A 70,782-nucleotide genomic window follows, 5' to 3' on the forward strand; every position below is an offset into this window, starting at 1 on the left:
TCTGTATGGGTGCTTAACTATAATATTGAAAAGGATTAATTGAGAAGACATTTTTTTAGCTTTTGTAGAGTTTTTTTTTTTTAAGGAGCTTTTGTAGAGTTCAAGAAAATAATCAATAATAACAATAAATCAAATGAATTGTTTGAAAAAAGTGTTAGGAAAGTAAAATGCCAATGATTACAAAGGTTTAAAGAAAGTTAAAAGAAAAGTTGAAAAGTTATCTAAAAAGAAAGTGGATATCCTATCAACATTTTTTTTACCCATAACAATTAAAGATGGTATTAAAGATTTACAATAATTTATTATCCTGTTCAAGTTAGACCCCATGATATAAATTGGCATAAATGTCACCAATAAATAAATAAAAGTTTTAGCTTTTAATAAGTATTGGCATATCATGAGCCATGAGGTGTAGGTGAGAAATTGAGAAGTCACGAATATTTAGATTTTGCTTATGTGACTTAAAAAGTTAAAAATAAAAGATGAAGTTAAGATGATATCTTTATGCAAAATCGGGAATGCAGAATCCTGCTCAGAGCTGATTTTTGAGCTTCTCTCATTCTTGCAACTGGCTCAAATAAACCGTATGGCCATGGTGGTGTGGGGAATACGGAGGAGACGAAATGATAAACTCTGGAATAATATCCAGTTTTCAGACCAGCTAGTGGTGAGGAGGATCATCTATAAACAAACAAAAAAGATGTTTTATGAGTTCATTTGAACAGAAAATTTCAATTTTTGAAGAGATTAAGGCTAAGTTTTACATTACATCAGCAACAACAGCATATACATGACCAAACTAGACTACTAATACAACTATGCAACCTAAAGTCTACAACTATACATCACTCCCCCCATGTAACAAAATTGGTAGATATACATTTTTTCCCCTTCACCAACTAGTACAATAACACTTTTCAAATGTTCCCATGGATGTACAGATGAAGCAACTCCTTAAAATGAGAGTTTATGACAACAATCATTTTACCCCTTTTGCTTAACCTTTCACCTTTTATTCACCTTTGGCAAAGAGAATACTTGTAAGCTGAATGTTATAGTGCTCTCGAACTCAATTTCCCCCACCACCTCCGCCGACTTTTATCCATTTCTGATTTATGTAGTCTTGCTTTTGTCTCTCTTAGTCTAGCCTTGTATTCTTTCTTCCACCCCTCAAAGCTATGTTTGAGTTTCCGAAGTTCTTCAACGGAATTCGTGTTAGCAGATTGACCCGTTTTAACCTCAACCAGAGCTCTGGCATCATCATCAAAGGTATGTCTGCGTTGCTCAAATTCCTTCATCAGGTTGCTGACTGAAGTCAAAGTACCTTTGGCATCTCTCCCTGCTCCAGCTTCAGTAAGACTACTGGAATACTTCAAAGGTGTGCTTGCCCCAGGTGTTCGAGGTGTTCGGGATCCCACAGAAGTAGCATCTTCTGAATCATAGCCGAAAGGTGACGCAACATCACGCCTCGCAATTTGACTGCTGGCATTCTCAGAAGCAAGGCTCTTTCTAGCAGCAGCAAGGCTCATCTGCATTGAAATTGCAATCAGAAACTTCAATATAATTTTAAGCTATATTTGAAACCATTTATGCATGGGATCTTTTAGTAAATATGGTTGGAACAAACTCATTAAAAAACAGAAAATCACCACAAATAACAAATTACTTTCTAGGTATAAGTCTCTTCGTATCAGCAATAAACAAACTAGCACATTATAAGAGTTCCTGTTAATTCATCTTTAAGACTGACACAGGCGACTAAGTGCAGGTGTTTGGTTATGGAGGGGTTGAGGAATACTACGAATTTTTTCAAGGAGGCCAAAGCAAAATGGGCTAGTCAAAAGTTCAGTTTGATCAGATAAATCAACTTTGTCTATTACAATATTATTCACGAGTATGAGGATTTCTATGAGTTGAAAGCATACTTGCAAAGATGCCATCTGTTTTTGCCACATATCCTCCATTGATTTCATCCTTTTCTCATATTCAATCCACCTTCTCTCAAATTGTTTTAGCTGTTCCTTCAATTCGGCATTTTCCTCTTCCTTTTGCTCTATGGTAGCTTCAGCCTTGATAACCCGCCTTTGGAGTTCTGCTAAGGCTGAAGGAAGATTCTGGCCCCGCTCACCGGACACATCCTGCTAGACCAAAAAAATAAGAAATTTATGGTGTTGAGTGGTAGGGAACTTTACAAAATCATGAAGCTCAGCATTCTATATCCATGAAAAATCCCATTCCAAAAGGAAATATGCTTTTGAATGCTTCAAATGAAGAAGGCAAAACAATATGCTCAAGGTACCAATGGATTTTATGTTTGAGACCACCATGCAAATAAATACTTAGTCATGTTTCTGCAAAAAGGCTGGTATAGTGTGCAGTATAACAACCAAAAGACTAGAAAGAAAGCTCTTTGATATCTTACAATTGACTACTAAAAGATGACACAAACAGTTTGTGAGATGTTGATCTCAACAGAGGGAGAACTTTGATTACTACCAATTAAATCACAATACTTGTGCAAAAAATATGATCTGTACTTAATATAATGAACAACTACTAGCATTACTCAAATTTAATTCATTTAATATGAAAAGTTCCAGAAAAATTAAATCTTTCTTACCATTTTAATTGGTATATCATTTTATACACTTCCTGTGCTACCAAATATAGATATTATTTATTCTTTAGAATTAAGAAAAGAAAAATCAATTGTCATACCAACCAGGGATATAAATTCTCAAATACTAGGATAGTCAACATGCCTAGAAATCTTAATGTTTCTCCATAGTCCAAACCTTTAAAGCCCTTGTCTCATTAATAGTATTAAAAGTGGGTTTGAAATGAACTGAAAATTATATGACTTCAGATTTGAAACTCCAAATTGAAATAATTTTTAGTTGGATAGAAGAAATAAAAACCAAAATGTACCATTACATGTATAAAACAACAGAAAAAGAACCAAATCATTTAATTATTTGAAAATTGAGGAAACATGCATGGTAAAGTACCTTTACTTCAGGCATCTTCACACGTGACCTTCGCCTAGATCTTGCATTTCCAGGAGATTTCTTTGACTTATTCAAGCTACTAGCATGCCTCCGAACCAGCCAGCCACGAATTACTACATAGAAGAGAAATGAATAATAAGCAAACCATATGCAAAGTCCCTGGCAAGGCAAACTTGACAACAACTGTAACACACTAACCAGATTGTAGTGTTGTGGCTGCCTCTATCTCCTTAATATTTTCAGTAGAAATAGTCATAGAAGACTTCACCATAACACCATATTCCCTTCTTGCAATTTCTCCACGAACAACTATAATATAACCAAATTGCAATAAAGTTACAGATACAAACTATAACCAAGGTTATAGTCAATCACTTACAATAAGAATTTGACCATTAGAGTCATCAGATTAAGTGTATAAAGTACTTAATACATATCAAAAAGGTCCTCCAATTTAGATTGTATAAAGTAGAAGCAAAAAAAGCACCAAGATTTCTTTTAGGTTTAAATCGATTATGTTTTCATGGAAATATTTTACTTCAAAAAGTGGCATAAAAATAAAGAAAAAATGAGCATGAGGCCTAGAATCAGATGAGAACATTCAATTCAAACAAAACTAATATTGATAGCCTGGCATTACATGATTGTAAAATAGTCACTCCATTCTTAAGTTCATGGTAATGACGACGAGCTTGATAACCACGAAAGCTTTTTTGAATCCCAAGTATTCCCTGCAAAAGATGTTTTCTCCTATCCTCCAGTGCCCCAATCTGCAAAATCAACCAAAACACAAGAAAAATTAAATGAGAAACCATTAAATGAATTAGTATAAAATCTATCTAAAACATGACATTAAAACTAAGCAAAATCATATATTTGTTCAAGCAAACAAAATCATAGTTCAGAAAAAAAAAATCATTTAGGGTGGTAAATGAATGGATAAAAACAAATCCATTAAAAAATTGATAAAAAGAGCCAATCATCCATGGCCCATATCCAAGGCATTCAGTAACCCTTTTAAAACATAGGATATATAGGTTAGATATCTGTTAGTTGTCAATATCTGTTAAGTGTTTAGAGAGAGTTAGTTGTTGATATTTGATAAGTTTGTTGCGCTGAGAGAGAAAGAATCAAGGTAGTTTGCCTATAAATAATAGGAGAGGTTGGGAGAGAGGGATATCTTGTCATTTGTGAGAGAAATAAAAGCAAACTGGAACTGGGTATCTTGTTAGAAGAATAGGGAAATCAGAACTTCGAGGGTCTGAACTTCCCAATGCCCAATCTAGCAGATTCCTTGGGTCGAATTTTATCTCTCCTAATGTAAGCTTTCCTAAATGGGGTTGGGGTGCTAACAATATGAATATCTAACACATCCACTTGAAATCAATTAAGGTTTCTAAAATAGATGTGTCTAGGCTCTCCTTTGTCAAAATACATTTCATTCTCTACCTTTGTATTTCTTTCAATTAAATGCATCTAGTCTCCCATGTCCAAATGCATGACTCTCCAACCTTTTGGATATCCGATAGACATTTTGGCTGGTTCATTAACTATCCATTAACTAAAACTAATCCAATCCATTAAATCTATTAATATAATTAGATGTACAGAAATGAATTTAAATATGAATGGGTCACAGAAAGTGGACCCAATTGCCAACCTAAGCGTGATCCAGCTCCCAATACTATGGCTCTTGGCTGTTGAACCAAATAAATACTCTAAATAAATGCTAAGGTGCAGTTTTGAGAAGTGAAAACATTAAATTACATAGACATACCTGCCCTGTTCGAAGATACAGTTTGGTGAAGCCAACTTGGTACATTTCAGGAGGGATATTAAACTGTTGCAAAACAGCAACTGAAATGCTCAATGAATCCTGAGATGTGTTTGCCTCAGAAAGCAGAAACCCGTACCTAAACAAGCAGGAATATAAATCAACCCGTTATTCAATATAACATAAAAAAATATAAGTTTCACCACTACCTTCTGGAAAACTCTTGATGCGTCATTCGAGTAGGATATCCAGCCCTTGAAATCCTAACAACCTCCAAAACTCCACAACACTTGAGCTGTTGTAGCACAAGATCTTCATCATATACTCCAGGTTGTTGCTTAGTATTTGGCTTTATACAGCGAATGAAGTGAGGTGTGGTGGTCTCCAACTGATGCATCAACTTGAACAATTGACCCTAAAAGAAAGAGAAGTGTTAGGCTTACTTCCCTCAAATTATTGTGTTTTTCTTATTTAGTATACTCCTAAAATCTTTGTACAGTTATTACATCATATAATTTTAAGGGGACTCGTCATCCACAATCATCACCAACAAATCAATAACATTAAAATCATTTCGTTCCAAATATAAAATACGCATAACCAACCAGTTAAAGTAATGCTACAAGAATACCTTGAACTTTGTGCCAACACTCTGCTTTTGTGAGTCCAGAGAACCTCCATACAAGGAATTTGATTGCTTCTGAGACTGATTAAGCGTCTTTGTGAACAACTGTAGCAGTTCACAACTACATGATGACAGTAGTTGAATGGAATCAGATGGTAGTGGATCTCTGTTCTTTTCTAGGAAGCCACTTGTATCATACAAAACCTAATAAAGGACCAAATATTAGAATAGTCAGAAACATTAATACAAGATTGACTTCCATGGTATGCATTCTACATATACGTGAAAGGCTAAGAAAAACAAAATTATAAAGCAGGAATTTCTGAAAACAGGCTAGGGAAAAAAAGTACGGTTAAAACATTTTTCCTCTAGAGGTAAAATTGTGTGTTTAATATCAAAATGATATTTGTGTCATAAAATTTCTCATGACAAAGTGAAAGCATCCAACATTTGGTTTCGTTATTGAATTGCAAGTAGTGAAAGAAACTAAATAAGCAAAGTTCTTTCGTAGGAGTTACAAAGGGAGAAATATACTATTATATCTAGAAAGAACTAAATAATCATATTAGAAAAACTGGGGCCGTATAAGATTATATTAGTTCATACAAGACAAAAATTACAGTGACAAATATTAATTATCAGTAACGTTACTGCTACAGTATGATAATATCAGCATGAAGTTTATGCTTGATACTGCAATACTCTGGGTGCACTATTTTCAAAATGAACACAGCTTAAACCAGTAAATTTAAGGATTAATTCAATTTTAAAAACTACAGCCAAGTAGATTTTGTAGCAATTAAATTGAAGGATCGATTTGACTTTAAAAATCACAACCAATAAAGGTCCTAAGTACTGATACTAACCTCCCCTGCATAATGACAGACACTAAAAGCCCTGCCTCTTTCCCCTTTAAAGCAAGGATTAGCGTGCAGGTGCTGTTTAAGTTTGTTGGCAAGTGTTAGATCACTGGCCCTGGGGAAATTCGATTCCTCGTCCAACAAAGAGAGTAGCCCCAGAGGCTTCTGCATATTATACAACAGAGTACATAATGAAAATACTAGTCACAGAGGATAAAGTGAACTCCAACATTACAACCTGAACATAATATGATTCTGAAAATAATCTTCAGTGTAAAAAAACTAAAAAAGAATGCAACAAAAATAAAAACATTGGTCTGGTTTCCAGCTCAGCGAAAGAGGAATAGCTATAAAATTTTAGAAATCTTAAACCATATAAATACCTTCTCAAAGAGATCCAAACACACTTGATTGTCCTCAAAATCTACTTTGGTCCAATCAATGCCATCTAATTCGTAATCCTGAAGCATGTAAATTGCAATGTTGCTGTCAAGCTAACCAAGCCTGTTCAAAATACATACATAGCATGTGATAGAAACACCATCTTCTTGTTTTGTTGTGTCATGGTTGTTTTCATCAGTTAGTAAATGTTTTCCCTCTGTCTTGTAGACAGATAAACACAACATGAGCCTAGGTTGACCTATACTAAATGGTTCACAATCAATTCAAAGCACTAGGACATCATTAAATGTGACAGACAATTTACTAAAGTAAACAATACACTGATTCAGATAGATAAGTCAGCAATCAGGATTAAACTGAGCTGTGATTTTATAATTCAAAGGTTTCTTGTGCTGAGAAATTTTAGTTTGATACGTTGCTTTTAATTAGTCATGTACTATATTGGCCAAAACTGTTGAGAAGTCCTCACCAAATCTGTTTTTTTTTTTACTTCAAAAAGATAACAGAAAAATACACAAACTAAATTCCTGGATTTGTATCACACTATTGCATTCAAATTAAAGATGCCACCATACCAGGCATCAAAATACCCAGCAATCTTAAACACAAATAAAATTCCTGGAATTGTATTACACACTGACAATTTTGTGTTCAAATTAAAGCTTAACATAGTTGCTGACCTCCTGCTCAAGTTTAAACAGATGCCGATTGAAATGTTGTTGAAGCCTCTCATTGGCATAGTTTATACAAAATTGTTCAAAGCTGTTATTCTACAAAATAAAAATAATAAACTATTAACAAAGAGTCTATCTATGAAGCATCAATAAACACGTTAATACAAACTGCATACCTGGAATGACTCAAACCCATAAATATCAAGGATACTTATGGATCTCCCAGTGCGGCGTTTACCCACTTCAAGTGACTTATTAACTTGTTCTACAAGCCAACCAAACAAGCTTGCATAGATAAATTTTGCTAATGCATCTCTTGCATCAATTGCCTAAACATGGATTAAAAATTGGATATAATAATATAATACAATTAGGAGAAATAGAAAACTAGATCAACTGAATTGTTCAAGTAATAGACAGACCTGCCGCAAGGTCAATGTCTTGGTAATGGTATCCTTGCCAGCTTGGATTTTATGGGTAGATAATGCTTCCATTAGCTCATGGGAACTGCAACCCATTAGCAAAGCAGCATTTGTTACAGCTGCCAATAGAAAAGAAAAACCAAAGTCATTTTTTAGTAACTGAAATTTCAAATATACCCTTTATGTTATCCATAGACAATATGAAACAAGGAGGGAGGATTGCCCACTCTTATATAGACTACTTTGGCCATATTCCTAGTTGATGTGGAACATCTTAACAATTACCTTCATCATTCACCACCTCAATGTGATTTTCATTGTCAGTATCTTGGAATGATATATTTCCCAACCATAATATTGCAGTCAGCATCTTAAAAACTAGCTCTTGATCCTCTTTGCACATTCGAATAACATCCAATGCTTTCTGGGGAAAAACTCAAATGCAAGAGGAAAAAATGACATGAGATCTTAGGAGGCCATAAAGGCATAAACAAAATTAAAGAAGCTAATGTTCAAAAAATGAACTGTAAAATAATATACCATCAGCCTATGAAACTTTTTAGCATCATCAACACCATCAATTGTCATGCAGTCACTCTGGTTAAGATATTTATATTCGCTAGCCGCCCTAAGATTCAGTCTTTCTGCACAGGAAAATAAATTAATTCCATATAGTGATATGGGAGAAAATATTTTCATGCTCAATTAAGCTGATGAAGAAATCACAATGTGAAGGTAACTTATCACTTCACATGCAGAAATTGGGGTCGATAAATTTCTGTATAAAATCTAGTGTTCATTTAAAAGTCATAACTAATATTATAGGGCAGAGGAGATCTTAACAGATGACAACACTGGGAGAATCACAGTCAGCAGTCATTTCAATGGAATTATATCAAAAATGGTCATTTTGATCTCAAAGATGCACAGAAGCATTCAAGTATGCAAACTAATTGATAGACTGCGTAGAAAATGCACCTTTAAGATCAGATGAAGATCCAGCACAAAGTTGATAAAATATGTGATATGACCTCTCGTCCAAGGCAAGTTGAACAACTCTTGACTGGCCACAGGAGACAAGATGATTTCAGAAGTGAAGAATAATAAATATTTCAGTTTCACACTTTTGTTCAAAAGAGCATCTCAAGTTACCTTTTCTAACAGAACTGTTCAAGTTAGCATATGGGAATTGACATATGACAAAAACACAAAATCATAAGAATAAGTCAGGTCATTAAATTGAAAAAACAAAAAAATAAAAAGAAATCAGAAAAGAGCTAATTTTATGTGAACATATTTAACTCAAACAGTCTTACAAGTTTGAATTTTTGCCCCACAAATTTTCCCCATTGTGCTGAAATGAATTTCAATCAACTTCCCCTGCACCCAATTAAAAATGAATATCAACTAAACTGCTCAGCCATTAGACAACATCCACAAATCTTAAAGAAATCTTATAGAACAAGAAAAAGTGGTCCTTCCACTACAATAAAAAGAAATGCAAACTCACAAATCTGCTAGAGTTGTCATTCCTAGATGTTTTTGCATTCCCAAAAGCTTCTAGTATAAAGTTTGTCAGGAGAACTTCATTTTCTATTCCAGAACAGCCACCACCAAGAGCAGCTAAGTATTGCATAGCAATTTTTGCTGTCTCTGTTTTCCCAGATCCACTCTCACCACTGTAAAAAAAATTCTAACAGCGATTATTAACAAGTATACTAGTGACTATAAACTCTTATTACCAAAAAAAAAATGAGTTCAGGAACATGTATTAAGAGGCGTGCATAAAACAAATCATCTAATGTGCTGAGTGCTGACCTTATGATAATGGACTGATTCGCTTCATCTGCAAAGTACAACATGCAAACAGAAAAGCTTTGTATCACACAACTGCATTATACAGGTTTCAAGGAGGAGAAAGAAAAGGCAAATTCCATTTACCTCTCATCATCTCATTATAAGCTGCATCTGCCATAGCATAAACATGAGGCCTATCCATAAGTTTCTGCCTATAAGCTGAAATATAATCATCTCCATAAATTTGAACATCTTTGAAAGGATTGAGTGCAATTAAAATTGGCCCTGATTTACTCTGCATACAAAGAGCAAGAGCAGCATATGAGAATACATAGAAAATCACGTGAGTAGGAAAAACAAGCCAAAGCAGCAGACATACGTAAATCATATCCTGAGAATATCTAGACTGAAGATTGTGCAGAACTGAGGGCTCATTTAAATAACTGAGCTGTATAAGATCTTCAACACCCTCTAAAATATCAGGATTGGCCGGTAACAGCTCTGATCTGGCTACTTTGATAACCTGCAGTAACAACTCAATGGCATAAATGACCTGTTACCTTGCATATTCAAGAACAAATACTACCTTTGAAAAACAGAAAAGGCTTAGAAATTCACGTTTCCATTTGAGAGTGAAACAGATGCTTCCTCTCCTGAAGTTGACTGTATTGTTCCCAGCTCCCACTTCCCTTTCGGTTGCCTACACCAAACATGAAGTTTCTGTGGAAACAACCAAAAACAGAAATGAATTTAACAGACACAAACATGCCATAAACAATGTCTCAATCCTGATATATAAATAGATAAAAGCCCCCAACAAACATTCTCCTAATGTAAAAAGTTAAAAGCAACTCTGATATTTTTCAATAAAAATCTTTTATATGATCAACAAATAGGAAGACTTAGGGAAACAACAAACAGAAAGAAAATTGAGCTGCCAGTAAGCTACACATGCCACAAACAATTTATCTGTGCAATATTAACCTACTGAAGAACAAAATTGGTGCCAATATGAAACATCAAACAAATAAAAGCCCTGAATCAAAATGTCAGTCAATAAATAGCAAGCCAAGAAGGTATTACAATATCTTTAGAATCTTTAGAATTAAAATTTTTAACATAACCAAGCAGCTTTCTAATCTAATTAACATAGGTTAAACTTATCTCTATTTACAATTCTGAAAACGTTATGCTACAGTGTCACAATCACATCTTTTTTAAACAATTCTGAAAGTGTTATGCTACACTGTCACAATCACACCTTTTTTAAACACCAACTTCCACATTTCATTGAAGCTGATTGCTTTCACCCAAACACCAAAAACTTATCATTTTCTAACTAAAAAACATGCAACACAAAATGAGGCAGATTAACTGAAAACAAGCTGAGAGTTTCAAAACACTAAGAACTACTGTTAAAACCCCAATCCATTAATCAACCGATAAAACTTAGATGCAGTTTCTTAGGTATTTTTGGTATTGTTTACCAATCAGAATTGGGGTTTCACCTCAGTAATCCACATAATAAAGGTTTACATTAAAGGTCAACATAAAATACCAAGGTAAAACTTCAATTCTGATTAGAGAACAGCACCAAAAGCTCTTAAAAGAATTGTACATAAGTTTTTATGCATTTTCAAGTCCCAAATTACCTTTTTGATGAAATAAACAACATTATCATCCTCCAATTCCCCGGTCGGAGGAGGAGCTTCACACTCAGCAGAAGCATCATTGGATGTAAAAACCGGACGTGGTGATGATTGTTCACTCACTATCTCTTCTGATTTGACTTCATAAGGGGATTCAACATTCAACTTGACCTTCTTGGTCCCAAAACTGCCCTTCCTTCTGTGCCCCATCACACCATTCTCACCATCCACCTTGAAGTTGTTAGGCAGCGACCTCCTCCCCGGCGGCAACCGCGCCCTCGACGGCGGCCGCGACGGCAATGCCGGCGGCAAGTCCTTCGGCTTCTCCTCCTCGTCTCTCCGGCGAAGCGATTCAAGCATCTCCTCCAGCGAACTCCTCGTTAGAGAAGACATGGAAGCTGATATCATCATCTTCAAAACTTCAATCAACAAAATTCACCCGAATTTCACAGCTTTTCCCTCAAATTCTCATACCCAGCTCGAGAATTTTTCAATTTTCAACACCCCATTTCCTGATTCCGACGACCCATTTCGGAATCAACGCGGAAAATGGAAACAAAAATGAAAAAATAGTTTCTTTTTTTTTCTTTTCTTCTGGGGGTGGTTTGAAAGAGATAAGGTCGAAAAGGGTCGTTGGAGGAATCAACGCAACCTTCGACACCGAACTCCAGAGGTGCATTTGCCAAATCGAGGAAAGTCGCGGGTTTCCATTGCTGAAAGCGAAACTTCCGAGGTTTGAATGAGGAGGTTGAGGTTGTTGCGAACGAGAAACAAAAACAAACCTCCTCAGAGAGTCTCAAAGAGAGAGAAAGAGAAACCCAAAAAAACAGAGAGGAGAGAGAAAGGGATAGGAAAGAAAAAAAAAATGGTTACGAACACCAACAATTTGGGAAAATTCCTGTTGTGAGTGTTGTTCTGTTTTTTTCCTGCTCTGTTCTTTGCAAAAAAAAAACAAAAAAAAACGAACGTTCAACGTTGCTGTGTGTTCCTGAAAACAGAACAGGAACTTTTAACTCTGTCCTTGTTGTCGCTGTTGGTGGTGATGATGGCTTTTTTTTCCCCAGAAATTTTCAAATTTTTCCGATGAGTTGGCGACGCAACTAACTACTCTTGCAATATTCTTAATTCGTTCCTTCGGGCAACCGTTTGGATCTTACAGGGAAAAGAATATTATAAAGTTATTTATTTGAACCTACCAAAATAAAATGAGAAAATAGTATAGTTAATTATTAATTAATAATATTAAATTGAACATAAAAAAAAGTTGTGGATTTTGAAATGATGGTGATGTGTTTATTCAAAATGAGTATGGATGTGAGTGCGGGAACGTGGGAAAAGTCTGACAGTATGCTTCCAGGTATATTACTTAAATGGACTGAAGTTTCAATTCAATTTACCACTTTGGAAATTAGTTAGTTAATTAATTAATTCAAACATTTAATATTTGAATTTTAATTATTTAAAAACAAAATACTAAGATTAAATTTATATTTTGAACAAATTTAATGTTTTGAATGTATTTTGTTTGACAATTTTAATTTTATATTGACTAATGTTTTTAATGCACTTGTTGATTTGTTATATGGTGTTTAACAATTTTTAATATCTTAAATGTATTTTGTTTAACAACTTATGGTGTTTCAACTTTTTCAGAATTATTTCTTCTTAACTCTACCTTCAACCTAAAACAAACGGGATAATTACGTTGTACGGTGAAAATAATTTTATTCAATTGCACTTGCACTAATGCTATTTCCCTATGACAAGTATTTTTTTTTTATAACTTTCCTATGACGTGTTTTGAGGGAAGGGGAAAAAAAGAAGAAATAAAAGGTGAAGGGTAATAGTATATTTCTTTTTTTGGTTTAAGAAAAAAATAAGAGAAAAAATAATTTTTAAAAACAAAAATTTAACTTTTTTTTTCTTTCTATTTAAAATTGCACTGCATCTCTTCTGCTTCACTTTGCAATTTGCATCCCCGATTCCGATTCAGACCATAATGGATTTCTGCTTTCACCTTGACGCCAAGCGAGGCAAACCCAAAATGAATCATTTATGTCGGAAATCCCTTGCCATAAGTGAATGGCAAATTGCATGGCTATGAACTATGAATAAATGGGAAATTTAATTGCATGCTTAAGAAATAAAAGTGAATAGTAAGATTTACAAGACAATTCGTAAAGAATGGGAGTTAAGTAAGTTGATTGTGAGTTTAAATGATAATTACTAATTAGATAAAGAGTTTGACTAATTAATCTTTTTATAGCAATGGTATATTAAAGCGTCAACCTTTTTTATGACTAAAATTAAAACTTCAACCTATCACCTTTTACATTGCTTATGTATTGACTAATATTATATCTTTCTATCAATTCTCTCTATTACCTCATGAAAAAATATTAAATAATGGAATAAAGTGTTTATTTAATCTTTTGGAACTATAAAACATATTTAATACTACTTATCATATAAAAAATAGAAGGATTATATATTTACTCTTTTTTTTATCACTATATACACTACTTTCATGTTGTATTTAGATCAGCATATTTTGTATTTAAAATGATTTATAGTTAAATATTAAAAGTTTAATGTATATGTATTATCAATGGAAGAAAAAAATTATATAGATATATAATAAGAATACGCACATCTTGTTATCGAATAAGATGATTTTTTATCAAATATATATGTTTTGTAAAAAAAAAACTAATGTGTATGTAAAAAAAAAATACACTAACAATAAGAAAACCTTTTTTAAAAAAATTCAAAACTTATTAGAGTCATTAGAAAGAAAAAAAAAGTTTTGTGAAATTTATTTGAATTTAAAAAAAATTATGAATCGCATTTATTAATTTATTTTATTACATAAATTTTCTGTAATAAAAACTTAAATAAGTACTAAATTAAACTATTTATCAAAACACGGCTTAAAACTAGACAATGAGTGTGAAAGCTTAGACCAATTGTTTGCTATAATGTTAAATATTGACTCTTTCGCAGTTATGGTTTATTTATTGAGTTCAAACTAAAGGTAACTAGTTGATTAACACTTTTAGAACCTTTAAGATTACAATCAGTTTTTGTGATCGTACACGAATATTACATTCAGCGTAAAACATTACTAATTAATATTGAGGACAAGCATGCTTAGCCAAAAAATAGCTTGTATTCCCATTCCTTTAATTTGTTACCTGAATATCACGTCAATAAAGGTGCTTTGTAGCCTAAGACAAGCAGCAACGTTATGGCAAGGGGATATATGTGGTCCTATCCATGGCTGCATCATAATAATAGTAGCCCCACTTGCATTGAATAATCCCAAATGGTAAATTAGTTGACACTGTTATTAGGACATATGAACAACTTTAAACGGGATATAAGATTAACGATATGGAGTAACTAACATGATAAGATACGATTTACAAATAATTTTATCTTTTATTATGTGATTAGTATTTTATTCTCATGTCTGTATATATAGAAAAAATTAAAAAATATCAATTTCTTAAATAATTTTCTTAGAGAATTTTTAAAATAAATTAAGTAATAATTATCAGTTCTTGACCAAAAATTAACTACACACCCCAACAAAAAAATTAACCTACACTTGGACACATAGAAAATAAGGATATTCAATCGAACTAAATCATTTGTAAATCGTTAAATAAAAAAATAAAAATTACTTAAATTGAAAATTAAAAAATAAAAAATTTAAAAACATATACATTTTTTCAGTCTGGTTCAATTTTTAGATGTTATTATCAAAATCAAATCATACTGCATATTATAATTATATTATTTTTTAATGGATGTTTAGAATTATACAATTAGTATTATTTTAAATTTATAATGATTATAGTATGTGATTTATAGTGTACTTCTTTCTATGATAAGTTTATAATATATTATTTTTGTTGAATAAGTATTGAAAAATTTATTATATTTCCTTTGCTTTATAGTTAATATGCATATTTTATTTTCATATGTTAAAAAAAAGGTATATCAATATGTTAAAAAAATATTAAATATCAAATTATACACAAATTATTATTATGTTACGATAAGAGTTGGTAATATCATTTTATAATAATACTAAATAAAAGTCAAAATAATAATTTTTAACTAAAATATGTTAAACATAATTTAATAAAAAAAATATTTTTAATATAATATATCATAATAATTATGTAAACTTAGTGGATAGATTCTAAACTATGATGATAGATTAAAAAATGGAAAACCATCAAGTTAAACCAAAGTAAATCATAAAAGATTAATTTGATTTGATTTGAATTTGATGTTATATTTAAATCAAATTATATCTTTGTTTTATATTTAATTCAAATAACTTTTTATCTAATAACCAAATCAAAGTGCACTATCAACATTCCTAGTATAAAGGATATGACTAATTGAACACAACTCTTGTTTGTAAACACTTTTAAACTCCTTTGAGGAGCCCCGTAGGCACAACTGACCATAAATTATGAATTTCAATTCACACCTCACATAAGAGGATAGTATATGTAGATCAACCTATATTCTAGACATCTTTTTTACGTTGTAAATATCTTTTTATAAGAAAATGGGAGTCAAAGTTTATTGTGATGTTGACATTCATACATTGGAGGGAGTTTTGAATAGGTTCATGTTTTCTTTATTAGATTATGAACTTGATTTTATTTAGGATAAATGATTAATTTTGGTTCCTGAAAGATGTATTAGAAGACAATTTTATCATGAAAGATGAAAATAACCAACTTAGTCTTCAAATGTATAAATATTGTGACAAATTGGTACAATCATTAAGTCTTCTTTGTTTCCATTAACCCTCGTGCACATGTAGCACAAATGCCACTTACATAGCACCTCCATAATGTCAAATGACAAGACACATCTAATGCACATTGTTTTGGACCAAATTGTCACCTAATATTTGGCTCCTCAAAATACACCATTTTGGACCACATTGACAATTAATGTTTGGCTCCTCAAAGCACACTTCCATGACCCAAACATATGGTGACAAATTAGTCCACCTCGTGAACGACACCTACATCCTCAGCATCACTGTCACATAACATGACAACTCTGGCAATGTCTTCGAGTGCATCTAGATCGTCAACCAGGTTGTTAATGTAATCGTCATGACTTGTTGCGGTGTCAATATGACACCAGAGAAGCTCGACAACAAGTATGTTGAGATCTACATGGCCCTCGGCCTCGACCTCCATGTTCGCAACCATGCACAACAAGTGCATCGCCAAGATGATCCACTCTGCCATTGACACTAAGAACAAGATCCTTGGTGTCAAAACCTGACCCTCCGTCGAGGTCCATTCCCTCAAGCACCAACCTGGCATTGATGCTTCTCCAACGTTGCCTTTAAATTTTCATTGGAGATGCTCGAGGGTGGCAACAAGGTCACTGCCAGCCTTACCCCACCAAACCCTAACAAGAGCAAAATGGTATGCTATGAGGAGCCAAACATTAGGTGGCATTTGCATCCAAAATGGTGTGCATAAGACGCTTCTTGTCACTTGACCTCGTGAAAGTGCCACGTGCGCACAAGGGGTAACAAAAACAAATCAGATTTAATAGCTGGACCAATTTGTCACAATATTTATACATTTGTGGATTAAATTGGTATTTTCATTTTTTTAGGGATCAAATTGTTAGCGGATTCATTTAAAGACCAATTGGTCATTTATCCTTTTATTTAAAATAAAAATATATATAATAATGAGTTATATTGTTTGAATAGCATTAATACACACCTTACTTTTCAATTTAAAAATTTAAAACAAAAAAGTATTCAACTTTGTGTGATTAGTTCAATTTGTACACTGTGTGTGTATAATTATTAAGAGAGAATAATAAAAGTTTAAAAAGTGATAAAAAATAAAATTATCTAAAATTTGTATATAGAAAAAAGGAATATTCCCTTTATTAATAGTATAGATTTATTGAGCATTTGGATTAAATGTTGGCTCTTAGTGAGGTGATGTGACAACTAATATTTAATAGTTTTAATTTTAACTTTGTTCAAACTATCATTTTTAATTTGTCATTTTGGTTTCCAATTTTTTAACTATGCAAATTTAGTCCACCATTTGTTTTTAAATGAAACAGATTTGTTTAAATTTTTTTTAGGAAAATTTTGTTTCATTTGTTAGTTGATCATTCACCCTCTCGTACCTCCACACCCCCATCCCTATTAAATTAAGTAGTTTTAGTTCATATGTTAATTGATCATTTGTTCAATGGAGAAGCATAAAAAAATAATTGGAGGGGCCAAAATAACATTAAGATTTAAATACATAAATTCAATGTAAGTTTTTGTAATATCCTCTCTTGTGAATGATTTTAAGCATTTAGTTGTATGATATTATTAAAATATTAACTATTTAGTTAATTAATTATCATTGACCGTATTAAAATGATTTCTACTTTATTAATAACACTTCACAAAGAAAATTCATAAGTTGGTTAGGTTAAGGCTTTTTGAAAAACTTGTTAAAAAAAAGACCAGATTCAATCCTTTAAAAAAGCCCATTAGATACTTGTTTATTTTTATATAACATTATAATTATAATTATTATTATTATAATGAGCAAAAACATGGAACCCTAAAGTCATTAAGTCACAATGCTTTATTCTCACAATCTAACATTCTCATTCTGCCGCTCTTGGTCTCCACCAACCAGCCGTAGTGGCAACCCCCAAATCACCATTTTAATGCACTCTTTGCTCTATCTATAGCTACTTTCCAGTGCCTATTGATGAAGCCCCTAGAAAATGATAAATCACTTTATCGGTGATCTTGATTTTTTTTTTCATTACAGTTTGTTATGCTTTTGTTTTTTATTATGTTTTTCATGATTTGAATAGGACTAAGAATGTTATGTTTTCCTTTGTTTTATTTGTATCAAATTCCTATCTTTTCCTTCGTTACAATTTTTCGCGATTGTCTTCTTTGTACTTGTTATGTTTCTAGTTTATTGTATTGCTTCGAAAAACATGCAAATTAAATATTTAAAAAAATTAAATTGATGATCGGTTCAAGTTTAATAACATTACTAATAGAAGTATATAAAGTATTTTTTTTAACAAGAATCTGAACCTCAATTCTTCATACTGTGACTTGTGAGACTAGTCTCCTTCTAGATATAAGTCCTATCAATAATTTATATTGAACCAATTAGTCTTTTTATTTTTAATTGGTATATATATTTTGTTTTTTGTTTTTGGTAGAATTGTTGATTAGGAGAGTGGTTCAAACTTCAAAGCTTGCTGATATCAAGTGATTTATGGAATCAATAAAGCAATGATACTCCTTACACCCACTAATCAATTCAATTGCATTGATACAAGTCAGAAGAGGACGATGCAGTCTATAGATGCAATGGATCTGTTCATATTCAACTTCATCTCATCATGTGGGTCTGAACTAGCAACCATAACTAATTCCATCTGGCCATTCTGGATCTAATGCTTGTTCTTTTCCCTTTAACACTGCCTTGATTTTATGCCACGCATAATTGTATATTGCATTGCTAATCCATTGAGATCCCATTTGCACTATTTAGCTGCATACAGATGATAAGGTACGTATCATTGGTTAGCTAGAGATTTGATTTAAGAATTTATATTATGTGTATTGAAAAGGTGTAATTTCTTATAAGTTATGGAGTCTATAAATTTTTTATGCATGTCTTCGAATTTTAAAGTAATGATATTCTAACTTATATTTAAATTTATAACATTTTTTATTATTGTTTTTATCTTTCTTTGTAGCTTAACTATATTTTTAATTTTTTAAATAAAAGATTTTTTAACGACTTTTACATAAAAGTGAATATAAAAGAAGAGAAAGAATCCATGGAATGAGATATGTGTTTGGTTTGTTGGCAACGCACCTTGTTTGAACCGAAAAGAAGAGAAAGAATCCATGAGCCTATGATGGATCTAGAAGTTTTTTTCAATGGGACAAAAAATAATTTAATATTTTTTCAAACAAAAAATTATATGTTTTATTAAAAATGATAATAAAAAATAAAAAACAGTAAAATTTAAAAGAATAAAACAAATAAAATTAATATCAATTTATTTTCTCTTTTATCCTATACAACTATTTACATTTATTTTATTAAAAATGTATCTTATGCCAACAATTACTCCATTATCCTCCATGTAGATCTTGCACTGTAATGAACAAACTCCATGCGATGTGCTACAACAATTCTTTTTTAGAACGATATTAAAAAAAGCTGAGAGCTAGCTACATGCATAATGACAGGATATATCATTATCCATATTTATGATTATGAGACGAATATTCTGCAATCAATGGAGGAATAGTGTGATGATTATAAATTATAATATGATACTTCTTCCCTCTCCGTGTAGTTTGGATGAAAAGGTTTTAATTAATGATGTCATCGAATAATGTTAATAAACTCACAAGTGCGTTGCTGTTTTGATATTTATGGGTTGTAAAAAGCCAAATCCTCTCTTATCAGAATGAAAAAACAATCTACATTTTTTTTTTTACGGAAAAACAATCTAAATTTTTAAATATTGCCAAAGCGATAACCAAGTAACCAACCATAGATCGTCTAAATAATGGCTTAATATCATCATTATTTTCACAAACAATACTTCAGATGTTTGCATTATGCAACATCAATGGTTGTTTTAATATATTATTTAAAAAACATGATGTTCCATGTTTACGTGTGTATCACGGACTCGAATCCGGTCTCTTATGTTCCAGCTTTAGTTTCTTTACTATTTCTATAATTCTATTATAATAAAAAAGAATTTATTTATAATAACTCGCATATCAGGTCCAAAAAACTTTATTACTTAGTTAAAATAATATCATATATAATACGTGATATATAGGATTGTGTGAGATAATTCGTCAATGACATAATTATGACTTTTGATATATAAGTTGCATTTTCATCATAAATTTTCGCTAAAATTAACGTTTTGTATTAACCTTAAAATATAAAGAGTACTTTATCCCACATTCTAACTTTATTTTGAAGAAAAAAAAAAGAAAGAGAGATAGAGCATCAAAGTCATTATCAAAGTTGACTGTGGCATAAGTTGTCATTGAGTGTTATCATATTGAGAAAAGTAATATTAATTCATAGGATTTTTTTAATAAGTATTATTAGGATATTCTTTAAAAAATTAATAAGAAAAATATATTTATTGTAAAAATTATAAAAGAGCATAAAAAGTCATAAATAATATAATTTTACATATTTTTAAGATTTTTTTAGTTTCTTAATTAATATCTTAAGAACATTGATTAACATTTATCATATATCATATTAAAATCCGTTTGGTTACATAAAAAGAGGATGAAAAAGAATAAAATAAACAATAAAATAATATACAACTCATATTTTTACATTTTATTTAATTTAAAACTTTTATCTTAATTCACTTTTATTTTATTGCACAACTGGATACTTAAGTAACTTAGTGCCATATAAAATGGCAAGCACATAAAACTTGTTTGGAAAAAGCAATTAATCTTCGGCATTCCGTGAACTTCAATCACCTAATGTATGAAAACTTTAGCATTAGCAATGATTTTTCACCCATCCAAAGGGAGACAAATCATCCCTCACGCACTTGTGATAATAATTCAATTATTACTCAGTTAATCACATTTGGGAATGATTATTAGGCCACTTCTACTTTCCTGCTTCTTTAGTCCTTATTAATTTGCCAAAATATTATTTAACCAATCAATATCTCACTAAGCCTCTTGTAAAGAAAAAAGAATGAAAACGTGGAATATCCCGCACTGAAACAGAGACAGGATCCTGAGCTCCATACCATACCACTTGTAATCAAATGTACCGACAGTGTTTTGACTGTTCTTTCTTCTTCTTTTTTTTCATTTTGTGACATATAATATATCTTTTAAGGTGTGATAATCTATAAAATTATTATGAACCATAGTCATTTAAGTCTTTGGTTGAATGAAATTAAACTCAATCTCTTTAATTAAAATATCTATTTGAATTTTGGATGAAAAAATTTGATTAAAAGTGAGATTTTAAGTGTCCAATTAAGTTCTATGATAAAAATTAATCTGGTAATTACTTTACACCAATTTCATAATAAAAAATATTAGGGTTTGTTTGATTTCTATTTTTATTTTCTGTTTTCATTTCATGTTTTCATTTTCTGAAACTGTTTTCATTTTCAAAAGATTAAAATTCTAAAAACATGTTTGGTTTGACTTCTTGTTTTCTGTTTTCATGAAATGAAAATACTAAAAATTTATATATATTGACTTCTTGTCTTTTTGTATTTTTAGATTTGTTTAAAATTACATTCATTGTCACCGCAATTTCATTTTACCCGAAATGAGGTTTTTATTCTCAATTGAAAACACTGAAAACGAAAATTTATTGTTTTCATTTTCTGGTTGTTTCATGTTTTCATTTTCACTGAAAATATTTTCAGAAATTCAACCAAACACATTTTCATCACCGTTTTCTGTTTTCAATAAAAATGAAAATAGAAAACAATAAAATCAAACATCCCTTATGAATCATAAAATAGTTCTTGCTGCTTTATTCTTTTTATTGCCTTTACTTCTACTATATATTGTAATTTTTATGATATATAAAACATATCTTGTGAGATGCTGACTGAGATAGTGAGATGCCTTATCATTGCACATAATTCTAACAGATGAAAGTATTGTCTTGTAGTGGGATAATTTGTTTCCTTCAACTTTTCTTTTCCTTGTCTTTACCATTTGTCTGGTATGTAATGTGAAGTAGACTCCTAAATGGTTGGCTTAGCAGTGAAGATGCGTGCGATTGAAAAAATATTGTTAAGGATATTTTTAATAGAGCTGTGAAGATAGTCTAAACCCATATTAATTTGGTCCATCACGCGTTTAGGTCGGGTCGGATTTAAAAGGGGAGAAAATCTTGTTATTAGTTGTAAAATTTGACTTCATCTACTTAGATCCGTCCATCCCAATTGAACCTATTGTACACTCGTTACATCCACCTAAAAATATAACTTATTACTACTTTATAATATTTTTGTAAGACTTTAATATGTTTCTTCATTTAACTAAATATAGAAAAACTCACATAAAATACATTTTTATAATATTGTTTAATATTTTTTATTTAGTATTTTGTTTAGGATTATTTTTAAAATTTTTATTGTTATAATTCTAGATTTATAACTTAATATGTCTAATTGTGATGTGTAAATAATGAAAGATTTAATTTAATTAATATTTTCTTTAAAAAATAGTTTTTTTGTTGATTTTTTTTTAAAAAAACAAATATTTTTATTATATTTTAGATGGATTGATGAACCAACTCATTTAACTCAACTCCTGGTTGCCAGTCCAGTCCATTTTTATAGCTCTACTTTTTAATATACTTTTTTTATAATTTCAGAGTGAATAATACAGTATAGTTTTAATTTTTGAACGAATCGAAAGGATAAATTAGAAGTGTACTCAAGTTAATTAGATTTTGAGTATTACTTGACCATAACACAGAAAATATATAGGAAGAGTATAACTGCTAATTCAGATAGGATTACGCAATTGAGTTTGATTGTTAGGTTAAAGTAAGTTGTTGATTTTTCTTCGGGTAGATAAAGTCATAATAAGAGTGATACAGAAGCAGAGAAAAGAAATGGGTCCTGAAACAATAAAAAGCCCAATCCATGTGATATTGCAGTGCATCAGAAAAAAAGTTAAAAACAAAAACTGTAGAATGTAGATCACTGAGCACGCTTGCTGGATTGTTATTAGCTACCAAAGAGACTAACCCTATCTTTGGTAGAGAGAAAAGAAAATGAGGAAGAAAGAGAAGAGACAGAAAGAAGAAAGGTTTGGTCGTGTGAAGAGAAAGAAAGAAGAAAGGGAAATCTGGTGTAATTTTTTGTTACCATTACTCGAGAATTTTAGAATATTGCTTGTCAATCATGAGTAGGTTAGTGGACATTTCATATACCTGGTAATTTTTTTTTCCTTTCTGTTTCTTACATTTGTAGCATATTATATTTATTTATTTATTTTATAATTTTTTACATTGAACTTTTGTAAAATTTAAACATTAAAAATACTATAAATAGTTTCATTAGTGACCACATTTTGTATATCAATTCTCATTCTCAACCTTATTTTTTCAATCTCTATTTTACAATCTCAATCTCTTGTATTAGTGACATTCTTAATGGATCTAAATCAATTTCATTAGTAAGCTTTTTATAATTTATTGTAAAATTATCAAATGGCTCATTCGAATGAAAATTTTTAAAATTCTCTTTTGTTTTTCCCCTATATGTTATCACCACCACCAATAAATTATATGTAAAATAATTAGTCTATTTTCACCGAAAATTCTCAAAATCCTCCTTCGTTTTTTCATTGGATGCCACCATTACCACCAATGAATTATATGCAAAATAATTAGTCCCTTTTTACCAAAAATTCTCAAAACCCTTCTCCGCTCTTTCCTTACATGTCACCACTATCACCAATGAATTATATTCAAAATAATCAATTTCCTTCCATCGAAAATTCTCAAAGTTCTCAAACTTTTTTGTCAATGCCACAAAAGAATTCCACCATATTTTGTAAGCCTCCAAATACTTATAGTAATCCATAAACTCCTTTCAATGATAAAGTTGAAACATGATTTTTACAATTTTCTACCCAAGTTGGGCTAAAAAATATCACACTAGAGGAAATATGAGATAATTCTACAAAAAAAAAGAAATCATGACTTTACTTTTCAATTGAAGATGATGCACATCTCATTGGTTCATGGCTTAATGTCTCAATGGATTCAATTGTGAGTGATAGTTACAAAGAGTTCACTTTTGGTTGAGAGTAACAAAAAATTGCAACAACTTTCGTGTCAATATATGAGAGAAAACATTGAATCAAGTGAAACCTTGATGACTAACAATTAATGCATGCATTCAAAAGTTCAAGGATCATCACAAGTAAGCTGTTGATTTGAAGAAAAGTGGATACACAAATACCGATGTCATGATTTGTGCATATGTCATTTGGAAGGAAGATGAGGGAAACGATTTTAGTTTAGAGCATGCATGGCATCTACTAAAAGATAAGCCTAAATGGTTACAAACAATGCACATAAATTTGTTCAAAAAGAACAAAGCTTTTTGCTTTTGGGAATTACTCATTGTCATCTAGTCCAGAGACACCAATTGAGATTTCAGAAATTAAGACACCATCATAAATCTCTCGTTTAATGGGACAAAAGACAGCCAAAAGAAAAATCATGGGGAAAGGAGCATATTCTTTTATGCCGATTGTAAACTTAGCTCTTATGGAAGAAATAATAAGGAAATAAATGCAGTATAAAAAAAATAACAGAAATAATGGAGTTCGATAACATTAATAAGTGGTACAACATTCTTAGGAAGCTAACAGCTAACATAAATGAAGAAAAACACAACAAACATAAAATTACTTATAATTATATTTTAAAGAAGTTCAATGATTAATTTTCATGTCTTAAGTTTTTGTTAATTAATTGCATGTTGAAGTTTGTTTTTAATTATGGAAGTTTTTATGCCTTAAGTTATTAGTCATTTTGTTGTAACACAATTTTAATTAGTTGGATGTTGAAATTTGTTTTTATTTACATAAGTTATTTGTTAATTAACATGCGTTAAAATGTAGCCGGTCACTAAACTAGTTGTTAAAGACTAATGGTTAAAAACTAACTATTACTAAACTAGTCCTTGAAAACTAGCAGTTTAAAAATATATAATTAATTATAAATAAATATTAAAAGGAGAATTTGTTATGAGATATTAAAAAAATAATTTAAGATCTCAAAATCAGATATATTATTAAAGTAAAAAAATGAAAAAGTCTTAAAAATAATTGACATAATGAAATTCAAAAAAAAAATAATTTAAAAATACTTTAAATAATGACCCTCAAACAAACATAGATAGGAGAATGACCCATGATTCTAAGGTGACTCCAAATGATACCATTTTGGCTGTGACTCTAAATATTATTATAGTGAATCATAAATGAGATGAGCGCCGACAAAAGAAAATAAAAAAATGTTTTTTTATAACGATTTTTTCATTTTATTTTCAAAATAACTCAGTCAACCTATTATATATATTTTCGAGTAGATATGTATTGCCTTCCATTTCCTCACCCCATTATCAAGGTTTCTTTGTCTAAAAAGTTACTAAACCAGTTTAAAGTTGATTTTGATAGATTTGAGTTTTGGAAATTAAATTTGATTTATTTTAAACTAGATTGGCTGTCTTATATTATTTAGAAAGTATAATTATTTTGATTAATGGTATATTAATAATAATTTTATTTATTTAATATATAATATTTCATATAACATGATATTATATTGTATTTGTGATGAATATGATTTATTTTGAAATATATAACGTAAAATATATCTGGGTTTAAGTTTTATGTTTATGTTTTTATTCTATAATTTAACTATAGATAATTTTTTTACTGGATATAGATAATGTTAATAAATTGGATTTTCTGAGTTTTATCCCATAATTACCGAGTATAAGATATCAAAATTTCATCTTAGGTAAAGAAAAAAACATGTTAAGATCTTTATTTATACATATTTTACTTTAGGTTGATTTTTTTTTTGAAATTTTGTAATTTAGTATTATTTTTATTTTTGTTTCTCAAATTTCTTTTTCCGTTTTAATCTTTAGAAAATATATTTTTGTTTTTTTCCTTAAAGATAACAACTTTTTATCATTTAAAGTATTTTTTTTAAACAAAACAAACATTATAATAATATATAACTCTGCGTTTGGGCCGCAGTTAGACTTTCTGCTCCGCCGCCACCTCCTCTTCGTTCGCAGGGACCATGGCGAAAAACAGGAACAACAAGAAGAAGAGAAACGGTGTCGTTTCAATGGATACCACCGACGCATCCGTTTCGGAACAATCTCAAGGTACCTGCTTTACACCCCTCCCTTTCACCCTTTTACTTTCTATGCTTTTCGTTGAATTCAACAATGAAAACATCCAAATTTTATTTCTTTTAATCTTTCACTGCAACTTTAACTATTCTTGTTTTTCGACTCTTATTAAACCCCTGTTTTCCTTTAATTTTAACTTTTTGGTTACTACTTTCTTGGTTTGGTTTAAAATTGAATTTTGTTTAACTTTCAGCAATGGATACATCAGAGTCAGGAGTTCTAAACACGGCTTCTGGTGCTACCAATATGTAAGTAACGAATTGCCTTCACAGTGATGACCGATGAGAGGTAGATAATGGATTTTACTTTACTGCCCCTGTAGAGAGATTAATCACTGTCTGGTTTTGAAGCTTTGGTCATTGGTGGACCTTGCGAATGTTGCCAAAATTTCAATTAAGTGTTTGTTTCAATTACTTGGAAAAGTGGATTCTAAAAGCATCCACTTGGTGCACTGTAAGGTGAAGCTTTGTTAATATTGGCCGTGCAATTAGGGTTTCATTTCAACTTTATAAATACAAATTCAATTCAGTGTTATGTATTATAATTTTATTAAGGAAGGGAATAATGGATAGCTCTGGAATGTTTTTGAAGTAATTTTTTGAAAAATGGAGATTTTATCATCCATAGACTATGGAATCTGGAAGATAGAAGTATCAAATCTGATCTAGTTACTTAGCAAGAGAGGTGCCTGTTTGTTAGGTTGAGGGTGTTTACGAAGTTAAGCGGGTTAGGTTGAAATTTTATCTACTAACAATTGGTATTTGACTTGATTATTGTTACAAGAAAGGCATAACATTGCATGTTTAATCAGTAATAGAGACTTTAGAGATGAAAATTTTCAGAATATCAGAAGAAAATAAATTGGATAGTTATAAAATGAAAAGGTAATGAACTGAAAGTACCACATTTAGTCCTCTCCACTTTGGGAGGAGAGAGAAAGCCAAGAGGAATATTTAATGGTCTTAGTAGCAAAATTCGTTTCCATTTTTCCTCTTGTTTCTTTCTACAATCACAGCACATTGGATTTTTTAGTTACATTTTCTCTCATCTGGACAGGGTATACTTGGTTTTAGTGAGAGTTGGTGGGGGAAAATAGGCTAGGCATGTCAGGTTGTAATAGTTGTCAGCTCTGAAGGGTCTTTGTTCATTTTCTTTCTGAACATGATAGGGTTTGGTGGACTCTGAGTTGAATTCCATATCTTCTCATTTCCAGCAGTTCATATAATGCAGTTTCCTTCTTGCATATACCATTTATTTGTAATGTATCAAACTCAAGGCAACATGTGCTGCCTTCCCCTCTATTTTATTATAGCTGCAAGAACATAGATGTTTGTGAATTGTGAGTACATAGATGAACACATCTTGTTTTTCTGTTGCTAAATTACTTTTATAATTGTCTTCTATATTAATCATTAGAAAATGAATCATTTACTAATGGAAAATATGTGGTTAGTGATTTCAATGCTTTGTTCAACAAAACAGTGTAAGTTCTAAACTTCATGCCAGTTTGGTGCATTGATGGATTGTGTATATTGCTTAACGTTGTGTGACTGATGTTTTCTGAGAGTCTTGCCAACTGTTCTAAGAACAATGCTTAAGAAGCATGTAGTAGATTTTATTAGCTCTCGATTACTTAAAAAAAGTAAGTATTAAATGATTTGTGCTTTAAGTATAATAAATGTTTTTTTTTTCCATTAACTGTTTCTATTTTTGTTTCCTTAACCAGTGTCATAAAAGCATTTGTTAACATTCTCCTTTCTTTGATATTTCTGCTCTGTTGGCTCCCGTTTTGATGTGGGTCATGTGTTAATTGTTACCTATGTCCTCAAGTATGGTAGAGATCTTAACTCGATAAAACAGTTTTATACCTCGAGAGTGAATTTATTTACATGCAAGATTAATTCTCTCTAACCATTAGGACTGCATTCTATTTGCTTTCTTATATAGAAGTGTCTGCTCCTTTAATATCTACTTGTTCTAAACTGCTACCTTTTAACTTGACATTTTGTAAAACAGGAAGATGAAGCAGAAAGGAAGGCCTATGAAGAGATCAAAAAATGTCCGAAAGATGAAAGCAATAGCAAAGGCTTTATCCGCTAATGAGAAGTCAATTGAGAAACTGTCGAAGAATGAAAGCAAAAAAAGTAGAGTACAATCTGCAAAAACACTCTATGAATGAATGGTTAAATGCCTCATATCATCATCACTTGGAAAAATTTGATACTTCATCTTGCAAGAGCGGAGTATACGCATTTTGTAATTTAATTTAGCTAAATTTAATTAATTATTAGGCGAAGAGTTGTTTTTAAGAATGAAGCTCCTTTTTTGTTGAATCCTTATGGTAATTTTGATTTATTATTTTATGTACTTTTATTCTATTGTCTCAATGATATTAAGGAAAAGTCATAGCTCTGTTTCACCTATCAACGTCATAACTATGGATAAAGTATACCATTAAACATACAAGTTCATTGACAGCCCAATATAGTGAAGCAAGCCAGAACGAGTATTGTATTTTTTTGCTGCTGTTTTGTCTCTTTTTTAGGTGCTGAGAATGAGTATCGTATATGTCAATTGTTATTTAATTATATAATTTAATGATATAAAGTATATCATTAAACATATAAGTTAATTTTTATAATATATTTTTTAATTTTAATTATATAAATTTTTATTGTATATCATATAGACTGAATGAGAGAAAAAGCTGGTGTCCATCTAAAATTGAGGTCCAAGGGCGGTTGTTTACCTCAAACGTGTTCAGGGCCACCACTGAGTAGTAAATCTTCTAAGACAATCATCTTTGAATCTCTAAATAATATCATATACTTAAATGGAAAATCTTTAATTTTATGAAAACAATTTACAACCAATTGTCAAATGTCATCGATACACTCTACTTTACATACTTTTGTTATTAAAATAGATTTGTTTCATTAAATAAAAAGTGACTCAAATAGTTTAACGAGTCTAGTATTAATTTAACTCATTAATAAACAATGTAATGAATAATACATTACTAATATTTTTGTTATAATTATTGATTTTAATTTCAAATTGTATAATATTCTGGATGGCTTGTACATGGTTGAAAATGTGCTTAAATATTGTAATTTAAAAATAGCTAATTTAGTTTTTAGGAATTTTTATTAAGGTTTGAATTTTTGGGATAATATTTAATATAGATAGAGATAGATATTTTTCTTTAAAATAAGACACACACACACACACACACATATATATATATATATATATATATATATATATATATATATATATATATATATATATATATATATATATATAATTTCAAATTGCATAATATTCTGCATGGCTTGTACAATTGTTGAAAATATTCTTAAATATCCATACTTTGAAAATAGACAATTTAGTTCTTGATAGATTTATGAGACCTATTCTGTATGTTAATCTTGGGTATCATGTTATCATCATTATTTTTATTATTTTACATGAATCTTGGGTTGTAGCATTTGCGATCATTGGTTTGTTATTGGTGAATTTACGTAAATGTTGGCTGATGGTTGCTGCATCTCTTTTGATCTTTTTTGTTTTTGGACTGTTTGATGTTTCTTTGTTTTCTTATTCGAAAAGTCTCTCTTTTTAGGATGCTGATAAAGGTAAATGGGGTGCCCTAAGTGGAAGGAAAAAATATAAAGAAAAAAGAAAAAAGAAAAGGAAAAGAGACATAGTAAGAGATCAGAGATGTGATAAATAATCATGGGAAAGAAAAAGGAGGCATAAGAAGAAAATAAGATGGATGAGAAAATAAAGGAATATTTATAAAAAACTTCATACCCCATTGCCCAGAGGCTCTTCGCTATGCGAAGGTATGGGGGAGGGATATTTGTACGCAGCCTTACCCTTGCATATGCAAAGAGGTTGTTTCCGGATTCGAACTCATGACCAACAAGTCACCAAGGCACAACTTTACCGCTGCACCAAGACTCGCCCTCAAAAACTTCGTACCCCATTGCCCAGAGGCTCTTCGCTATGCGAAGGTATGAGGGAGAGATATTGTACCAAAATTCTAATGTTCAAGGGTACCACAGATATTTCTTTACATCTACATCCCTGTTGTTGTTATGAATAGTGTTTAGGTTAATTTTATGACAAGTTTTTGTTCAAATTATTGTAATACTCTGCCTGCAATTCATTTTAAGAGGCTGTTTGTGTATTTGTTATATTGCTACATTGATTGTTGTTCTAAGCTTATCGTGAAAAATTATTTTTGTCCGGTTCTATGCAGTAAAATTATTTAATGAGGTTGCATGTTTAACTAAGGAAATATGTGGGTGTTCACCAAAGAAATTGCTAAAACTTCACCCTTACATCTGCTCTCTCATGTTAAGTTCCTTCTTTTTTCCTCAAAACTATTGCAAGTTGAAGTTTGTAAACTTATGTGGCTTTGAATATCAGAATCAGTGCATGATCAATATATTGTTAGCAAATATAAATTTATATAATGACAGATTGTTATGGATCATTTCTTATGTATTTGCTTCTTCCTTTTCAGTCACAAGAAACTTCATGCTCAATAGCTAGAAACAATTGAACAAGTTGCTAACCCAGGGTTATGGTTTGCTTTATCCAAAATACTTATTTGACACTTACACATAGTTTCTTTATTTAAATCATTTGGGATTTGATTCATCTCCATAATTTCTTTACATAGCTGGTTTGATCCTTGAAAATGTAGCTCTCTTTATGAAAATGGAACCTTTTGTAAGGCATTTCACAAGGAATCTGATGGATGGAGAGATTGTGTAGCTTGCTACAAGGTAAGATTGGAACTTTTTGTTTTGTTCATTTTATATCTTGGCTAGATAAGATATTCAATATGCCTACAATCCATAGTGTCTTGATTTTCAATCTCTAAGATGTTGCACTGTGGATACATTGTGTCAAAGAAGAAAATTTACTTGCTGGATCGTGGAGAAGTTTGTTGCATGGATTGTGCAAAGAAATATCTTATTCGAAGATGAATAATTTTCTGGCTTTTTGTAATTGTAGACTTGTATAGTATATGCTACAGTCTATAAGCTCAATTCTATGATATAACTGGATTCAAGAAAAAAAAAAGATTGGTACTTGCATGAGATGTTTTCTGATCTTTCCATCATTATTCTAGAAAAAAAAATCGTATGATATGACATGATCATAATTTCAGTTTAGTTTCTTCACGAATTTCCTCTAACTAAAACTTTTTGGTCCTAGGTTTCCCTCATCTTGTACTGGTCGATAGCAACCCTCTCTTTGATTAGCATGAGTTCATCATCATCATCATCCAAGCCCACATCTACAACACTTAACTTCTGGTTATGTATGGTGATAGTGGTGCCTTTCATGAGTGCTCCCTTTAACAGCTTGGCTTCCCTAGCATAGAGTTTAAGCCACTATGTAATTCCTTTCTAATTAAATGATAGGGTTAACATTGATCATTAAATTTCTATCACTGATTATTCTTTGATGCTATTAGAGGTTTCTTTATCTCATAAAAAAACAAACAAACAAGGATGTTGCTTCTTGTACTCTCATGAAAATCTTTAGATAAATTTTTTAAGAATAAAAAGATTAAGAATATTTTTATCAATTATTTTAATTATTTATCACATTATATAATTAAATAAAGAATAATATAATGTTTTTAGTGTAATAGAAAAAAAAATTAAACTTAAAAATAAGATTCCCACACTTTTTATTAGAAAGTTTTCATGGAATGATATGTTATTTTTTAAAATACACACCAAACATAAAAAATTAAGTTACTTAATATATGATTATCAGAAATAAAAAATTTCTCACCAACCAAAAATCGTCCTATTAAGGTTCAGTTAGTTATTTAAAAAAAATGCAGTAAAGAATAAAAAAGTTTCAATTTTATGAAAATCCCAAATTGCCCTTCTCATTAGGTTTAGGGATCTGCTGTTTGTGTTGCTTTAGAATCTGGGTGCTGCGGCTGAAGATCTCGATTAGCCGAAAATTGCAAGAACGGCTTCAGGCTCTTGCGATCAACAAACGCAGCGTTTTGATCTCAGATTTGAGGGGGAGAGGTACCGTCGTTGCATGTAATAATTGCTGCTTGCTGCATTCTTTAACAATGGCTATGTTTTGTTTTTTGAATTAATGTTGAAAAGCTTCGTTGTGGTTTAGAATGGCAACAACAGTGAGAAGTCTGAAGATAAAGACAAGTACGTGCAAACGTATAGTGAAGGAGCTGCATTCTTATGAGAAGGAAGTTGAGAGAGAAGCTGCCAAAACAGCTGATATGAAGGAAAAAGGAGCCGATCCCTATGATCTCAAGCAACAGGTATATCTCCATTCTTTAATCACTGTGCTTTCAGGTTATCTCTTATTTACTTTTCTCTGTTCAAAACAAATTTTGACAGGAAAATGTCTTGGCTGAGTCTAGGATGATGATTCCTGACTGCCGCAAGCGCCTTGAGGCCGCTTTGGCAGACTTGAAAGGATTATTGGTACTGTTTCTCTCGCTTTTCTGCTGTCATGTTTTAACCACTTTGACATGCCTCATTATTTGTTGCCTTTTCTCTATTAAAATCACTATTGTAGCTTCTTAATCTCAACTCGTAATTTATCCAATGCAGTGTTGTTATATAGCGGCCATGGTGGCGCCATAGCAGAATGGCGTGGTGGTTTTTTTTGCCAACCGCCGCCATAGGTAATTTGTGAAGGAAAACCCGCCATGGCGTGTTTATATGGCGGAATTTTGGCCTTCTGCCATGTTCCCACCATCCGCCATTAATAACACTGATCCAGTGGAAGATGGTTAATCATAACTGATTGGGATAAGAATATAGTTATCTTACTTATCCTGACCCTGTTAGTTCAAGGTTTTATACAGAATTGAGTTTCCTAGTTCCTACAGTTTTACTATGCTCTGGGACAAGGTGATTGCCTTCAGCCAGTTCATGCTATATTTTCTCAATATATTCCTGCAACTTCCTATTTTCAATTCCTCTTCTTTATCTATTTATAACCTTAATGTGAAAATTATAGAATTGTTTGACTGGTTGGGGATTGTTGCATCTTGATTTAATAAGAGTCTAACAGATGCAAAAATAAAATTGATAACTAAAATCTTTTTCCAAACCCAGGAGAGGGGGTAGTGGTGATTTGAAATAAGTGAAAGTTGCAGCTTGCAACTAAAAGGACTTCTGTAATATTTAATTATTTTTTTTTATATTTGTTATTGATTATGTTCTGCAACTTTTTTGTTCTCCTTTTTTTAAGAACGCATTTGTGTAGTATGAAGCAGGGTTTCTTTAAAACACATCAATTTATTTTCATTCATGGAAAAGAAATCTATACCTTTTATCCCCATAAGTTTTGGTCCATATCTTTAATTCTGTATTGAGGTGTTTTCGCTGATTTAAAAATAAGTTTAATTTTTGCATTTTCTTGAAATGGGATTGTAATTTCGATACCTTGTTATTTTTTTTTTTTCCCATTTTCAGGCTGAGTTGGAGGAGTCGGATGAGAAGGCCAGTCCTGAGATTGATGAAGCTCGGAACACCATCGTAGAAGTTGAAAAAGTATTTGAAACAACAGAAGATTAACAAGGTTGTTTGATTAGTGCTCTTGATGGAGGATATTGGACCTGTATTGTACATTTTCCTGGTCACAAACAATCATACATTCTTCTTGTTCCATGTGCCCTCTCCTCCACAGTTTAATTCTGTACTTTTATAGAACATCTGAAAATGAATGATTATGGCATTGCTCTACTTTTCTAGGCTTGAAAACACGGTATCAATTTATCAAAGTTTTTACATCCAAATTTCTATAATTTTATGTGGTATGCGATATGCCACCTAAAGATCATTAAGTCAGTAATTCCGGCAGTGATTGTGTGTTTGAAGATTACTACAAGGGTATTGTCCACAAACTTGTATAAACTTGTCAAATTATATGGTTTTGAATATCAGTATCAGCGCATGATCATATATTTATATTATTACCAAAGATAATTTTATATAATGGCAGATTGTTATGGGACATTCCCGATGTGTTTTCTTCTTGCTTTCCAGTCACGAGAAACTTCATGCTCAATCTAGAAACAGTTGAACAAGTTGCTAACATGGTTTGCTTTATTCAAAATATTTGTTTTATTTGACACTTACACATAGATTCTTTATTAATTTAAATCGTTTAGGATCTGATTCATCTCCATAATTTCCTTACACAAATTGGTTTGACCCTTGAAAATGTAGCTCTCTTTATGAAAATGGAACCTTTTGTGAGGCATTTCAAGGGAAATCTGATGGATGGAGAGATAGTGTATCTTGCAACAAGGTAAGATAGGAACATTTTGAATTAATTGGTTCTCATTGTCAACATTGACATCATAATGAAACATCACATTATGGATGTACCCAATAAAAGCACGACCGAAAAAATTATAAATATGGGCAATGATGTTATCTTGTTTTTGGTGAGCATGGTATTTGTATGAAATAACTCTGCTAAAGATAGTGATTAATTTTTGTTAGAGACTGTAAGCATATAAAATATGGGTATTTTTCTCTCAGGACACAGCACTGTGCAATTCGAGAAATGAGAACTAAGCTAGCTAGGCAAAGTGATCTTATCTAAAATTGCGGCTTTCCCCATACAATATTGCAACATTCTAAGATCAGACATAATGAATCGATTTTCAGTAGTTTGCGAACCGTCTTACGGATATGGAAATGAAAAAAAGCTTTTGCTGATGAGTAAATCTCTGTTTGGTTTTTTTAAAAAAAAGTTTTCTTTTTGTGTTTTTATATTTTAAAAATAATTTTCATTTTTCTAAATTTTCAAGATTTAGATAAATGACTACAATGAAGTTTAAGAAAGAAAAAAAAACTGCAAAAAAGACTACCAAGTAATTAACAAGTGAGATTTTGAAACAGCTTCTAGTATGCAATAAATCATCTGAATTTTTCTATCTGCAAATACTAGATAGAAGAAATTATGCACACCACCTCCCAAGAGAGTGCTCCACTGTGGTGAAAAAAAAATTCCACATGCTTCCTAAACAAGAAAAGTGCACTAATGCGTTATATAATTTAAATTTATATTATGGGTGGCTGCCGTTATTTGGCCACTATGATTAGTAATTACCACCTGCGATAGGAAGTGGGTTCTCTTCAAACGAGCAAATAAACAGTATGGAATTTGCTGGTAGTAGGAAAGGTGAGTGTACCCTTTGTGATATGAAAACTACATGCATGCAAATAAATAATAAGATGATATTCGTATATTGCATCGGTTCTTTTATATAAAATATAATTAATTAACTTAATAAGACTAATGAAATTAATTTAATTATAATGATGTTATGTATTTAAATTTTGTTTTAGAAATATCTATAAAATTAAGTGAGTTAAGGAGTAATTATATTTAATAACACTGCAAGGAGGGACATATCCAAGAGTGCATCAAAGGGATCCAATTTTTTTTACATAATTATTTAAATATCTAACTTCTAATAAATAATCATTTAATAAATAATAAGTTTGACAAAAATATTTATTATTAATTTATTGTATAAAATTAGAGATATGATCTATTAGTAGAAAAAAATTAAGTAAATATTAACTCAAAAATCATTTTTTTTATAATTTTCTTTCACTAATATTTTTAATTTTTCTATTTTATTCATATATTCATAAAGGGTCCACAGAGAGGGATCAAAGTCTCTACATGCCACTCCTTAGATTCGTCCCTCACTGCACGTAGTTCAAATGATAGTTTTTTTACAAATAAATATGACTTATATTGTTGATAAATCAATGAATTTATCTACTTACCTAAAAAATGAGTTGGTGTTTCATGAATAAATTTCACAATAAATTAAGAATATAAAAGAAAATTAGCAATTAATCAATCTCAAAGTCGGCCTACTTTTATAATTGAGATATTAAAAAAATGCACTTATTCTTTGTTTCTTGTATAAAGTGAGAGTGTTCATGGATTTAGTTTGACTAAATCTGTTTGGTTGGGCTGTATCTGTGTAATTTTTTATTATGAGTCCAACCCAATCATAAACTGATTGGATTAATTGGATCTCAATATTTATAAAATGTTTTTTTTAATATAGAACAATAATATGTTTTTATCTAAAGTTGAGTAAATATATAATAATTAAATACACTTAAAATATACTAAATTATAAAAATATTTGACTAATATAATTAATGATTTTAATGTTAATATAATATTTTTATAATAAAATATGATATTAACCTACGAAAACATAAACAAAATCAAGACAGCGATAAAAACAACTTAAAAAAAGTTATGGGTGTTTTAATTTAGTAAATTATGTGAACTAAAAATTATTAATGTGTTTTATACTTAATAATTAATTTATATAAAATAAATTAAATTATATGATATAAGTCTTGATTCAATATGTCTATGATAGTGTCTTGATTTTCAATCTCTATATTAAAAGGATAAATATATTACATATTCCAAATAATCCAACACTTAGTGAGAGAGAAAAAAAAATTAATCACTGTTTTCAGCAGAATTATTTCATATAAATATTATACTCACAAAAACAAGATAACATCATTGCACATATTTATAATTTTTTCGGTCGTGTTTTATTGGGTGCATCCATAATGTGATGTTTCATTATGATGTCAATGTTGACTTATGAGAACCAGTTTCATTATGGAATAATGGGGAAGCTTCTTTGTTGATCTCCCACAAAGTAAGGAATGTATGCGGCTGCTTGTGTTTGTGTGCAATTGCTTTTATAATCTAGCCAAGAGGCTAATCTAGTAGTTTTCTGCTTACAGTTTTACTCCTTTCTTTTCCATGAGACATTGAAAAACTGAATTCACGGATGAGAAAAGGCAAATATTTTTAGAGGTTATGACTACTTTGAAACCATGCATTATCAGATATGCTCCTTGGCCATATATATCTTCTGTGTATATTTATCTTCTGTCACATGAAGGAATTTCTAGTCATTGTTAGATAATTGCTATTATGGGGACATGGCTTTTGGTAAACAGAGTTGTCTCATCATAAAATGAATTATACAAATTCCTTCATGGGACACGCTACCTTCCTCCTACCCACGAAAAATTACTCACTATTCATACATTTCAATTAAGAGTGTGCTTGGCCCTAGTTTTTCATGTTTAGAGTGCTTATCCCACTTTTTTCTTCTTCTTCTTTTTATTAAGCATCATATCTAAATAAGAACCTATCATTTAGGTACAGTCTTAATAAGTATCAGGTGCTTTTATAAGCACCAATCGCTTAGTTAATAGCATACGTAAGCTTTTGTGTAAAAATAAAATAAATAAAAACTAACACTTGTAGCTAGTTTTTATGTTACAAAAGTTCTCTTGTTTAATAAGCTGCCTAGAATATAGATCTGTCAAAACAAAAAAAAACCTGTATAACCTTTTTCCAACTTTTATAGCTTTTATTTTTAATAAACTGATAACTTTTTATTTTAAATAAGAACCAAGTCTGATTTTAAATATGTATTATTTTAATTTGATTATTTTTGCTACCACTTTTGTCAACTCTGATTGGTGTATTTGAAAAATATTAACCCATACCTAAAGATATTGGTTAAGAAATAAAAAATAATAAAAATTATTTGAAAGTGTAATAGTATATTTTCTCATAATTTCTAATACAACTCTAAATCTTCAATTAAACATTATATTTATTCATCTTTTAACCCGTGTCCTTGGGACAAATTAACATGAACATTTTAATTTTAACTATTTTTTATCATTTTAAATAAAATTTAATTAATGAAAATAGAATATATTTTATTATTTTAAATAATAATGACTTAATAAAAAAAATTGTTGATGAAAGTTATCCTAGAGTTGCTTAAATTAGAGTTGATAAATAGTAAGGATGTGAAAGTTATTTATTAGAATTTTTGAGTTACTTAAATTATAAAAAAAAGACATGAATAATGTATAAAAAAACCTATTTAAGAAGAACCCCTCCTCCCTTCCCCAAAAACTGTCTCCAAGATTATGGGTGCTTTAGGGGGCAACTTAAATGGAACAACTTTTATAAGTTGCTATAAATAATCTTATATTATCTTTCAAACTTTTTTCATAATAACATTTTTACTATTTCAACCAACTTGATTAATTTTTAATTCTATTATATCAACTAAAAAATATGAAAACAGACTCCACTATTTTTTTTTTGACACAAGACTCCACTACTTATTTCATACAATTAAAAAATGTGGAACCCTACAAAAGTAAATAACTATGGTTCGACCTCCTTCCTAATGTGGCAAAAATATGGTGTTCTCCAAATGTGGTTGTGTTGCTCTTAGAAGTACTCCCACGGTGGTATTTGAAGAGCACAGAACACCTCTAATTGGAATTACCCTTAAATGTTTAGGGAAACTAATAGTTATTGATACGATTTCTCACCTTCCAACGGTTTCCAACACAGTGAGATGTAACACTAATAATTATTCATTCATGCATTCCAATTCCTCCGCCAAAAAGAACCAAAAAGATAAAAAATACCAGCAAACAAAAAAAAAAATCATTGGTATGAGATGTAACACTATTAACATAATAAAGAACCAAAAAGATCGAAAATACCAGCAAACAAAAAAAAATTCCTCCGACAATAGGAAGACTGCATTAACACTATTAACAAAATAAACAACCAAAAGAAGAAAAAAAAAAACCAATTCATGGAAATAAAAATATCCCCCTACACATTTTCTCCATACACTAATGACTAAACTAAAACTTTCCCTATATCCCAAACTGTGTTTCGTTCATCCTTTGCCTGAAACAAAAAAATCAATGCAGCACAACAAAACCTTTTTTTTAATCACACTGTGTTTGTTTTCACCCAAATGGCATCGTTTTCTTTCTTTTCCGCCCAATTTGATTATTGGAGTGAAGAAGCAAGAGAGCAAATGTGTTGTGTGTGTGTGCGTGCGCGTGTCTCTCAGTGAGCTCCTCGATTCATCATCATCTCCTTGTACTGTCTCAGCGACTCCTGCCTCTGCAGCCTCATATCCGCGTTGAACTTGTTGATGAACGCTTCCACTCGGCGGTTCAACTCGTCCTGACTCAGCGACGGCTCCTTCCTCAGTAGCCTCGCCGACGCGTTCTTCTCCCTCCCCGCGAACGTCTCCGACTTCTTCATCACCGGCCCTCCGCCGCCGTTCAAGTCCCGTAACGGTGTCCCCTGCTGCGTCGTCTCCCACGTCTCCGCCTTCTTCAGATGCCGCGTTAAAGGCATCGCTCTCCCCTCCCTTATCGTCCTCCACGTGCTCTCCAACGTTTCCTGCTTCTTCGCCTTCGCCACTCCCAACGCCACCACCTTCCCCCCTACATCATCACCATTTCAGATTTCTCATCCACTCATCAATATCAATATTTTCATCTCTATTTATTTCAATCACATCATTTATTACATCTCATGCCTGTGTATAAATCTAAATTTATATAAACTTTTATTATTCTGATTATTTTTCAATTTCATTTTTTTAAAACATATATCATTTAATGAACTTATGCTTTGTTAAACATTTCTCAAATCAGTTTCAGTTCTCCTTTTCTTATTCGGATTATTTTTCAATTTCAATCTTTTTTTTTTAAAAAAACAAATGAATAAAGAAATAGTAATACGGTTGTTATAGTGACGATACCTTCGGGACTGGCTCTAACGGATTTGCGGTGGCTGAATCTGGCGGAAACCAGCGGTTTCTCGTTCTCATCTGCGAACGCGAAGTCCGAGGAGTCTTTCCTCTGCAGGCTCGGAGAGAGAACGCCAACGCCAACTGCTTCGTCGTCGTCGTCGTCGTTGTTGTTAACCGCCGCTTTCACCGGCGTGTTCTCGTCGTAAACGTAACCGGCAGAGCCGTTACCTCCCGCAACGGAATCGTAGCTGAGCGTCGGTTTCGTTTCGTAGAGGTATTTGTCAGAGGAAACGGCGTTGTAGTCCGATTGTACAGCGGCGGCGGGAGCGGGGATCTGGACGGAGGCGGGTGGCCCGTCGTAGATGGCGGGGAGGAGGGTGGTATCAGGCGGAGAGTGATGGTGGTTGTTGAGTTTGGAGGAAGCGACTATGGTGAGGATGATGAAATTGAGGAAGATGTAGAGGTAAGGAGGAGTGAAGCACGTGAGGAGGAGGGTCCACAGGTGCGGGGCTTGGTTGAGGAGGAAATGCGAGAGCAAAGGGAGTGTGAGTTTCAAACCCATTGCCATCGATAAAACCCCGGTGGAGATTACAACCACTTTCACAGAAACATAACCCATTCTTTTCTTTTTCTTCTCTATCAAACACAAACAAGCTCAGAAGTTTAGGAAAAGAGAGAAAGGAGACTATTTATACTTGTATTTCTGATGCGATGTGGACCGTTTGATCAACTTGTGGGAAAGCGTTGAACGACTATTGGCCTTTGCCCTCACTAAAGTGTCTTTTTTAATTAGTCCTCTAAAGCTGTAACTCATACTATCACACTATTACTTTAGTTTTTTTTTTTTGTATATTATTTATTAGGTTGGATCTCACAAAAAGAATTAATATTTCATGGTAAATAAAGATTCAAATTTTCGTAAAAGAAATATTCACATATCGTGTTTCGAATAGAAATACTTTTGAAGAAAAAAAAATATTTTTCAAAGTATTCTAGTATTTGATTGTTACTAAAGAAAGTGATTATGATGATAAGCAAAATTAGTGTATAAAATAGTTAGCATCCGCGGAAAACTAGAGAAAAAGCAGTAATTAAAGTGGGCAATGCATGGAGGGTTATTAATTAGATAGAGTAGTGTCGCTATGCTGTTGAGCTACGTAAACAAAAGCAACATTTGGGGATGATGTTTGGAGACAATATCTTAATCTCAATTTATTAGTGAACAGTGATGATGAAGTGATTAGTGGTATTTAGGTACTTTTCAAGGTTATAATAACGAGGAAATAAATGTTAACTGGCATCTTTAATGTATTAGTCAAGGAATTAAAAGAAAAAGATACATAAAATTACTTTATTTATGATAATTTTATATTTTTTTCATTTAATTTCTGAAATAAGAGACTTTAGTGATAGGAAGGAGGCATTTGAATGGGGATAATTTAAAAAAAGGGAAGCTCAACGGCTAAAAAGAATATGACCGTTAAACCCGGAGGCTGGACTCTCAGGGGCCTCTCTCTCACTCTCTCCCTCTTGAATGCAACACTCCAAGACAAAAAATAATGCAATTACTCCTAGTACATTGCCCACTAAATTAATTAACCACATTTTCCAGTTTTAAAATAAATAATTATAACATTCAAACAGGATTTGTCGCTAATAATTAACTGAATTTAATTCTTTATGTAGTTAATGTTTTTTACATTCTCAATTAATAAAAAATTATTATAGGTGTATTTTAAAATAATTATCATAAAAATTTATAAGTTTATCATTAATTCTGTAAAAAAGAAAAGTTTATCATTCATAATTCATAATAATAATTTACAATTGAGTGAAAGAATACAAAGTACATTTCAATTAAATTTGTTAATTTTAGTGTAAATGAAATAAGAATATATATGTGTTTGAAAAGCATAAAATATTTATTCCCGTGATATAAAAAATTGACATTTTTTAAAAATTGGGTCATAAAATATTACATTTTTTTTCTTATTTTCTTATCTTATAAGTGTTTTATGAAAAAAAATTATCTAAACCAAATGTTATTCAATAAAATCTTAATTAAATTATTTATTTAAATGGATGAAATACATAAGTAGAATATAAGAATTCTTTTAAAAGTTATATGGCCTTTTCAAGTGATCATCATGTGACTTTAAATTTGAATTATCTATATATAATTATGTATGGTCTTCTCATTTCTTATAATATGAAAATTATTTTCTTACTTAATATGCCTATCTAGTATTTATTCAACATATATAACTCTTATTTAATGTTTTCCATGAACATTATGAAATAGCTTAATATGTTCTTTTTAAGGATTCTCTTGATAACATAATCCGAGATACAAAATTAAGGATCCAAATTACTTGAAACGAAATCTGAAATACGTTCATAATTAATTTCTCTTGCTCTTGTGTTTACAATAGTCAATTACCTCTAAAACAAGCATGCTTTTTGCTGGATATCAACATCAGACATGAACAAAATGATGTATATATATATAGGTAGAGGATAATTCTTATTTCTATGAGTTAACTTTTATAATTATATTAATTTAGAACTTAAATTTTAAGATGATATTAGAGTTTGCAAATATTCAATCTTACTAGCTTCATACTCGATATGTTGAAACATTGGCTTGAGAAGTACATATGTGATATATACAAAATAACGTATAGTAAGTAATTAAAGAGATAATTAATCCTCGTCTCTTAAGCTACATTTAGTACTTGAGTCCAAACTTAGATATTTGTTATTCAAATTAATTACCTCCCAAAATGAATCCCGCTCCTCCAAACCCTAAACTAATTCATCTCCCCCGTCGTCGAAACCACCTACATCATCATTGCCGGCCCGCTCACTCCCCCTGTTGCCAATACCGACCCTGCCCTCACTGAGGACAAAGCTGAGAAGGTCCTCGAAGACCACCTCAGCACCAACCCTCGCAACACTGACACTCTCCATGCCCAGGCCTTCTTCGTGCCCTTCTTCTCATCCCGCAGTTTCAATTCGCACAACCACACCATGAAGGAACCTGCCACGCAAATTGGTCGCCAATTGCAGGTGCCTTTGAAATTCATTTCATTTGTGAATCATTCCAATGCGAGTTAGGATTGTACCTATAGGAGGTGAATGAGAGATGTTAAGTTGGAAAATTGGAGATTTCTGATTTGGGGGTGGGAATTTCTGATTTGGGAGTTAGGATTTGGGTTAGCTACTTAAAGATGGTGGGCGGTTGGAGGGGGTGGTTGTTTGGTTCAGGTGTGGTGGTGATGGTGGTAGTGTCGTGGTGATGGTTGAGGTTGTGGTTTATTTTTTATATTTATTTACAATCTGTGGCGGTTAAAAAACGCCACAAACTATATCATTGTATTTTTTATTTTTTATTTTTTATATAACTTGTAGCGGCTTTTGACTCACATAACTCGTATTTAAAATTTTAAAATAGAAAATAATGTCACTTAGAATTGGATATAAGGGAACTTGACTCGAAAAAAAATGACACATTTATAAAATATGAGGACGAAAAATAAGTTAAAATTTTTACTGAAATAGAAATCAAATATTTTTATATTTCTAAGGACTAGAAATATATTTTAATCTAAAATATATATCCCGCAAAGTGGGAAACTTCTTTTCCTCTTGTAAATGGATTTATACATAGATCAACCAAGTTTTGGAACACACAATGTTGTTGAATTTTGACGATGAAAGTCATTCCTAATCTGACCCCTTATATTAAAAAGGTACACAAACTGATATACATGATCTACTTTTACGGTCAAAACACGATAGATATGCAGCGTGTTTCGTAAGTGGTCGATAATAATCCTTCCTAAATGCCTACGATAGAAAATAATTTTGCTACTTCACTCCCCAAAACAAGACACCAATCAACTTGATCGAATACGACGCATTTGTAGACATTTATACACACATATGTGGCTGTATTTGATTTGGGTTGTGTGATATCATCATGCAAGCACCAACCTTAACCAAATAGTTGGAAATTTGGCTTTGCCTTTATATAACAAAATGAGAGAACACTAAGGTGAGTCTACGACGAGATCATGATGATCATATATGAGTTATGGCTGTGAATTAGATTTCCAATGCACCAAAGTCAGATATTGTTATCTATTGAAAATGTCAACGAAGAAGAATTCAACAAATGCTAGACGGAATGGGCACGTAAAGACAATTAATGAAAAAAACTATGCATGAGCAGTGACTGAGAACACGACCGCTTGCACTTGTGGTTTATTTTCATTGAGAATGGGTGATAATATTATTCACACGACACTATGATGTTTATAATTATCGATTTTTTTAACATGCACCACTTCTTAATACTAATGTTCTTTTGTTTATTTTAAGTTATTTACCTATTTTTAAAAGATTTTTATTTTTATTTACACTTTCCAGTCTTATTTATAAGAAAAAAAATCATAGTATCTTGGTCTTAACACATAAACAAATTTGAAATACTTTTATCTTATTTAATCAGACAAATGAAAAGTTAAAAAAATTATTTTTAATTAAAATTAACACAATTTAATGAAATTAACTATTTTTTTAATAAACATAAAATAGTTTTGTTTCTCTTATAAACCAGACCGGAGGAAGTATATGTTTATTTAGAACTTCAACATGCACACACACAAAAAAAAAACTTCAACATAATAGTAGTTAATTATTATCTTTTTACTTATATCTTTTTTTTTTATGTAAATTCTAAATGCTTTAAACACTTAACATAATGGGAAAGACAATAATAAATGCTATAATATATATTTTATGTAATTGTTTCAATCAATGTCAAGTTCTAAAGCTAGGTTAGTCTCAAAGCTTGACATTGTTTGAGATTCATAATTATGTTTATCTTTTCTCATTTGGAATGTGGGTCAGTCTCTCTCTATATATAAGAGAACATCATTAAGGTAATGTTTGATAAGCCATTTTAGTAATTTATAAACTACTTTGTCTAACTTGTAAATTAGTTTGACGAAAAGGTCAAGTAATTGTAGGCTCAGGCTAAGCATTTGGCTTAAAATCTAGAGGCTCCAATTATATTCTTTATTTTCTGTAAAAAAATTTAACGAACAAATACAAAAAGAGTATATTAAAGTTATAGAAATAAAATAAAAATACTACTCTTACATCCTTAACATAGAAATAATGTCAACAAAACAGTATAATATTGCAACTGGTAAATATATCATACAACATACGGATATCTTTAAAATTAGGATAAAAAACAGTTTACTTATTGGAAAAACTTTTATACACATTCACATGCATTAACACTTATGTGTAGTTATCATAGGTGGCACCTGTGATGTGCCACTTCACATATGACCTAATCATTAATCGAAATGTATGGTTAATGTTTTAGTTTTGAACAAAGTTTTGACGGCAACGTGATACATACATATATATATTATGGAACTTGTTAACTATTTCACCTAAAACTATATATGTTATATAATGTCAGATATGCATGCATATCATCAATATTAATACATTATTTTGTATTTGTTTGAGGCAATGAAACTAAACATTAAAAATATATAAAGAAATATAACACTTTAAAGAAATCAAATAAGTACACAAAATTATAATAAAGTACATTAAATATTTTTGAATGTTACATTTTAATTAAAATTAAAAATTTACCTAGTAAATAAGATTCATTTTTAATGATGACCATAAATTATCAAAATAAAACTCAAATTTTAGTTTAAAAAATAACACCAAAATAGTATTTCTAAATTTTACCCATACCTAAAACTACCATAAAAAGTATATTCCAGACACAGCTGCAGGGCAAAGACTACAGTTACGATCAGTTGGCATTATTTCATACAATTAAATAACTTCTTGAGAATTAAAAGGACTTCAACAGAAAAAAAAAGGTGTATTACTGAATTTTTATGGAAAAAAATTCCTACTAATAAACATTATAAAACCGATTAATAAAGAGTAAAAAAATAAAAGTTTAAACAATTCCTTTATAGAATGAGGGGATGATTCGGTATAAAAGATTGAATAAAGTCCATAAGTTGTTATAAATCCCTCTATCTCATCTTCAATTTTTATGGATTAAAAAAATAAAAATCCTTTATAAGACATTTATTACTTCAAAAGTTTAAACAATCTACTTTGTATTTAATTTATTTTTTAACCATTAGTACTCATTTAATATATTCGTAAAAAAAATTATACTACCCATTAATAAAAAAATCATAATAAATATATCAAATAATTATTATAAATGATAATTTTCTAGGAATGATAGACCAAACTATCTTTAGCATAAAATGTTTACCTCGCCGCTATTTTAGAATGAAATTTTCATTGTATGATGATATGTACCAAACATCAAAACGATATAGAAGCAAAGGAAGGAATATATAGTAAAGATCACTAACTTTTTATTGTGAATAAATAAGTATAAATACTGAATACAACTACGGATACAAATGAAGCAATCACCTGAAATGAACGAGGAAAAACCTGAACTAGCTCTCTACAAATGGGTTACAACCCCAATGACAGCTCAAGGGAAAAATGAGAAAAGAAAGCGCACTTGCTGTAATTTTAACTAATCTTCTATGGTATATGACATAGCTGGCATTGCCCAACAAAAAAGACCAATCACTGTTTCGTAAACATCCCCTGTGTTAAGGAGGAAAAATCATAATCCTTCGCAGACTGTGTAGGGCTAGATGACACTGCAGGAGCTCCTGACTGAGGTTTATTCACTCCCATTGTCGTCATCATACCGTTAACTGGAGGAGCAACTTGACCCATACCATAGAAACTGTGCATCAAATGTCAACTTGGTCAACAACAAAAAGTGAGGGCTATTGACAGAAAATGCATTAAAAGCTTGATCCAAGTTGGGAGGTAACAAGATGCAAAGACATAAAGAAAAGAATACTAGGGAATCAATGGTGAAAACAAGTTTGTGTGTTCCCTTTGGTGAACAAGAGCATGGTGGATAATGTATAAAATCAAATATAGATGACTAAAAATAATGAAATAGTATAAATTTGATTTATGTGATTAATTTTTCAATGCTAATAAGATCCAAACATATGTATAAATTGATAGCATCACGTACGACTTTGATTTATGTGATTAATTTTTCAATGCTAATGGCACCACCCTCAATTACAAAATGAAAATACTTGATGAACAGAGGATCAATCGTGGATAGTCAAAGTGGTAATGGAAACAGAACCCTCAAAAATAGCCTTTTCGTACAACAGTCTATACTCTAATTTGTTTTGGCTGGTGGGACCAAATTTGATTGTAACCAATTATCAAACCTAGGATTATTCAGAATTTCTTTGGACCAACATCAGGTAATATTCCAGTAAAAAATTCCTACAAGTTATTGAACATATTAATTTGGTGTTAAGCATGCAAACCAATGACATACCTGGATGGTGGATATTGAACAGAGCTCCCTGCAAAGTGTGCTGGGGTCATGCTCCTAGGCTGACCCTGAAAGGGGAGAAACAAGTTAGTTGCTGGACAAAGCTAAGCATTCATCAATTAACATTTGGATTACTTCAGTCCTAACCTGCATAAGTTTTTGCAGGTCTCCCTGACCACCCATGGGCATTACTCCAGGAATTGAGTAGCCAGTAGCTGGCCAACTTTGGATAGGAACATTTGGTGGCCTAGGTTGTTGTATGCTAGCAGGATACCTGGGATCCCCACCAGTAGATTTAGCTGCAGCAGCCATTAGAAGAGACTGTTGGTGTGCTAGCATGCCAAGCTGCTGTTGATGCATAGAAAATGGAGACACTATATTGCCCTGCAGATATCCAAATCACTGGTCAGGTAGAAGCATTTTTACCAGAGAGAAAGCACCTGATGATAAAGTGCAACAAATCAATTCTTGTTGTAATATAGTCTTCAATATTATCTTACATATAGGGCATGGTGGGAACAAAAACTCAACTAATAATAGAAGAATTTACATATTCAATAAATATGAGTAAGCAAATCAAGTCAAAGAAGTAACTCCACAATCTTACACAAACCTACAGAAGAATTGGCTAGTACCTTCTCAAAGAGGCGCATGATATCATTTTTCACATCTTTTTGTGGTTTTTCTGGAGTCAAGCTTGGAGTCACAGGAGATAAATCTTTGAAAAGATCCTCAATTCCAGATGCAGACACGGGAGTACTATCAGCTGCTTTCGGCGGACTAGTCTTCTCAGCTGTTGACACCTCTGCAGCAGCTGAAACAGTTATAGCAACAAAATTACAACCTAAAGTTCTACCCAAAATAATAGAAGCAACTTCAAATCTTCCAAAACAATCTAGCAACACTTTCAATTGGGTTTTCATAGTGCCATTTTTTAATAAGGACACAAACATACACTGAAAACCTGCCCAGTGATTATCATCAGTAGTTGTACCAGCTGCCTCAGAGCCATTTTCATTAGGGCCATCCATAGACAACATGTTGAAAAGGTCTGTAGCATAGTCAACTTTTGGAGGGATATTTTGAACTGTGTCTGTAGCTTGCTTTGATGTTTCAGCTTGTGGTTGGGAAGCTGGTGGTTGTGGTGCTACTGGTTCCACTTTCTCCACATGCTGAGGTTTGGTAATAGGAGTTACCTGTTCACAAATGGATTATTTCATACCACTATAAACAAAAATAATTTCCAAAATTTAGAGAAGAACAAGGAAATAATTTATTTAATTTTATACTAAAAAGGGGGGAATCATCTATGCTAATTGCTCTAAAAGCAAAACTAATCATTTTATTGCAAATATGCAAAATTCTTTGTATAACAGTAGTAACTCATGAAACTAATTGCAGAAGAACAGACATACAAGTGCAATACCACATGTAGTGCAACAAAAGATGTCAAACAACAACAGGAAAAAAATGTTCAAAAAACAGTAATAGAATAAAGAGGGGGGAAATAGATTACCTGCTCAGATGCTGTGGGAGGAGCAGGAACATTAATTCTTGTGGTAGAAATTGCATTTGATGGTTGGATTTTCTTCCTTTCCTCAAATTTATTTTCAGAAACAGCAGCATAACCACTTCTCTCCACAGGCCTCTGCCAATGTGAAGGACTTTTCTCTTCCCTCAATCCAGAAGGTGTTTTTGAATTCCCATCTCTTGGAATCCATCTCTTCTCGTCATACCTTTAAATATATGCAACGATTGAAACCGGGTGCACAAAACAAAATGCATACACTTCAAATAGTACAAGGATAAAAATTTAGATTTAGCATGATTCAAGGAGTTTATCATCAGACATACTTTGCACGAATGAAATTCTCAATTCCAACTCTGTCATAATTTGGAGGTAATTCTGCTTCCCAGAAACTATTTGCTTTTTCGTTTCCCATTGCTGTACAGGATCAAAACAATATAAGGAGTTATTACATAATTAATGCACATCAGAAAAATTCAAAACAGCAACAAACTCATGACCATTCAGATTTTCTTACATTGGATGAATGCAACTTGATCTGGAAGCCAAGTGTCCAGGGTTGCAGAACGAACCTGCAAGGAAAGTCATTAAGTATATAAGATTGGCATAAGTGGTTAAGAGAGTCTTTAGATACTTCAAAATTCCTACATTTCGGACTTAGGAGCCATTTTTCAGTTATTCCTGCATCAAATTCAGTCAGTACTATTACATGAATTTTAAAAGGAAAAGTAACAAATCAAATTGAAAACTTCAGTCAACCAAATTTATCAGCCTAGCACTTTTCAGAATAAAAATAAAAAATAGATTTCAATTTCCATTTAAGGAAGGAACTATTGATGTTACTTGTTCAGAAACCTTTTGTTTGTTATCACTCATTACTAGCAAGGGTGTTAAATAAGCATACACTAAATGCAGTATTTTTCAAAATGAAACATTCAATTAGCCACATTAAAATTGCTACGACACATGCAGAGCAGGGAAACATACTTTATATTATCAAATTGAAAGTCCCTATTTCCGCATGCCAACATATATACATTTTCCTTCTCAGGATTTTTTTTTTTATAGATCTACCTAAAACCTTTTAGTATCAGGCTATCAGCAGTATAAGAGAAGCCACAGATCTTAATCGCTTATATTTGTATATTCACTGTTATACAGACTCATCATACCAAGGAACATAACATCACCTTTGATATATGTACCCCCAAACTTCGATGTATTCCTGAACACTGCATGCATATAAAGATGCCAAGATTTACACTAGCCCATCTTGGACCTCTGCAAAGTAAATTATCATAAAAAGTTGAGTGAACAACAACAATAATGATAATAATTATATATCCAGAAAATGCATAATACAGAGACAGTCCACAATTAGTATCTCTTTGCTTGATTTACTACTGACATAAAATCCAGATAAAATCATTCAGATCCAGCCAAATACATACTTAGCTTTGCAGTCAGCACATCCCCTATTCTCTGGTAATTTAAGAAGCCCTTCCAGTATCTGCACATTTAGAGTAAAGAATGTAATGAGAAGGAAAGCAGAAAATGAGACAAATCTTAAACACAAGCACATTCAATAAAGATGAAAACCCAAATTAAAGTTCATATGTTGAAAAAACATTAAGGATCTCAAACAAATATTACTCACAAACAAATATCACACTTGTGACTGAAGGGAAAACTCCTCCCTAATCAACTGAACATGATCCATCTTCACATTGGGAAAAACCAACTATGAAACTTTTTCAACATTTGAGATACAAATTAAGTTTGTTCTTTTTTCACTCAAAATATAAGCTGAATAAACACCATAAATTTTTAAAAAACCCAAGTGTCTTTTCATGACTCAAATCCACCTCTTTAGTCATCACAGATTAAATCCTCCTTAAAATTAAAAATCTACAATTGCTCAAACAAACAACTAAAAACACCTAAAAGAACAAGTTGCACTATTCTTTAAAATAAAGACATAGATTTTGAAGAATCACATCAGCAAAGCTTCTAATAGCTTCATACTCTCTCATTGAGCATGTAAATAGCACCAAGACACCTCAAAAGAAATATCCAAAACTAAGCAAGCATCAGAAAAAAGGATCCAAACTACCAAACCACAATATTCAGATTGATTAATCCCCAAAAATATCGAAAGATCGATGAACCTAGCAGCCATCAGTAACTGAACATCATAGCAATCAGATCAAAACTAACCTAGCATTCACTCACTCAGTCATTTGCCTGCAAAATCGTAATTACGCCACACACATTCGCATTAAAAAAAAAAAAGAATCGAAACTTTCTCACTTTCAAAACTTCGCGATATGCATATATCGGACAGTGATGGATTCAAATCCAAGAACAAGTTCCGATCAATGATCCGAGGCAATTAACTAATCAGCGAATGCAGGATTCGCAAATCGAAATTGAAATAAAAAGAAAAAGAAAAAGCGCGGAGAGAGAAACCTTCTTGTGCTTGGCGTTGAGCTCTTTGGAAACGTTGGCCTTGCAGTTCATGGTGGAAGAAGCTTCTAGAAGACCAACGAAAACGAATCGGAACGAGAGTTCACAGGGAGAGAGAGGAAAGACGAAGTCCAAGGTCAATTTGGTCTTTTCACGCTCCTTCCTCTCTCTCAATCTTTCTCTCTCTAAAACTACACTCCCCGTCTCCGATTATTAATATGCGACCAAAAAGTGAAAATGCGAAAAGAAAACGTCGCCACCGAGACGCCCTTTTTATTATTATTATATTATCGTAATGGAATCTGTGTCCGCAATTTCATTGGGGTAAAGTTTATATAATTTAAGATAAATGGTTATTTTTATTCATCAATGTATAGAATTTATAATTTTTTTTTAAAATAAAAATTTAAATTTTAGTTTTTCAAACCGAAAAAATACTATAAATTTATTTATCCAAAATATAATTTATTTTTATCACCTATATTTTATCATTACAAATATAATATTACAATAAATCCTAAATAAAATAAAAAAATAAATATAAATTAAAATAAATATAATATTAATTAATAAACATAATTTAATCTAAAATTTTTATTTTAATAACACCTTATTTAAAATATGATACTAAATGTACACTTATTAGTTGAGGCGGTTAAGAGTGTCCATATGAAAAGTTGAGAAAATTTCATTTTAATATCTAGCCTATTCAAAATTTTGGTAGGATTATTTATTTTAACAAGATTTATACTTGATAATGCATGACGACAAGACTAAATCGTTCTAATTTATTAACATAAATCAATATTGACATTATTTAAAATTAAATAGTAGAATAAAATTTCATAAAAAACAATAGAATAAAATAAGTATAAAACTAAGATTTAATTTACGTATATATTTCAAAATAATAAATATCAAAATAAATATAATATCATATCATATAAATATTATTTATTAAATAATTTTTTATGATTAATATACAAAATTAAAAATATAATATTTTATAAAAGAATATAGGACACTAAACTAGATTGAAATAATCTAAAATGTAATTTAAACCCGTTATAAAAATAATTTGGATCCAGTTTCTATAATTCAAACTTGAAGTTAAATTGAAGGAGAAGAGTGACAAGTAAACTAAAATATTGGCACAGCATAATAATACTAATAACTAAACTCTTTTGAACACTGCGATCCTTCAACCATTTATTGAAATAAAAAAAAAATGAATATATTAGTCCACCTAATAACGAGTGGAATGGGATAAAACTGAAAACTTAGAAGTCACTTAATGGCCATGTGACATCCATTTGGCTCGCTTCTCTTGGCGTGTTCTGCGCTCTCTGATTTTATTTGCCTAAGTATATAGAAAAAAATGCCCATTTAGACTAATATTCTATTCAGTTAGCCAGTCTTAATCATTAGACTAATATTCTATTTTGATTGTTTTTATAACCAATGTTTAGGTATTGCTAATGAAGTTACTATAATGGGTTTCTGTCATTCCTCAATCTAATCATTTAACTAATTTATTTTAATAATAGCTGTAAAGAAAGATTAATTATTTTGGGCAATGTTTCTTTCTTCGCCTTTATTGTTCTGTTTGTTTTTTTATACTACTTTCTGTTTCTCTTGATCTAAATAGAATCAAGACACCATTTAATTTACAAACAACTAGTCCACGGCCAATATCCCCTACATGGATATTAAGTTTTTGATTTATAATTTTATATTATTGTAATTTTTCAATATATTTGTTTATTGTTTTTTAATGTGACAAAAATATATGTTAGTATATATGTATTTGAATGTGTGCATGCACATGTGAGTATATATTAGTGGTGGAATGGAAACAAAATCAACGTTTAATTGAAAAACTGGTAAACTGGTCAAGAGCTCAAATCAAATGAACCAGAAAACTGATATGAAAAGAAATTGGTCAAAGAACCAAATAACCGATAAAAAAAAAATTGGCACAAAAGCGTTCAATGCAACTCCATGAAAATACTTAACAAAAACATCATTTTATTTTTTTTAAGAAAAATGAAAATGAACCTAAAATATTTGTATTTTTTATTCCAAATGTAAACTTGCTATTGTTAATAAATTATTGTGCATTGTTAAAACTTAGACCTAAATACTACTATGGCATACTTTGATTTGAACTTCTAAGTGTACTTTAAAGTTAAGAACATATAAAATAACATTTTCAATTTTTAGTGTTATAAAATTATAAAATTACATTTCTTTAATATTATTTTGTGTATTATGTAATTGTTATTTTGTTAATATCGGTTTAAATACGATTTAACTACAAAAACTATATAACATTCAACCGATTGTCCAATTTAAAAAAGTTATTAATATTTATAGTGACCATTATTTTACAACAAGAAATGACCTAAAAAAAGTGTCTTGTGATCCACAGCCAAAGTTTAGGGACAGAACCAATATTAGCTAGTTGTAACATCATAGGCTTAATTGACAATACTTGATATAAATGAAATGCATCTAAAATTGTATCTGGCCTATCAGAAAATCGTATTGAAGTGTTGGTCAATTTATAATAGTATACATCATACATGCATCTCAAAGACATTATTGAGACTGTTTTTCTATAATAAGGTGCACTAACATAGTAACATGAACCTGTTTTTTTAGCTGCAGGAGCAGGACTGTTCAAGCTTCAAAGACTTGTGGATATCAAGATGTGTACAAGTGATGTGGGAAATGCTACAAAGAACAGAGAGCAGAGTTATAGAAAATCACCGTAAGCTTGAGCAATTGCCATTCTAAAGGATCTTTGTATGGTCCAACCATGGTGAAGTTTCATCAGAATCTGCAAACTTAACTTGAAACCAGATGCAAGCTTTAAGTTTACAAATAGAATTGCTACTGATGTATTGCAGTCTGCAACTAGCAAGCTACCATTCCTTTATCTTCCCATTGCCAGCATTGTGGAGGCATGATTCTTGGCTACTAAAACTAAATGCATGTCACTATGATAACAAAATCATGAGGTTTCTCTTTTACAACAGAAACTGTACTATCCTATAAGAGTAGTATGCAAATATGCTAACAATAGTTTGTCAAAAGTCACATCCAAGAGCTTTTGGGAAACAGCTACCGTTCCTCTAACAGCAAAACAAGTAGATTTCACTAGTCACTGACATTGAAACAACATTAAAATAATTAACTATGGTCACTGTTAGTAACAAGCAACAGAGTGTTTATTATCTGAAGTTTAGTCTGTATGACTAAGTAAAAAACATCATTTCATTTCCATAACAATCATGCTATCTTTTTTCATCTTCATTTTCCTCAACAATACAGTCATTCCGATACACTAGTTTCCTTCCTTTACAACCCCCATTCATCGTATTCACGTCGAATCCAATGTGCTTCTCCTCCTCCCCTCCAATTTAAAACTTCATTCTTTCTCTTCCCTTTGGCAATTCCATCCTTGTGTCTTTCTCTCTATTTCTCTTAATGTCATTGATCTGTAATAAGCCATTGTTTTCCTCCCTAGCAAGTGAATGTTTCCCACAGTTTCTCACCACATTTCCTCTCCTTTACCAAAACCTGATCACAGTTTTCCTTAGGAAAATGCGGGAGCAATCTTGGTATGTGAGTTTTCTCTTGCTTAAAGAAACACATTAACTTGAAAAACATTTCTGAATGGAATTGGCTTAGCAAATGGAACTTTATTAGAGAGGTTGACAAAATTCATAATATCTTTTAGAGCTGAAGACCTCAGCAAGTTAACTTTGTGCATCACTGAGCCACCAGGAAATCCTTGAGCAGAACACAGATCATGAATGCCATTGATGATGTCAAATAGGTTGGAGTTGGTACGATTGGAGGCATTAGCAAAAGAGGCAGCTGATCTCACAATGGTTTCCAGATATCTTGTGGAAACATTAGTTAAGGTTTTAAGAGCATTGCATTTGAAGGTTTTGAATCCAACTGATTGGCAAACCTGAGCAACCGCAATTTTGGCTACAGCAAATGAGAATTCTGAAGGAGTTTCTGCTACTTGAGCATCATTTACTCCTACTAGATCCCTCTTTTTGCTTTTTGCCCTTCGGGGTAGTTTTGATGTGGCTTTTGTGCTGCTATTGTTTTGCATAAATGGTTAAAAAGAGAAAGGTATAAGAACTCAGAACCTTACGAAAAACTCTGGAGCTAACTTGATACATGATGCATACTAGCTCCATTCCTGCCATCATATCAAGAAATAAAATCAATAAAATTTAATCAGGACTTGAACTTAGAAATGATGAAACATACTACATTTTATAGTTTCTACAAAAGGAAGAGTCAGTATACTTTTATCATATAGGTGCTCGTCAATTTTAATTTGATCATGCCATTGATGATTGAGATTCACAAGGTTGTAACTTGTAACAGGCAACTTCGATTTGAAAGCAGAAAAAGAAAAGGCAAAGTATGATCAATGTCTGAATCGAGAAACACCACAAAAATTAAATCCACACATTATAAAGGTAAGGAACCTCAATTATTACTTCCCCAGCCATGGATGATCCCTTGGCTTTGGAAAGTGATAGAAACTGCATTGATCAAAAAGAAAAGTAGAACCACAAACAGAAAATGTTAAGAAAACTCTGGAATGTAACCAAGTAACACAAGGAATAAATGTGACCGAGTAAAGCAAAGAGCATTCCAGCCTAAGGTATTGGATCATTCATATTATAGACAAAAAAATCAACAATTAACCCTTAGAAGTTTGAAAACTGGACAAGGTTGGACAAAATACGAGGAGGGCACAGAGATAACATAAAAATGTAACATTCAAAATTAATTTCAAATTCTCGTAATTTTGGTATGCAAACTCGGGGCTAATACCGCAAGAAACACCCTATACTCATGAATAGGGAAGGGAGGGATGGATTATGCTAGAAAAGGGTTGCTAGGAAGAACAAATTATCCATTCATAAAGAAGTTTAGGGGTAATGGCAATGGCAAAGTTATGCTCAAACAGCCAAACACAAAGCTTTGTGGGCTTGGATTAAGTGTGGAAAATTAATCAATAACAAAATTAGTTAAAATATAACATTTTAGCATGTATAATGTACCATGATAAAAATTTATTTTTATAACTAAAATTTATAATAAATACATATTTTTAAATGTATAAATTATATTATAATTAAAAGATTCTAATAAAAAAATATTTTTAAATATATAAATTATATTTTAAATTTATGATAAGTTAGAAAAATTTGAAATTTGAAATAACCATAAAATGAACTTAAAATTCAAACTATTAAAAATCATGAAAACATGTTTTAATTTCGTACGGATCTCTAGTATCCAAAGAAGATAATGTTGTTAGAGGGGTCACTTGAAGCTAACGTGGCAACGCATCTTCGGATTTGGAGAGAGAACTTGTGTAGGAAAATCCAACAGTGATACATCATACAACTCAACTTGGACTTGAGTCTTGAAACTGAACAATAATATCATCTACAAGGTTCCAATGCCATGTCTACACCTTTTCTAAGTCCATTATACTAGATTTCCTTTCTCTTAGGTTTCCCATGACCACACTCGTGCAATTCTCTATCAAATGTTCGAACTTGAAGCACAACTTCTTTCACCATGGCATATACAAGAGACCCACTTGCTCTTTCTCTCGGATAGAAACAAAGTTTGGTTCTTTTAACGGGAATAGCTTGAAACTGAGAGTAGGCAGGGAGAGCTTGTGCTTCTTGGGAGGTGCAGTGTTTAAAAATGGGGAAGAGAAGGGGTGCAAGAGGGAAAAGAGGGCGGTGTTGGTGAAGAATAATCAAGGGTTTGGCTTCAATGGAGGAGGTGGTGGTGGAAGAGATGATGGTGCCACTGCTAGGATTTTGGGAAACCTTGCTTTAGCTATTGGATTGACTTACCTTTCTATGACTGGACAACTTGGTTGGATTTTGGATGCTATTGTGTCCATTTGGGTATTGTTCAATATTCCCTCTCTTGGTTTGCTTTAATTGTGTCATATTTAGCTTAATCAGCATAATTTTATTGATATATTGGAAGTTCATATTAGTTCTGTATATGCTATATACTTCATTTCCATCTTGCTTTTTAGTTATCCAGCTTTCTGTGCTGAGTGGTTTAGTACTTTTAGTTTTAGTTGAGTCCACATTTAAGCTATTTCATTGATGGTTGGCACTCGGCCTTTTTTATGTAGTAGATGCTATTATGAAATTCATATGAGTAGGAGTAGCAACCTTAAGCTTGTGCCATAGTTCATCCTCTTGCTATCATCATGCAATATATGGATTTTTTTTGCTATATGAAATTCACTTAGTACACCACTTTAGAAGAAGAAAACAACAAGATAGAATAAAAGCGGATTCACAGAGGAACCAAATATGAGAGTACTTAATTAAATGTATAATTTATTATGGCAGAGTCTATCATTATCGAATAGGTTTTCCTAATAGAACCTTATTACACTTCTCAGTAGAATCTTCCACTCTCCTGGTGCTTCCCTATTACACCATTCTTCCCATCTTCTAATTGTAGTTTGTTATAAATCCTGTTTTAGTCTAACATATCCAAACAAAGGCAATAAAAAGATAGACTTCAGTGTGGCAGTTTCTTTGTTCTTTGTTTTTTGGATAGGCAATTGAATTAAAAACAGGTGAAGGATAATTTCCAATAACTTGTTAGGTGCACCGGCCTACTAAATAAAAACTCTATGCTTTTAGACTATTTGTGTTTTTTGTGGTCGGAATTGGCAGTTACCCTGGTAGAAGTGTTGCATGAGCAGATCAAACCTTGTTAAGTGTTTAGCTAGAAAAAAAGAATTAAATTTTCAGTCTGTGAAAAGCTTAAATAGGTTCTTATATTTGTGATTAGTCTTCTTGGTTATTATAACTTTGGACAGCAAAATGCTTAAAAAGGTTTCCACATCTAAGTCTAGGTTGACTGAGACAGACTTTGTGCTCCAATGCACGTCCAGACTACCTGTTCGGTGACGTGGGGATAATCTCTTGTTGCCTGCTTTTATTTCATTTCTTTAATTTCACATGTATAGAAAAAAAAAGCACCATTATTGTTAGTATTTCACAAAAAATAGTGTGATGTAAATTCTTCTTGTTGAATATAAATTATTTTTAAAAGAATTGTCCTTTCATTCCTTGGAGGCCATTAATGTCTTCCAATAAACTTGTTTCTCCTAAATTAGTACATGTAAATTGATCAACTGACTGATTTGATTTTTCTTCTCCTTTTCTTTTTCATTTGCAGCTCATTGCAGTGTTGATACCAATAGTAGGTCTTGGTGCTTTCCTCTTGTGGGCAGGACGAGACATAATGCAAGGCACTGTGAGGATTCTTCAAAATTTAACTCTGAAACTTCATGCTCTTTTAACTTATACTTTATAAATTGAGTTATATTGCATACAGTTGCTTTTACATACTTCAATGTTTAAGCATGAAGTCATTTTTCCCCAACTGACGAATTTGTATGTTTAAGAAAATTTAAGGAGAAAAGTTAAATGTTTTAGTTATCTTATATCAAACTAGCCTTTTTATTATTTTGATGTCAATTTCTTGATTTTATGCTATCCAGTTATTGTGAGTGCTGAGAGTATTGAGAAGTAGTTTATTCTAAGGTGACTAGTAAGTTGTAAACTGTACTGACTGGGTTTTTCTTCGTTGTATATGCAGTGTCCAAATTGTGGAAATGATTTTCAGGTTTTCAAGTAAGATTTGTTTGACACATATTGTTAAGCTAGTTATATTCTTGAAACTTTGGCTTTTAACTGTGCCAAATGACTTCATGTGATCCATGTAGCCGACCTCACCTAGTGAGATAAGGCTTTGTTGTTGTTGTTGTTGTAATTCAACTAACCACCTTTACTTTATAATGTCGAATTATCTGTTTCAGATCCTCTCTGAATGATGATTTGCAGCTATGCCCTTTTTGTGGTCAACCTTTTTCTGGTAAGAATGGATTATTTTGCTTGCATGTCTTTAAATTCTTCCAGTCGTGTTCTGTAAGTATTACACTGAACTGTTTCTAGCTTTGATTATAAAATTAACTGGAGCAAGTTTTATTATAGATTTTTTTAGTCAAGACTGTTAGCGACCATTCTACATATGTTGTGACTTTTTTATTCTTAAAAACATTTTTGGAACTTCCTTTGTCATATTCTGTATTTGTATTGGGTATCGGTACTTCACCTGCATCCATGCAACTTAGTTTTGATCTGACCTCCAAAGTACAATTTAGCTGCTTAACACTGACAATTGTGGATTTCTTCCCACTTTATTTTTCCTTTTGTCTTTAAACATGTCGAACCACATCTTGTGGTAACTTTGTCTTTTTAGCCCTTTGTTTTTGTCAAATGAAATTGAAAAATCTTCAGGTTGCAGCAGACTTGCCATCCTAAAATAAGATGAATGATTAGCCAGTGTTAGTGTTTCTAACTATAAACTGATATGTTGTTTTAGTTCATTATCTTTTAATGTTCTGATGGCTTTAATTTCCTGGAAGATAATGATGGTCTTTTCTGAGATAATCCTTTTGATTCATAGAGATGCCCACCACCTATTTTTATGATACTTAGTTTAATTTTCATGTGGTGTTCTGAAAGTGGTAAATTAGAATGCTTTATATCATTCACTGTCTTTATGAAAATCACAATGTGGACATTTCTCACTGTTGAAGTTTATTTTGATATCAGTTGTTGGCAATGAGTTTGTGAAAGACTCAGTGAAGTTTTCGAACCAATCTACAACATTTGGACAAGCATTCAATAATTTCACCCGTTCTAGAAATGGTAATCTTCACAAGGCGTATTTCCTTTAACAGTACATTGTGTTTAAATACTACTAACGATCTCCCTTATCTCCCCTCTCGTTATTATCCTTAATCTTTGTTGATGATGCTGGGTGCCGTTGTTTCTGTCATGGCAGAAAAAGATTCTGGTAAAGCAATTGATGTTGAAGCTGAAATTAAAGATGTAGACTGAGTCTTCACAGCTATAACATGTTGGTAAGTGCGAAGTAATTAGCAAATTTTGAGTCGAATACAGTTAATTAAGCCTATCAATCATGTATCATGATCTTTGTCATTCCTCCAACTTTCTGGCATATGTACCAGTTAAACCAACACTTTTACTGAATTGCAAATTGCCAGGCAATGCTTAACATTCACCTGAAGATAGAACACTTGGATGTTTCCTGTGCACGATTTCCACCTTTACAAAAACCTTTTAGGATGAGGAATAGTTTGATTTGATACGGATGCATTAGTTAATGACATGAAAAGATGCCTTAGTATTTAGAGTTTGTAAATGAAATTTCAGAATACTAGATAACTATATTTTTTCAGTGGTGGCACTGTGATTTGAATCTATGACCTCCTGTGGCTTAATAGTTATATGAACAAGGGAAAAACATTTTCCTGTAAAATCAGAGTTAAGAAGAGTCTGGAATGGTCACAATATGTCCATGCATTTTAGAAGGGCTAAAAATTAATTTTGATATTTTGCTAGAAATTTGCATATTTAACTACTTGGGTCCTAGTCATAGTTAAGCATGTCATATTATTCGGTAAATTTTATATTCTGGGTCTGTTTTGGTTCCAATAATTGTTTCTCTCTTTGGCTGCTAAATTTTACCTTTCTGAAATTCTCATTGCATTTTCAGGATGACTACACTGAACACCAATCTAATTAGGTTAAAGAACAGGCCGTGGCTTGCATTTTCCGTTGTATTGAAGACACAATGAATGACACACATTCAAGAGAGAATAGTGTGATGAGCAAAGTAACACATTCTAGAGAGGAGTGTGGTGAGCAGAGTAACATTGCAATTGTAATATAAGTTTTGACAGTAATGTTTCTCAGGTCACACCTCTATTATTTTGGTGTACCAAAATGCTGCTTCATTTTTTCCTTTCATTGTTACATAAAAAGCTTAGAAGGAAAAAAGATGCGTCATTTCAATGTCAGACTATAAATTGCTTAACTTAGGCTGTATTTTAACTAACAAAAACACTTAATTAACCGTTTATTAAAAAAATTCTTATCATATGAGGGTTTATTTCATGAATTTGATCATGAAATTTATTGAAATAAATTAAAATGAACTTATTTTGAACAGTTACCGGAAAAAAAAAACTATTGAAATTATAAGTTGAAAATATTCATTGGAGTCATATATTCTTAGGAGTCATAATTTATTTTTTTGAGTTCAAATAATCTCTATATATTCTTTTTCAAATACCCTTTAGTTATTTATACTTTTTTTTTAACTCTACTCGTTAACAATATTATTCCAAAAGAATTACTAAACTAGTCCTATGAATTACATTCTGCTTTGTATGTTTGGTAAGACTTTTGAGGTGTTTATAAATTCCTTTAACAAGCTTATAAGCTATTTGATTAAATTAAATTAGTTAGTTTATAAGTTTTTAATTTTTTTAGTTTTTAGCTTATAGTTTATAAGTTTTAGTTAGTTTATTGGTTAGCTTTATCAAATATAGTTGTAATCCTAACTTTTAAACAACTAGGTTTACCAAATATAGTCATAATCCTAACTTTTAAAGTAAAATAAACACCATGTAAAAGTTGTTCTTCCGTGTGCTTGTCTGATTCAGTTTGGATCAATTTGAAGATAATATCAATTTTGATTCAATCAAATAAAATTAAAAAATAAAATAAAAATGTGTTTAAATTAGATTAGATTATTTAGATTCTTATTTCATTTTTTTATTAACATTATTTGTAACATTACATTAAAACATCATTTTTTAAATAGTGTATTTTTCCTCTTTCTTTTGGTCTAGTTGTTTTGTGTATTTTCCTCAAAGAACTTACTAGCTTAATGATTAGTTTGCCTTTTCTATATCCCTTAAATAAATAATATTATAAGGAATTAAGTTTGCTTATTGATGATGATGAGATTTTGATATTTTAACACCTAAGCAACTTAAATGTTTCAAGCACCCACAGCAGTAATGAAATGTCATTAGTTCTTATGATCACTTTTATTAATTATAAGGAATTGTTACTTAATATTGCTTGCAAGCAAAATAAAACTAGGTTAAATTATTATTTTAATCTTTTAATTTATTTTTTAGATTTAATTTGTTCTTTTGTTCGATTCAATTTGATCCTTTAATTTTTTAAATCGATTCAATTTAATCTTCCGTTTATATGATAAGAAATCACATTTTAAGACAGTTCAAAATCACCACTAAGTAATTTTAAATCCTCACAGAATGCATATTTTCTAAAAAATAAATCAATTTTAAAATTTAAAGAATCAAAATGAAACTAAATAATAAATTAGAAGAAAAATAATAATCCATAAACTCTTATTTTTTAAAATTTAATTTAAGAACGTTATGGTACTTTATCATTTAATTTTAAAAAAATCCATATTATAAGAAAGAAACGTAAAAAAAAAGATAGGAGAAAAAAAAATCTTTTAAATTATATGATAAAATATGATAATATCCTTAAATTAAATTTTGGAAAATAAAATAATAAATGAATTTAGTCCAAAATTTTTGGTGTTAAATACTAATACACACTAACTAGGATGGACATTAGCATTTTCCATATATATATATATATATATATATATATATATATATATAATAGTAATATAGTAATAAAAAATGATTTGGTGGTTTTAAACGATTGAATTTGAGCACGCACCCCAGTTTACTCTTATGCCTACACTACATCTACAAGTCTACAAATTAATAAATAGTCATTTAGTAAATTCAGCTTAGTTTTATGATAAATTGACTGAACGATTCGGTTATAGTACCCACACTGGCTTTTATCCCACAAAACGCTTGAATTTATTACCATTTACCAGTGGCGATGTGCTAGAGAATACCATATATAACAGTGATATGTTTCTAAAAGGTGTGATTATTCCAAATCATATATTGCTACTAAAACTAGTCTCATTATTACAAACATAAAAATCACAACTAAAGAAAGCTGAAGTCAAGTAGGGCAACTTCTTGGCAGATGTTATAGCAAACTCAAGCCTTGTTTGATTCTCCAACTGTCTGCAGCAAGACATGGCAAACTTCAATTCGTGAGAAAGTTCCGGAGTGTAAGAAGCAGCCCAAAAATTCATACCAAACATTTTCCTATAGATGTTAACTTATGTACCTCTTCATTCTTACCCTTGCCTCTAGTGAAGAACTTATAACCGCTATAGAGGAGTACACCCTATCCAGTCAAGGAAACAATCACGAACTGCAACAACAGAAGGCTTGGTAAAATTTCAATGTTTTAGCATGACCAAATATCAGAGAAACATGTACAAGAAGCCATGAGGTGACCAAAATATTCACAAATGGCAGTGGCATTATTCAACTCAACCATCTATCTGCTTACCTAGTAGTTTCAATAGTAGATCAACTTTCTGACCCTGACTTGATATATACTAGTTTATGTGAGTGTGTCAGTATGACGAATTATATCACAAGTGTGTGTGCTTGCGTGCATGCTGTTCTTCAAGAGTTACTGAGGTAAATTCCCTTGAATTTCAATGTCAACATAAACTTGTACAGGGAGAATGGTTTCAATCACAGACTCAAAGGTCTTCCTCGGAAAACGATTAAGAAGTGGCAAATCTCTAAAGAAGATACTATTTCAGCACTATAATCTTGCCAATACGATAATGACTCGGTAGTCAGCATCAAAATGTGGTCAATCTGAATATCCTGAACTAGCATATGAGAAAGTTTCTAAAATCCTAAAGTGACTTAACATGTTCTTCTTTCCACTTCGATGGACTCATCGGGTCTTGCCAAAAGTTCACCTTTGGAGGTCCATGATGATCAGTAACATGTCAAACAAAGTAATATAGACAAGTGGTTCTTTAGTAAAGAGGGGGAGAAACCAAAAAATATTTCACTTCATTAATCACTCTCCACATGTAACAGTGGTTTACTTCAATCTAAACCAATTTTTAGCACATTAAGTTCCACAAACTAAGAAAACACATCACGCAAATTACCAATCAGTGATCTTTGCACTATCATAAGGCCATTCCATATAGCTATCATTGTATCACACATCAATAGTTCAACAACACAGCAAATTGTAAAAGGAAATTGTTATTTCCACAAACTATGCCTGCAGTACTTCGTATAATATTCCAAGAATATGAAATTATGCATTTTATTTTAGAATATCCCAACATAGCAAATTAGCAATGAATTTGGACACAAAAAGGTCTGCACTGCAAAAATTGCAACCTTCCAAATTCCAATGCCCATTTTACTTGGTAGAGCGTTAGATTCAAAGATTAGAACTTTTCAGCAATGAACTATCAATACGGAAAGCCCTTTTGCGGCAAGGAACGTAGAACAGAGCAGGCATGCATGATGGAAGAAGAGCGGGGAAATTACCAGCGGCGCCAGCCAAGCCGCGCCGATGGAGGAGTGAAGACGTTGTTTGTGATGAGAGCTGAACCATATTGGTGGCTCGGCGAGCCGCGACAGTCCACGCCGCCATGCTTCGGTGCTGAAGCTGAACTAAACGGATTAATGGAGATTGCAGTTGCCAGACGAATAGAAAATGCGACAAAGTTGCTATTTTTATGTACCAGAAGGATCGGTTCCCTTCCGGCAGTAAAAATTATTTTTAGTACAATACAACGTACGTCTAGCATGTTTTAATTTACCACATTAAATGCTTAATTACTTTTTTCTCTCTCACTATTTTGTTCAATTTCGTTCTTATTTTAAATAGGGGTTTAATAGATTTATTTTAGTTTTTTTAATGCACAGATTTATTTTAATATTATACTGTTTATTGTTATTACTACAAACTTTACATTATTTATTCATAATCATTAATTAACATTACAGTTAATTAAAAAATCTCACAAAAAACAGTTATTTCAAAAATCTTAAATTCTAAGTATCTAAATGTAATTTTATATGAAATAAATTTATAAAATTAATATAAGCAAATTCTTTTAATTTTATTAAAAATAAATTTATCAATTGATTTCATTAAATATTTATAATTTATAAATTAATTTCAAATTGTCATTAAAATATATTTTTTCTATTTTCAACTAATTTTTAACATTCAATTAATTATCTTATCAGTTATATACTTATATTTATCAAATATAATCTTAATTTCATTTATCTTTTACATATATACCTTAGTTAATATTCTTTAGAAAGAGAGAGACAGAAGAAAATCGGGATCCTTAGTTCGATGCTATTTATTTTTACAATTTGGTCATAGAGCTTGGGTTTGATCCGGCCAATAAAAAAAAAAAAAAAAAGAAGATGAAAATACATGTTAAATATTTAGAATGAAAGAACTGCATTAATACAGAAGCTCACATTACATTGAGCGACTGAGCTTAATTACAACAAATTAAGGTAAGTTTTTTCTGTTTTTTTGTTGAATTACAACAAAGGCAAACTAGTGTGCATAGAATCACACTTCCCAAAGGCGAGGTTTCAGATTTTTCACTTCAACCATGCATTAGATTATTGTTTCTTAACATACCCAACACAACATATATATAAATTAAGGATAAAAAAAAAAAAACACAACAGTTCTCATTTCCTGCAAACAATTCCCAACCCATATGAAAACTTGGTGCAATCAAGGGTGCCATATTCCATCACTTGTTGGGGAGTGGTCTCTTTCTCAGTTGAACTTCCCTGTGAGTACACACAAGAACCACAATGAGGAGAGAGCAATGAGTTAGTTCTGTACTTGTCTTCTCCACCAACAACAGGCATAGCCACACCAGGCTTTGCAGGGTTCTCAAAATCCAATCTATAAGTCCTTCCAAGCACACCATCAACTTTTTGGGACAAAGCAAAGAACCTGAACTGAACTTCCAAGTGAGCAAAACAGTCATCAGAGGGCACTTGGTAGTTGTGAATTCTGTCATCTTCTTTGGTTATTGGCACAACATTGACCAATATTTCAGCCACATCCTTCAGTGTAACCATGACACCGTTCTTGCTTGCCACTCTTTCCACCTTTATGTCCTTTTCTTCAGTGTACCAAGTGGAGAGAGAGCCTTCAGCTAGGGCTACTTGGTTCCCGTTATAGGTGAATTTGAAGTGGTCAAGTTCATCATTCCATTGGGGTGTCTTGGTGGCCTCAAGTGAGAAGGTTTTGGAGTTGAAGAGGATTCCAAGGGCTTGGATCCATGTGTAGTCTCGGCTTCTTCCTTCAGGCCTGTGTCCGATGAAGCGTGCATTCATCTGAAGGTTGGAATCGGAAACTAAGGTGAAGTGTTCGTTGGTTTTTCCGTGGAAGTAGAAGACTCTACCATCCCCACCAATGAAACGGGGATCATAGCATCCAGATCCTGGTGCATTGCAGTTTGGCTTGCGACCTAACAAGCAAAAAACGAATTGCGTGTATTGATTGTGTTCCCAGGAGTAAAACCTAATGATTCAATATCATTTTTTTTTTTTTTTATCTAGACCACGGTTATTATTATTTAGTTTGTTTAAATCGGATAGAATTATTATGAGATAAAAATTTTCTTTTAAATATTTAACACACTTATATATTTAAAATTTAAATTCAAGACCTAACTCTAATTAAACTAAAACAACTTCACACCAATTAAAGTAGTTGCCTGATGATATTTAAGACCATTATGTATATAATTTGGACTAATATTCATATATTATGATGCCAAATTTTCAATTTTAAAAAAAAATAGTTGGTAAATTTAATTAGTGTCATGCAGATATTAACAAAAACTATAAACATATTCAGGATTATATAATAATTTGGAAATGGATGAACACCCATTTGCTACTTTACACTTAAAGAGAGGCATATGAATGGTAAGGGATATGATATGATAGGAAATAGAGATAAAGATAAATGAATACTAATAAAATATTCTTTTAAAGAAGGGATGCTTATATATTATTACACCAATAATTTCTCTTATTCAGTTCCTCTAGGTGTTCACTTTAATTTAGTGTTGAGTTCGTAATTTTGTTATTTTAAATCAAATAATATAACGAGAATTTAGTTTTTAACTGAATCCATAATATACTTTTATAATTTATCATTACATATTTCATTAATATAAATGGCTAATGTTAAACATTAAAGTACAAACATTCATGGGGATTTACTATAAAATAATGAATCGAGCTGGGCGATTTTTTTGAAAATTAAAGATATCAAACAGTATTCCTCCCCTTGATTAGTTATTCACATACTAATAAGAGTTAGAAATAAATAAAAAACTTATTTTATCAAAAAACTTCATGTTTGGCAAGGGAGAGACAGTCACGTAAGTTTACAACAAAGTTGAAAGCGTTGACCTTTCACAGAAGCAACAATATACTAACATGTGTTATACTATCCAACCTCAAGTACATTGCAGTGGCATCTAAACAATATCACTCGTAACCCAAAGGTTCGGAGCGCCTAACGCGCCCCTGAGACACATCATATGGAAAAAAAATGCTAGACATTCTATGTCATATAACTTTTTTCATTGTCAAGATTCCAAACTTTAATGTAGCTCCTTACCTCATGCATAAGCATGTACCATACCAATAATTCATATCATGATTTTGATATCAATATAGCTAGTTATATATTTTATCACAGGTCCAACAACCAATTTTGCGGTTGAAGGCATCAGAAATCACCTCAATGTAATGTAATCTGCTATAAGAAGAAATAATAATTATATGAATCCTTATGTTTTCAATTAGCAGAACCCCACGTTCTTACTTTGAGTTTAGTTAACTTAGCTATAGATTATACTTCAAATTTGCAAAAGTCACCTTCATAATATAGAAGCATCCCTGAAGCTACATCTATAAATACCCGGGGAAGATATAGTTGCTGCATCAATTGTCTCCATCTCTCTGTGTGTTTACTATATTTCACAAACACACAGATTATTGAAGAATGGAGATCACAAAAAGAAGTTCCCTCCTGATATTCTTCCTAGTGTTTGTCTCAAGCTTGATCCATGCCAAGGCATATCAAAACCTATACTGCGGCAGAGGAACCCGATGCTATGGAAAGCACATCACATGTCCTGCTGAATGCCCCGACAGTGAAACAAACAATCCTAAGACTAAGGTTTGCCAAATCGATTGCAACAAACCTATTTGCAAGGCAGTCTGCAGAAGTAAGATAAACCTTTCTCTTACTCTTATATATGCTTGTTGAATTAATATTATATAGGCCTCAAATACTTGTTAATGCTTTTTATCTTTATTTTATAGTAAATCCCCATGAATGTTTGTACTTTAATGTTTAACATTAGCCATTAATATTAATGGAATATGTAATGATAAATTATAAAAGTATATTATGAATTCAGTTAAAAACTAAATTCTCGTTATATTATTTGATTTAAAATAACAAAATTATGAACTCAACACTAAATTAAAGTGAACACCTAGAAGAACTGAATAAGAGAAATTATTGGTGTAATAATATATAAGCATCCCTTCTTTAAAAGAATATTATTAGTATTCATTTATTTTTATCTCTCATTTCCTATCATATCATATCCCTTACCATTCATATGCCTCTCTTTGCCTCTCTTTAAGTGTAAAGTAGCAAATGGGTGTTCATCCATTTCCAAATTATTATATAATCCTGAATATGTTTATAGTTTTTGTTAATATCTGCATGACAACTAATTAAATTTACCAACTATTTTTTTTTAAATTGTAAATTTGGCAACATATTATATGAATATTAGTCCAAATTATATACATAATGGTCTTAAATATCATCAAGCAAGTGCTTTAATTGGTGTGGAGTTGTTTTAGTTAAATTAAAGTTAGATCTTGAATTTAAATTTTAAATACATATCTGTGTTAAATACTTATAAGAAAATTTTAACTCACAATAATTCTATCCGATTTAAACACACTAAATAATAATAACCGTGGTCTAGATAAAAAAAAAAAAAATGATATTGAATCATAAGATTTTACTCCTGGGAACACAATCAATACACGCAATTCGTTTTTTGCTTGTTAGGTCGCAAGCCAAACTGCAATGCACCAGGATCAGGATGCTACGATCCCCGTTTCATTGGTGGGGATGGTAGAGTCTTCTACTTCCACGGAAAAACCAACGAACACTTCACCTTAGTTTCCGATTCCAACCTTCAGATGAATGCGCGCTTCATCGGACACAGGCCTGAAGGAAGAAGCCGTGACTACACATGGATCCAAGCCCTTGGAATCCTCTTCAACTCCAAAACCTTCTCACTTGAGGCCACCAAGACACCCCAATGGAATGATGAACTTGACCACTTCAAATTCACATATAACGGGAACCAAGTAGCCCTAGCTGAAGGTTCTCTCTCCACTTGGTACACTGAAGAAAGAGACATAAAGGTGGAGAGAGTGGCAAGCAAGAACAGTGTCATGGTTACACTGAAGGATGTGGCTGAAATATTGGTCAATGTTGTGCCAATAACCAAAGAAGATGACAGAATTCACAACTACCAAGTGCCCTCTGATGACTGTTTTGCTCACTTGGAAGTTCAGTTCAGGTTTTTTGCTTTGTCCCAAAAAGTTGATGGTGTGCTTGGAAGGACTTATAGATTGGATTTTGAGAACCCTGCAAAACCTGGTGTGGCTATGCCTGTTGTTGGTGGAGAAGACAAGTACAGAACTAACTCATTGCTCTCTCCTCATTGTGGTTCTTGTGTGTTCTCACAGGGAAGTTCAACTGAGAAAGAGACCACTCCCCAACAAGTGATGGAATATGGCACCCTTGATTGCACCAAGTTTTCATATGGGTTGGGAATTGTTTGCAGGAAATGAGAACTGTTGTGTTTTTTTTTTTATCCTTAATTTATATATATGTTGTGTTGGGTATGTTAAGAAACAATAATCTAATGCGTAGTTGAGGTGAAAAATCTGAAACCTCGCCTTTGGGAAGTGCGATTCTATGCACACTAGTTGAACTTGTCGTATGCTCAGTTGCACATTGTAATGTAAACTCTTGTACTAATGCAGTACTTAACTGCTATGAATTTAAAAATGTTGTGTTTTGTAGTTTAAATGATTTGCTATTCTACCCAACTTATATACAAGTTTCATACTACTTTTGATATTCAACTCCGAATAAAATTAAAGTTTTACTTTGGTAATATGTGCTAATCTTTAATACAAATATTTATTATATTATATGCAGATTATGTAAAGCTTCAATTTTAATTGAATAACATTATTAAAAATAATTAAATTTTACAGAGAAATGATAGTAATATTCTATTGGACATGCACTTCTTTTCTAACATTCTTTTAGTAATTGATGATTGAAATTTATTCAAAGTCATCTAGGAGAGAAAATAATTAAATGAAAAGTAAAATTTATTGAAATTGATAGATTTTTAATC

General features: G+C 31.4%; 8 protein-coding genes, 1 long non-coding RNA gene and 1 pseudogene across 11 annotated transcripts; 4 read left to right on the plus strand and 6 right to left on the minus strand.

The window, feature by feature from the left end:
• Positions 1-629: 629 nt before the first annotated feature.
• Positions 630-12,400, minus strand: LOC100801876 (myosin-12). Of its 2 annotated transcripts, none has more exons than XM_003539534.5 (24): positions 11,215-12,400; positions 10,181-10,282; positions 9,942-10,085; positions 9,707-9,857; positions 9,584-9,611; positions 9,276-9,444; positions 9,082-9,145; positions 8,918-8,931; positions 8,744-8,828; positions 8,306-8,409; positions 8,051-8,189; positions 7,766-7,884; positions 7,520-7,672; positions 7,350-7,439; positions 6,651-6,728; positions 6,274-6,432; positions 5,414-5,611; positions 4,992-5,197; positions 4,786-4,921; positions 3,649-3,778; positions 3,207-3,317; positions 3,009-3,121; positions 1,926-2,138; positions 630-1,529 (listed from the first exon to the last, which is right to left on the minus strand). In XM_003539534.5, exons 1-24 carry the CDS (start codon positions 11,620-11,622, stop codon positions 1,053-1,055), a joined length of 3,591 nt encoding a protein of 1,196 aa, XP_003539582.1. In that variant the 5' UTR covers positions 11,623-12,400; the 3' UTR covers positions 630-1,052. The 2 variants fall into 2 exon arrangements, with proteins under 2 accessions (XP_003539582.1, XP_006592897.1); XM_006592834.4 differs by having other exon boundaries at positions 1,926-2,141.
• Positions 12,401-26,074: 13,674 nt separating this feature from the next.
• On the plus strand, positions 26,075-28,680 carry LOC100779923 (uncharacterized). Its single transcript, NM_001255551.2, has 3 exons — positions 26,075-26,223; positions 26,444-26,498; positions 28,267-28,680. Exons 1-3 carry the CDS (start codon positions 26,136-26,138, stop codon positions 28,427-28,429), a joined length of 306 nt encoding a protein of 101 aa, NP_001242480.2. The 5' UTR covers positions 26,075-26,135; the 3' UTR covers positions 28,430-28,680.
• Positions 28,681-32,126: 3,446 nt separating this feature from the next.
• Positions 32,127-34,031, plus strand: LOC100500215 (uncharacterized). Of its 2 annotated transcripts, none has more exons than XM_006591777.3 (4): positions 32,127-32,336; positions 32,422-32,578; positions 32,658-32,744; positions 33,744-34,031. In XM_006591777.3, exons 2-4 carry the CDS (start codon positions 32,423-32,425, stop codon positions 33,843-33,845), a joined length of 345 nt encoding a protein of 114 aa, XP_006591840.1. In that variant the 5' UTR covers positions 32,127-32,336; position 32,422; the 3' UTR covers positions 33,846-34,031.
• A 4,868-nt stretch (positions 34,032-38,899) lies between these two features.
• On the minus strand, positions 38,900-40,612 carry LOC100802926 (uncharacterized). Its single transcript, XM_003539536.5, has 2 exons — positions 39,947-40,612; positions 38,900-39,626 (listed from the first exon to the last, which is right to left on the minus strand). The coding sequence occupies exons 1-2, from the start codon at positions 40,554-40,556 to the stop codon at positions 39,241-39,243; spliced, it is 996 nt and encodes a 331-aa protein (XP_003539584.1). The 5' UTR covers positions 40,557-40,612; the 3' UTR covers positions 38,900-39,240.
• Positions 40,613-46,355: 5,743 nt separating this feature from the next.
• On the minus strand, positions 46,356-51,624 carry LOC100780452 (ADP-ribosylation factor GTPase-activating protein AGD5). The gene is made up of 11 exons (XM_003540394.5): positions 51,385-51,624; positions 50,367-50,425; positions 50,106-50,196; positions 49,433-49,487; positions 49,242-49,332; positions 48,904-49,123; positions 48,343-48,583; positions 48,023-48,201; positions 47,535-47,771; positions 47,391-47,455; positions 46,356-46,766 (listed from the first exon to the last, which is right to left on the minus strand). Exons 1-11 carry the CDS (start codon positions 51,433-51,435, stop codon positions 46,601-46,603), a joined length of 1,455 nt encoding a protein of 484 aa, XP_003540442.1. The 5' UTR covers positions 51,436-51,624; the 3' UTR covers positions 46,356-46,600.
• Positions 51,625-54,667: 3,043 nt separating this feature from the next.
• On the minus strand, positions 54,668-55,584 carry LOC102659410 (transcription initiation factor TFIID subunit 8-like; annotated as a pseudogene).
• A 1,178-nt stretch (positions 55,585-56,762) lies between these two features.
• Positions 56,763-61,290, plus strand: LOC100780992 (uncharacterized). The gene is made up of 7 exons (XM_003540395.5): positions 56,763-57,347; positions 58,651-58,728; positions 59,074-59,108; positions 59,294-59,349; positions 60,093-60,188; positions 60,325-60,403; positions 61,060-61,290. The coding sequence occupies exons 1-6, from the start codon at positions 56,946-56,948 to the stop codon at positions 60,378-60,380; spliced, it is 723 nt and encodes a 240-aa protein (XP_003540443.1). The 5' UTR covers positions 56,763-56,945; the 3' UTR covers positions 60,381-60,403; positions 61,060-61,290.
• Positions 61,291-63,299: 2,009 nt separating this feature from the next.
• On the minus strand, positions 63,300-64,940 carry LOC102664768 (uncharacterized). The gene is made up of 3 exons (XR_003263684.2): positions 64,796-64,940; positions 63,549-63,635; positions 63,300-63,442 (listed from the first exon to the last, which is right to left on the minus strand). It is a non-coding gene; the product is annotated as an uncharacterized lncRNA (long non-coding RNA).
• Positions 64,941-65,609: 669 nt separating this feature from the next.
• On the minus strand, positions 65,610-68,271 carry LOC100781533 (uncharacterized). Its single transcript, XM_014764777.2, has 2 exons — positions 68,235-68,271; positions 65,610-66,765 (listed from the first exon to the last, which is right to left on the minus strand). The coding sequence occupies exons 1-2, from the start codon at positions 68,269-68,271 to the stop codon at positions 65,972-65,974; spliced, it is 831 nt and encodes a 276-aa protein (XP_014620263.1). The 3' UTR covers positions 65,610-65,971.
• A 3-nt stretch (positions 68,272-68,274) lies between these two features.
• LOC100803458 (uncharacterized) lies at positions 68,275-70,440 on the plus strand. Its single transcript, XM_006592836.3, has 2 exons — positions 68,275-68,544; positions 69,411-70,440. Exons 1-2 carry the CDS (start codon positions 68,319-68,321, stop codon positions 70,202-70,204), a joined length of 1,020 nt encoding a protein of 339 aa, XP_006592899.1. The 5' UTR covers positions 68,275-68,318; the 3' UTR covers positions 70,205-70,440.
• The last annotated feature ends 342 nt before the right edge of the window (positions 70,441-70,782 follow it).

This window comes from Glycine max, chromosome 12, assembly GCF_000004515.6.
Source record: "Glycine max cultivar Williams 82 chromosome 12, Glycine_max_v4.0, whole genome shotgun sequence".
Taxonomy (NCBI): Eukaryota; Viridiplantae; Streptophyta; class Magnoliopsida; order Fabales; family Fabaceae; genus Glycine; species Glycine max.

Excerpts from the sequence above, each read along its gene's own strand:
- LOC100801876 (XM_006592834.4), bottom strand. The coding sequence starts at position 11,622 with ATGATGATATCAGCTTCCATGTCTTCTCTAACGAGGAGTTCGCTGGAG. Across the intron at positions 6,433-6,650 it reads GTTTGGATCTCTTTGAGAAG|AAGCCTCTGGGGCTACTCTC; the intron begins GTATTTATATGG and ends TATAATATGCAG. Across the intron at positions 3,779-4,785 it reads TGTATCTTCGAACAGGGCAG|ATTGGGGCACTGGAGGATAG; the intron begins GTATGTCTATGT and ends TTGATTTTGCAG.
- LOC100779923 (NM_001255551.2), top strand. The coding sequence starts at position 26,136 with ATGGCGAAAAACAGGAACAACAAGAAGAAGAGAAACGGTGTCGTTTCA. Across the intron at positions 26,224-26,443 it reads CGTTTCGGAACAATCTCAAG|CAATGGATACATCAGAGTCA; the intron begins GTACCTGCTTTA and ends TTTAACTTTCAG. Across the intron at positions 26,499-28,266 it reads GCTTCTGGTGCTACCAATAT|GAAGATGAAGCAGAAAGGAA; the intron begins GTAAGTAACGAA and ends TTTGTAAAACAG.
- LOC100500215 (XM_006591777.3), top strand. The coding sequence starts at position 32,423 with ATGGCAACAACAGTGAGAAGTCTGAAGATAAAGACAAGTACGTGCAAA. Across the intron at positions 32,579-32,657 it reads CCTATGATCTCAAGCAACAG|GAAAATGTCTTGGCTGAGTC; the intron begins GTATATCTCCAT and ends AAATTTTGACAG. Across the intron at positions 32,745-33,743 it reads CAGACTTGAAAGGATTATTG|GCTGAGTTGGAGGAGTCGGA; the intron begins GTACTGTTTCTC and ends TCCCATTTTCAG.
- LOC100802926 (XM_003539536.5), bottom strand. The coding sequence starts at position 40,556 with ATGGGTTATGTTTCTGTGAAAGTGGTTGTAATCTCCACCGGGGTTTTA. Across the intron at positions 39,627-39,946 it reads CGTTAGAGCCAGTCCCGAAG|GGGGGAAGGTGGTGGCGTTG; the intron begins GTATCGTCACTA and ends GTGATGATGTAG.
- LOC100780452 (XM_003540394.5), bottom strand. The coding sequence starts at position 51,435 with ATGAACTGCAAGGCCAACGTTTCCAAAGAGCTCAACGCCAAGCACAAG. Across the intron at positions 49,124-49,241 it reads GAGAATTTCATTCGTGCAAA|GTATGACGAGAAGAGATGGA; the intron begins GTATGTCTGATG and ends ATATATTTAAAG. Across the intron at positions 46,767-47,390 it reads GTTCAATATCCACCATCCAG|TTTCTATGGTATGGGTCAAG; the intron begins GTATGTCATTGG and ends TTTGATGCACAG.
- LOC100780992 (XM_003540395.5), top strand. The coding sequence starts at position 56,946 with ATGACCACACTCGTGCAATTCTCTATCAAATGTTCGAACTTGAAGCAC. Across the intron at positions 57,348-58,650 it reads ATGCTATTGTGTCCATTTGG|CTCATTGCAGTGTTGATACC; the intron begins GTATTGTTCAAT and ends TTTCATTTGCAG. Across the intron at positions 58,729-59,073 it reads GAGACATAATGCAAGGCACT|TGTCCAAATTGTGGAAATGA; the intron begins GTGAGGATTCTT and ends TTGTATATGCAG.
- LOC100781533 (XM_014764777.2), bottom strand. The coding sequence starts at position 68,271 with ATGGAGACAATTGATGCAGCAACTATATCTTCCCCGG. Across the intron at positions 66,766-68,234 it reads AGCAACTATATCTTCCCCGG|GTCGCAAGCCAAACTGCAAT; the intron begins GTATTTATAGAT and ends TTTGCTTGTTAG.
- LOC100803458 (XM_006592836.3), top strand. The coding sequence starts at position 68,319 with ATGGAGATCACAAAAAGAAGTTCCCTCCTGATATTCTTCCTAGTGTTT. Across the intron at positions 68,545-69,410 it reads TTGCAAGGCAGTCTGCAGAA|GTCGCAAGCCAAACTGCAAT; the intron begins GTAAGATAAACC and ends TTTGCTTGTTAG.